This window comes from Eubalaena glacialis, chromosome 19 (genome assembly GCF_028564815.1).
Source record: "Eubalaena glacialis isolate mEubGla1 chromosome 19, mEubGla1.1.hap2.+ XY, whole genome shotgun sequence".
NCBI classification, from domain to species: Eukaryota; Metazoa; Chordata; class Mammalia; order Artiodactyla; family Balaenidae; genus Eubalaena; species Eubalaena glacialis.
The window spans coordinates 15,541,800-15,603,996 of NC_083734.1; the positions used below are offsets into that span (position 1 = coordinate 15,541,800).

A 62,197-nucleotide genomic window follows, 5' to 3' on the forward strand; every position below is an offset into this window, starting at 1 on the left:
TACGTACAAAGCAAAGTGCTGGGTGTACATTCCACGTGTGAATGTGCTATAACACACTGGCAGAGATAGAAGGAAGCTGCCGAATATTCTTTTTTCTTTTAATTAATTAATTAATTAGGCTGCGTTGCGTTGTAGTTGCAGCATGAGGGATCTTTGTGGCGGCATGCGGGATCTTTTTGTTGCAGTGTATGGCTGTTCGTTGCGGCGCGCGGGCTTCTCTCTGGTTGTGGTGCACGGGCTCCAGGGCGCACGGGCTCCAGAGTGCGCAGGCTCACTAGTTGTGGCGTGTGGGCTTAGTTGCCCCACTGCATGTGGGATCTTAGTTCCCAACCAGGGATCGAACCTGCGTCCCCTGCATTGGAAGGTGGATTCTTTACCACTGGACCGCCAGGGAAGGCCATGCCAAATATTCTTGAACAGAGTGATGAGAGATTAGAAGTTGTTTAGGAAGATAAACTAGGCAGCTAAGTGCAGAGCGGGTAGAGGGGTTAGATGGGAGACAGTGCACCCAGCCCAGAGGGTGGCTGCTGTGTGCAGTTTGCCACAGGGAGAACTAATTGAGAACTGATTCCAGGGCGAAAACCCCCCAAATGACATATTCTCAGCATGTTATCCTTAATGAGAGGGAGAACTGTAAAAAAAAAAAGCAAGTGCCACATTCGTTTAGGGATAACTTGTCACTTTGGGGGAAATAATTATGGTTAAACCATACTTTTTCGGCACTGAGTTAAAAGTAGCTACCAACCGTATTTGCCTGCTCTCTCTCAAGCTGTAAGCAATTTCATCAGTAAAAGACTAATTGAATGTTTGAGAGTATCTAAAAGAAATGTACTAATTAAGACAAAGTGACTGTTTCCTAAGAGCTTTATATCTCAAAGGAGAGAAAATGAATACCACAGATCGGGATAACAAATTAGAAGCCAATTTTACAAGGGTGAGGAGAACATTGTCAATGATCTCTGGGATTCCTCTAAGCAAAAAGTTACAACAGACTTTCAGCTCCCTGTCTTCTTAGCTTTTAAGTGTCTTCAGAGAGTTAGAAATAAAGAGCTTTGCAAGCTGATCAGCTCTGCCAAGGTGAGAAATCTTAGTTGAGTGGAGCGGAAGGCATCAGGCTGAAGTGCATTCCTCTTTGGTCCAACTCAGCCAGCAAATCTCTATCTTCGGAAGGAGGAATACACTTGTTTTTCTCATGGTTCTTGCTTTATAGAAACAAGAGAAAATGTCTTGATAGCAAACACCTTCAGTGAGAGTCCCTGGCCGCCTTTGTTTTTGGGTTTTTTTTTTTTTTAATTCTAGGCGTCTCTGGTAGCAGACAAGGCACGTTGGGGCAGAGCCTTGGATCCTAAGGAAAGGCCAGGTGAGGTAGGAGCTGGCAGCCCGTCAAAGCCATGCCACCTGAAGGGAAATGTACCACGACATGGTCTGGGTGGCACTGACTGAGGATCTGTGCTGAGATGCTTTGTCAGGCTTGGCCTCAGCCATCTCTAGGAAGACCTCCAAGGTTCTAAACTAGAAGAAATGGGCAGGAAGTTTGGTCCAAATTAAACCCATTAAAAAAAAAAAATTTCCTACGTCAATGCATTATTTCTCGTAAAGAAATAGTGATTTACAAATGAGAACTCTTTATTAAGCACTTGGCTAGTAGCTAGCATTCCTCGAAAATAATCAAGCCACAGGGCTTTAAATATTCTAAATGTATTGCCTCTAAAATCAGGCAAAATTGGTGGTTCTTCTATAGCTTCTTTCCTAATCATGCAGCATGAGTTAAAATATATTTTGTGGAACTAGGATAAGGTTTGGCACCAAAGAGCCCTCAAGATTCAAATCCTCATTTAACTGTTCACTCTGATTTTGAGCAAATTAGTCCTCTGCACTAGTTTGTTGATCTGTAAAAAGGTCAAGATCCCAAGGAAGAGGTGGCTTTAGGGGCCATGTGAGTGGATGGGAGGGAAAAGCTGGGGGTGGCCCACAAAGGAAGAACAGCGTGGTCAGATAAAAAGGATGAATGGGCAGTGGGGAATCATTACCAATGGGGACAGGGTTTCCTTTTGGGATGACGAAAATGTTCTAAAGTTAGACAGTGGTGCTGGTTGCACAACTAACATACTAAAATCCATTGGTACACTTTTAAAGGGTGAATTTTGTGAATTGAATTATATCTCAATTATACTGTTATTTTAAAAAATATTTATTATTAATTATTTTGGTTGCACCGGGTCTTAGTTGCGGCACGTGGAATCTTCGTTGCAGCATGTTTAATTGCGCCATGCGGACTCTTAGTTGTGGCATGCATGTGGGATCTAGTTCCCCGACCAGGGATCAAACCCGGGCCCCCTGCATTGCGAGCGCAGAGTCTTACCTACTTGACAACCAGGGCAAGTCCCTATGCTGTTATTTTTTTAAAAGGATGCAGAATACATGAATGAGAACATTTGGAGAGGTAATGGGAAGTGAGGGATTTTCAAACTCTTTTGGGGGGTGGGGGTCCTCAGATCTATACAATTAAATGTCATTATTTAGGGAGGGCAAGCACTTATTTTTATTGCTAAATTCTACAATTTTACATTTCCATCATACTTCCTGAAGTTTCATTTTGATAAGAGATTCTCCTTCACTTCTTGGGCTAAATTATTAGTGGAATATTCCTATGATGTTTTTGAATGATAGGTGATAGCTTTTCCGTGCCTGTACTGTTTCACCCTGGGTTTTAGGACACCATGAGAAATACTTATTAATACCAAAGATTTCATAATACTACCCCAAACTGCCTTGATGGCACTATTCCAATACAAACAACAGACACACCATTCATATTTCTAATTTATTATTAAATTACATAACAAAGCTTCTATACAGTCAGAAAATGCACATTTAGATGAGAACAAAAAATTAAGTACAAATACAATAAACCTGGTTCCAAGAAGCCATTTTAAAAGCAAAAAATTAGAAAGTGCATTTGGAATAGATTTTTTAAAACCTGTATTGGCATTTTTCATGAGGAAACATCTTCCATCATGGTAAAGTGTGATTGGAATTGATTTCCCTCCCTAAGAGCTAATAGGATAGGAATAGATGCAAATGCTTTGATACTAAAGTAATACTTTTGATACTTTGTACTAGGCACAAAGAAAATGAGAAAGATCCCTTAGGACATGGCTCAGCTGTCTCAGCTTCTTATCCAATAAACATCCTCAAGAGTCACTTGTTCCTCATTTTCTTTTGCCCTATAAAACTTACGGGTATGCAGATTTATAAAGGAATAACAAGATTAGTTTATAAAGATCATGATGAAAAGCTCTATATCTTTTTGGAGACCAGGCTAAACAACCCCTACCCCAAAAGGAGAATAGAACACAATCATTTTAATTCCCAGTAGAATCCATTTACTCTTTACATTTGCCACAAAATTCAGTGTAACACTAGACATGGCCATTTATCCTCAATAGCTTAATATTGCAAGTTAGAAAATGCAGTCAATTTCCAAGAAATCATATCTGGCTAGTGATCAAACATGAGGTATTAGAAAACTAAAAAGGCTAGTCCAGTTCTTTAAAGTCCTTTTCCTCAGGTTGAGATCATTAACAATGAAATAGAAAATTAATGGTGGGAATGCAAGTCCAAGGTGCCTCAATTCCACAGAGGCCAAAAGTCATTACATCAAAAAGCTCCATAAGTACATTTTTCTATTCAGATGTATTCAGCGTCCAACAGGAAAGAACTAGAATCAATATTAATTGGTTCCAGATGCAAAAAGTGCCCTCATGATGACTCTTCTCATTACTCATCTCCACTCTCAGGATTGTACTCCCATGTCTGATCTGAGTACTGGGCAGTATGGAAAAAGGCATTCTCTATAAAAGTGAATTTTGGTAAGCAGGAGAAAGGAATAATGGAGAAGAAAAGCCCATATTTTTCTAACATTAGAAAAATATGGGTGAGCAATGCTGCGAATTACAGGGACTCCTTCAGCATCGTTAATAATAACAGTAAGAAGAATATAGAAATAGCCAGGAGAGATCAACTGAAGCACTTGAATATCTGGGCTTGAACTTGAGTAATAGATTAAGCATTTTAAACTACAGTTATCAGCGCACAGTAAAACAAACTCTCAGAAGTATACCTTTTGGAATTTTCTGCCCTTTTTGTTGCCATGGTTTTTCATACTTATAAGTGAAATGGAAAGTTTTGAGTGTTTATTAAGAAGATCCCAAAAGGAAAGATCCATCATATAAGACAATGGCTGAGAGAGAATAACTTCCTCTAAGAGGTAACATTTGGGACAAGGAATAGAAAACTCCTTGGACCCGGCTCTGACTGGCTCTAATAAGCAATTTATTGTTGGCCCCTGAGCCTAGTAACTGGTTTGTAAGGACAGCAAAAAAGTTAAGAAAACCAAGATGCTTAAAAAAAAAAGCTAAATGGCATGAAACTGAAAGAGTTCAAATCAGCTATCATGGGATCCAAAATAAGCCTCTACTTGTAAATGGCACATTTCTATTCTTGCTCTAGGGCCTCCTTCTGCAAAAGAAGGAACCATAAAGGATAGAGGAGCACAGCCCTAGCGCTCTACGTTTGGCCCTGGGTTACCTCACTATGGGCTACAGCACTGGGAGGTTAGTCAGACCTACCTGACACCAACATCTACACCACGCTTTTTCAACTTCCTCAGAAGAACTAGTTTCTTTATTTTCATAAAGAAAATAATCAACATAATTCTATTACTTCATTTAAGCACAACCCTAATGGAAAGGCTTACCAGCCATCAAAAGTGTTTGTTTGCTCAGCTGCAGCAAAAGCTAGATTAGCTTGGGTCCTAGTTTTAGTCTCACACCATCACCCGTTAATGAACACACCAAACAGTCAGACCAGTAAAAAAGACTGGTAGTATAATTAAATAAATAACTTTATTTATGATACTTCAGATTTTCTAAATGCCGACTATACAGCAACCAAAGTCCCATAAATTCTAGCTGAGGCACAACCACCGATCAAGACCCTTTGAAAAATCAAAGATAATAAAGTGTCAGGGGAGAGAAGTTTTGTTCTCCCAACAGAGAATTTAATAAATGAACTTATTTCTCTGATCTTTTAAGGTTCACACTGGGAAAACTTAAAACTTTCTTTTAAGGGCATCCCCAATCAACTGATTGATCAATCAATCCATATTTAGAAAAATAAACCCCATAGTTAAAAAAAATGTATCAAACACTCTTCATACCCAGAACATAATAAAACTTTGACACCAGAATGAAAAACCTCTCGGTTTCTGCACCAGACCAGAGGTTAGTCTACCCATCAGCCTGTAATCAAATTCATCTGAATATCACCATCAACACTCTGTGACGTAGTTAAGAACTACATGCTAATATCCTTTTATTCCCCATGGCACGGTCTTAAGCCAATACTATAAATACCATAGTAAATTCCAAAGGTGAAGAGTAGCCTTCTTTCTTGGTGAGGAATACAGCTGTTGGAAGTCTTCGGCCTATTTGTAGTAGTTCAGTTAGAGAAGTAATAGATTTACAGAAACTGAGAAATGGTTAAACTTGAAAAGAATTCTGGTGGGTGGTTTAAAATTTTGTCACTGTCCAGGGTGGTAATAGAAGACAGGCGCAGATAGAGATAGATTCTGTTATATGCACCTTCAATAATAAAGCCATTCTCTGGATGTTTGAAAAAGCTTAAGAGATTTGGAATGAATAGGTTTTCACAGAACACAGAATTCCTGGTACATCAGAGAGTGGTTCTTAAACTTTTGCTCATAAATGTGGAACGCTTACAAATGGAATTATCTGATGGTGACCCCTCACTCAGTGTCTTTTTACATGTGGCCTGTTAAAGAGATCTCACTGAAAACCAAGCATTCCCCTCACTCAGTTGCCGGTGTTAATCCTGACATGATGAAGAACAGTTGCAATGACAGACACTGGCTTTTTGTCATGGTAGAACTGAGATTTTGTTTTCTTACAGTAGTAAATATTAACCCAATGGAAGAGATTAACAAAAAACAAAAAACAGTGACCAAAAAAAAAGCCTGTCATTCTTGATGTTTTTCCAGGAATACAGTTAACCCCAGTGTGTGCACGATTAAAAAATAAAATAAAAAGCTTTTTTGCAGTACTTGTCTTCTATTTCAGACAACCTCAACTGTGTTGAAGTTGGTCTGTGAGCATCTCAAAGATTCTTTGAAAAATGTAATTTTTCTTGAATACCAAAAGAGTTGGGGACAAAGAGTAGAAATTTATAGCACAGATTATCAAGAAATGACTTGTGATTTCTCATCATGAGTGTAAAATAAAAGGACAAAAACTATTTTTATTCACAACCCCCATCTGGTGGCTGAAAGGAAAGCAGTCTTTGGATATAGAGAAACCTGGTTTTCTGAAGAATCCAGCTGTAAGACTGGGCTTGTCATCAGCCTTCAACACTTTCACCGAGGCACGGAAACTGTGTTTCTGATGGGTTTACTTACCTCTCCGGGAGACAAAAGCAACTGAAAACATTTATTATTTTCTTTTAACTAAAAACAGAAGGAAATGTGTGTTAGAAAAGATAGCACAGAAAACCTGTGACTTCAGCTCAACCTGACCATGTCACAGAGTCCATCACTATCAGTCTTGAATTAATCCTGCCGGTCAGGCTAATTATCAGGTCAGTCAACTTCTCCTTCCTACTTTTTCTTATTCCGGATCAGGGTGTGAAAGTGGTGGTTGTCAAGAGTCCCTGGAGATGTCTCATCAATGGAAAGCATACAGCAGCAATAGGATGGTACAGACACCAATAACACCACCCAGGATGAGTGAGTCTCGCCGCTTCCTAAGGTTGACCCTCTGGATAAGGCTGTTCACAGCAGGAAAACGATCTTTGGGAAATCTTTATTAAGGTCATATTTGGAAGAAGCCTCTTTAGTGAAAACTCACAGGAATCACAAAAACAGAGATCAGTGGAGTCCAGAAAAGATAAATGATGAGAAGAAATAGAGGGGAAGAAAGTCACACTGAGGGAGCTGCAGCAAACACAAATGCCCTACTGCTCAAGGGCAAATTCAAGTCTCCCAGTACACTGCAGTACACAAGAACCATGAAAAGAAAAAAATTAATAGCGAGAGAAGAAACAATGATGACTGCTACCATGTACTGAGGGATTACCATCAGGGTGGGAGCCCGTGTGGTCGGGAGAGAGGAACCCTGCAGGGCACGGAGGTACAGGTGCAGCCAGCTACCACCACCACTATCCTGAGGTTCCTGTCTTTCCTTTTTTTTCCTTCTCTTTCTCTCTCTCTCTCTTTCTCAAACCCCTTTTCTCAGGAGACTGGGAAGTTTTGCCAGAAAGGTTTTGAGGAGTATGTGATCTTCTCCCCACGGTATAAGCCCCCTTGGATTCAGGTAACTGGTGGGAACAAACTCTAAGTGTCTCTATGATCAAGCACTGGTTAATTATTTAAAATTTTAAATTTACTTTGCAGCAGTAGGCAGGATACCGTAAGAAAGTGGGTTAAACTGCTCTGGCTGTCCTATTTGGGATTAAAAAAAGGAAAGATAGGAAATTTTCAATTTTAGGAGTTTTATAGCAGTCACAACTGTATTTTACTTAGTATTGTAAAGTATCTTCATATCTTACTTGTTGGTATGTTGTAATCAAAGCACATGCTTCTGCATCCTACATTGTTTTGCATTTCTAGCACTGGTTTCTGACTACACACCTGCAGGTGCATCCTCTTTGTTAATAGAGGTATTGTATCAAGGTCAAGAAAAGCAACAACAAAATCACCTAGGTTACTAGAGAGCTGGAATGATCCCTACTCCCGGTGAATCCTCACTGCATTTTCCTGTAAATAAATGACTCTCAGCAGGGACTGTATTGTGTATTTATATACTCAACATACTGTATGCAGAGGTTATGTTTTTTTCTAATCTTGACTTTTCCTGTGCCTACTGAAGAGAACTTTACACACTGTAGGCATTAATGTGTTTTTCAAACTAATTAATGAAAAAAAGGGGACAATTTGCAGAAACAATTTTTAAAATGCAGAACAGAAAGCATGAAGTAATGTGCAAAAACTTATACAGTGTAAGGTACAAATCTCATTTAAAGCAAATGCTTAATCTTTTCTTGCTTGGTAAAAGAAGGGTCAACAATCCCGTGAGAGAAAGTAAGAAAACTTTTGACATTAGGAAACCCTGTCTATAGTGGACATATTTCTATCTAGTTTGTTACCTTTAGGGGAACCACCACCCTCCTTCTATAATAATCTAGTTCAGTTCATATAACAGGGTGGGGCTGACCTTGTCCTCTGCCATCAGGTGAACATACACACTCAGGATTGGCCAGAGAGAATATTCCCTCCCCTTGGGCAATGGCTGGGTTAGGAATAGCTTGAGGTAACTCAAGCTAGGGCAACCACAGTCCTCTTGGGACATGTGCCAGAGCTGTCAGAAAAGACGCCCTTTTTCCATGAGAATTTTTGAACTGGTAGGAGGTGACTCTTGTAGCCCTCTCTATCAGCACGAGGAGAAATCTGCCTGAGAATGAGGCCAACACACAAGAAAACAGAAATAAGAGGTGGAGTAGGGGAACAGAGAGGAAAGGCAGATTCTTGATAATAAAATCTGAGCCCCTGCATCCAGCCATACCTTAAGCCAAATTCTACCCCTGAATTTTACAGATATATGAACAAATTAATTCTCTCCTTTTCCTCCTTAAGTCAGTATGAATTAGGTTTCTATTACTATCTCTCTATGGAGTCCTGACTAACTCACACCCATTTTATTTGATTTTTTAAAACATAATTTTGGGAATGATTCTAATTTATGGTACTGATAAAATGAGATAATGTATATAACAGTACTCTGTTAACTGTAGAGCCCTATATAAAATATAAATGATTTTGGAGGTGTGGTTTTATACTCAGGGTGACAAAGCAAGAACAAAATTCACCAAAAACTGGAAAATACCAACAGGCTTCAGGATATTCCTTTCCTTAGGCAAATAAGGTATCAAACTAAAAGTGACCTTAAATTATCTAGGACCAGAAGATACTCAACTTTTGAAAGTTAAAGGTCCTTTCCCCCTTAGTAATTGGGGGAGGAAACTTTTTTCTCTAAAAAGGCTTGACTTCTCAGAGTAAACAAAATGTTTTAGCTTAGCAGGTTTATCAGTTTCCCTGCTGGGTTTCTCAGAAGTATCAGTAATACTACTTTAAATAGGGAAACTGAAGAATTAAAAAGGTAGAGGTCATAATAAACAAGCAGCAAATCTATCCTAGAGTTTAGCTTGTGCAAAATGAAACTACGCCATCAGCAGTGACAACTCATTTACATGTATGGCTGTCTACTTCCCTCCCTTTCTAAGCATGTGCCACTGACTTATTCTCCAAACTGAAAAAAGAAAGAAGAAAAAGCACATAATTTATGACGTTTAGGTAAAAATTGTTTACACTGTGGAGTTTTAACATGGATTCAAGAGCTTTTAAAATATAAAATAATTCTGTGAATTTGAAAATTCACATAATTTTTTTCTAGATCTACTAGTATTAACCCTCTGGTGTGCAATCTTTCAGATATGGCATTAAACAGTATGATCTTTCAGGAGTGCAGGGCATATCATAATGCAGAATTACTGATGGCCTCTCCTGTTACTGATGATGGCAACCTGTCCAGAAGAGGGGGAGAGTGGTGAAGCACATACACAGATTCTTTTCCCCCAAAAAACCCCAGATTTCAAGCTTTCAAAAAGGATACTAGCCAAAGTGTTCATTTTGCTCTGAATTGACTTCAACATTCCTCTCTGTGAAGTCATATTTTCTTTTGTTGCCATAGCAATGCTGCAAGGGAGGAAGAGAGAAGCTCATTAAACTGGTGTTTCAGATGATCCTGCATGCATCCATCATACCCTTAAAAGTGAACAGAAAACTAAGGTGAGCACATCACCTTTGAAAAGCACTGGGCAGGAACATGGAAAAAAAAAAAATCACCTCCCAAGTCATCTTCCCATTGTCCTTTTTCTGAATGACCACTTCATCCCCAATGCTATCCTCTGATATTTTTTTGGACAAGGCAGTAGACTGTTTCCTGTGGGTTGTTTTTTTTTTTCTTCAAAGTAACAAATGAAATAAGACAACTGACAAATCACACATTACAAAAGCTTCTTAAAATGGTTTTAAAAGGGTCCAGGTACTAAAATATCCTTAATCAGGAAAAACCCTTGAGAGGGAAGTAGGGAATTACAATTATAAAAATAGAACCAAAGGTGCAACATATCACAAAATATTTATATACAACCAGCCCTTAACTTATGGAAAGATTATGTTCCAGGGCTTCCCTGGTGGTGCAGTGGTTGAGAATCTGCCTGCCAATGCAGAGGACACGGGTTCGATCCCTGGTCCGGGAAGATCCCACATGCCGCGGAGCAACTAAGCCCGCGAGCCACAACTACTGAGCTTGCGTGCCGCAACTACTGAAGCCCGCATGCCTAGAGCCCATGATCCGCAACAAGAGAAGCCACCGCAATGAGAAGCCCACGCACCGCAACGAAGAGTAGCCCCCACTCACCGCAACTAGAGAAAGCCCACGCGCAGCAACGAAGACCCAACTCAGCCAAAAAATAAATAAATAAAATAAATAAATTTATTTAAAAAAAATTATGTTCCAAAACTCTATTTGAGAACCAACCAAGTAGATTTTAGGACACACATGCAACATTAAGCTGGTTTCCAAGCCAGGTGACAAAGGTCACAGATTCATTAAGCAAATGAGAAAGAAGGGAAGTCACTTTTTCACTTTGTAGAGTACAGTTTCTTTCATGTAACTACTTTGATGTGCTTTTTAATGAAATCTCAGTTAATATCTTTTTGCTATCACTGCCAGGATTATTAACTTTCAATAGTCTTATCTTCTTGGACATTAGTATCCTACAGGGCAGGGTCAGTATACATTTTGATATGTAACACACAGGGGAGCGTTTTAGATACTGACATTATAAAAAGCAGTAGGAAATAGGAAGTTCTTCAGTAATTCTGAAAATATGTGAAACATTAAAAAAACCGAAAAGCAACAGAAATGAAGATATCCTGGGAAGATGGTAGAGCACAAATTCTTGACCTTATCTCTGGCCCAATTTCCTCTATGGAAGAATACAAGACAAAGGCAGACATGCCGGGGAGGGTCCATCTGAGGTCCCAAGTTCTCTTGAGATCTCGAGGGAAGAAAGCCAGGGAGGGCTACACTCTCTCAAGCAAGGGAAGAACCAAATGGCAGGGAAGACTATATTTTTCTTCAAGCCTGGGGCAAAGACCTAGGTTTCACTGCATCCTGAGAAGCCCAGACAGTGGAAGGTAAGGGTCTGCATGTACAGGGGCTGCAGTGATGAAGTGAACTGCTCTCAGTCCCTACAGCTGCGAAAGGACTGCTACACACAGCCAGAGACACCTATAAGCAGAGAGCTGACATCTACAAGCTGGTGTGACAAGGAGCCCCTAAGAGGGAAAACTGCCGGGCCATCTACTGCCACCTGTATGTACCTGCTTTAGGGTCTCTAATAGCCTGACCTACCAGAGGGCTAACTGAACACATTTTTGGACAGGTCAAGACCAGGTATGCTACTGGAGGAAAATGCTAGAGGGAGTACTTGGAGCAAATGACAAATGAATCAAAACTGAAATTTCAAGATCTGAGAAGGCAAAGAAGAAACAAAAGTGTGTAGGGAGATATATAAAAGGATAAGCATTGTTTGGAATAGTGAAAGACAAATGAAAAAATACTCCCCACCACCACCCCCACCCCCCAAAACCTGGTAACAACATTGGAATGGTTTAGTAGATTATGGTATACCTGTACTATGAAAATAATATTTGCTTATTAAAAGAATGAGTCAGAATTACTTCCATTAACCTGGAGGGATGTTTATGATATACTGAATGATTTAAGTGAGCCACAGAATGTGTATAGTATTAGTCCTTTTTTATTTTAAGGAACACTCAAAACATCTTTGTGTATGTTTGTATGACAGTGAGAAAGGTATTAGAAAGATACATAACTGTCAGTTAATACAAGTTACTTCAGGGGGTAGGAATGGAGGGGCACCACCAGGAGACAAACTTTTTCTTTATACATTTTAGAATTATTTAAATTGTTATAGTAAGAACATTGTACTTTTATAATACATAAACATCTAATAAAGAAAATCAAAAAGAAAATTAGAGGAATTCCACCTGAGTGATTAAGAAATGTTAATAACATTACTAGCACCAAATCCCCTACTGTTATTCACCTCAGTATCACTATGAGTCAAGTAATGATTTATAAAGGTTTTCCCAGATCCTAGAAAATCTAAAGAATTGAAGGGATCAGGTATATCGGAAGACGGAATGAAAATTTGTGGAAATTTGTAAAAGGAGTTGTCAGACCCCTAAATTACCTGCTCCAAACCATGCAGGCAGGTGACGGACCTCAGTTCAGCAGAAAATCCAACCAAGGAGAGACCTACAGATACTGACATTTTAAAGCCCCCAATAAAACAGTCAGGCCCCTTCCCGATCACCCACGGTGAAGGCTCCCACTCAACAAATCCTACCACCCACGCACACAGAATGAGCATCCAATCACTAGATTTGGAGCCTCACCCTTAAATATGAACAAAGAGCCAAGGTTCACCAGACATTTGAGGAGAGCCTCTAACATAAAAGGCAGAGATCCAAACAAACCAACCAGCAAACAGAAGAGTGATTCTGAGGAAACAGAGGCAATAAAGGAGGCTCATGAAACTCTAAAATCAAATTATATTTAATGCCCTCCGAGAGATAAAATATCACATCCATGAAACATACAAACATAAACGTGTGTGTGTGTGTGTGTGTGTGTGTGTGTGTGTGTCTCTATCCCTTTAGAGAGCTCGTGTAAATTACAAAAAGGAGAATGGAAATAACGTAACAGAAGCGTTAGAAGGAAAAATTGAGTAAACTTTCCAGAAAGTAGGAAAAAAAAAAAAAAGCAAGACAGAGAAAAGGTAAGAAAGGATCAAGAAAAGGCAGGGAAGTAAGGGGTACAAACTATTAGGTATAAAATAAGCTACAAGGATATATTGCCCAACACAGGGAATATAGCCAATATCTTATAATAACTAATAAATGGAGTAAAACCTTTAAAAACTGTGAATCACTATATTGTACATGCATATCTTATCTAGTATTGTATAGCAACTATACTTCAATAAAAAAATAAGTTAAAAAAAAAGGGGGGACACTTCCCTGGCGGTCCAGTGGTTAAGACTCCGCGCTGCCACTGCAGGAGGCGCAGGTTCGGTCCCTTGTTAGGGAGCTAAGATCCCACATGCCACATGGCGCGGCCTTACAAAAATAAAAAGGAACTAGGAAAAATGCATGTTGTGGTTCCACCATTCAGGAGTTGGTTACAGTAGGGCAGCTCCCTAGACCATTATGGACTTCCACTGCCCAAGGTTATCCTTGGTCAAGAATAGGAACCCCATTTCCAGTGTCCATAACCAGTGTTCTACAAGCAACCACCCTTCCCTTTACAGGGATTAACACTTACCCATATGGCCCTCTCACAACTTACTGATTTAAGTCATGCACAAGTTAGGTGACTGCACATACTAACCTGCTATGGTTAATATCACTCCACTTTTTCTAAATGCTCAACTACACACGTGTCTGCCTGTATCTATGAATATGTTCATATTTTTTATTATTTTTAAACAGATAGAAGAGAGACAGAGAAAAATATGGAAGAATACATACCAAATTATTAACCAATCTAGTGGCTGTATTTTAGGTGAATTCTTTTTTTTCCCGTTTTATTTAGGTATATTTGACAAATATAAAGTGTGTATTAAAAAAAAAAAAAAGGATCAAGAAGAAGGAGGGAAGAAAACGATAAACATAAGAAAATTTCTCAGACCTGAAGATAAGTTTCCAGACTGTAAGAGCCCACCAAATGCCTAGTTCAATGGACTAAAAAAGATGCATATCAAGCTCATATGGTGAGATTAAAAACAAACAAAAACATAAGGGAAAAGGGGTGATCTTAAAAGCTTCCAGAGGAAAAAAAAATGCTTATCAAATACAAAGGACCAGAAATTTTAATTGGCATTGGACTTAAAAAGCAGCACTGGAAACAATGCTTTCAAAAATTTCAAAATTATTTTCAACCTAGAATTCTATATCTTAGCGAAACAATGAATCAAGAATACGGGTAGAAAAAAGACTTTTTTTGATGTGTAAAGTCCAAAAATTTTACCTCCTATTCTTTCTGAGGAAGCTACTAAAGAACATGGTCCAACATAATGAGGGAATAAACTAAGAAAGTCGAAGACTTTTTTTTTAGAAATAAGTGATCCAATAAAGGAGGTCATTTTAGGATAATGGTGAAAGGACATCCCAGGACCAGTACAGTGAATGCACCAGGTCTAGAGCAAAACCAGTCAAGATTAGAGCAGAAAGAGGCGGGCAATGTCAACTTTATAACACATTGAATTTTAGATCCACAAAGTAAAAAGATCACAAGAATAAGAGTCAAACTAACAACATCCTTTGCACCATTAGTTCTTATTCATAATTTTTCAGGCTAAGTGTGTATCTATGATAGAATACGATACATTTAAAATGTGGTTGTTTTATAATAGATTTACTTTACCAGGTATTTTTAAATAGGTATTATGGCCTTGTAAAAAGTTACAATTCAAACCTGGGCTGAGATATCTGAGGCCAATCTCTGAATCATACATGCCTCTGCTTTCTTAAACTGGGACTATCACCATCTCCTATGCACTCTGACTCAGAAGTAGATAGGGAAAATTAAAAATAATTTCTGCAAAGCACTTTGTGTTCCTTGGAGAACGCATATTATCATCATACATTATGTTATTATCTTGTTGAATATGCATGATTTCCAGTACCACACAAAGTATATCCAGACTTACTTTCCCATCTTATTCCATCATCTGGAGTCAAGCTGAGTGAATCTAGGCTGTTGTTATTTCAAGGGTCAAATATGCAGAGGCAAAACATAAGCTCCAAATAATGTATAATGCTTTTAAAATGATAAATTATTGATGTGTTTACTGGAACTTCAACATTCTCACCTGTTCTGTGAACTAAACTCAGACACTTACTTTTTCAACAACAGACAATACTAGTTATACATTTAAAGCTTAAGAATACATTTACAAATATTAAAAATATTCGTTCTTTTCAATAAACTGGTGTCAGCTTATATTCAGTTGTGTACATATTCTAAAAATACAGCTCTAAAAGGAAAAGGTAAAATTTTACATGTAGAATATGTAAAAATAATTATTTGACACTTAAATTTTATATTATCCATAAGTAATCATAACAAGTTTTATATTCAATAAAATTTCACTTGTGATACCTATCATATTTTGAAACAAAGTGAAATAGTGAAATAAAAGGTCTTCTAATCACATGGTTTTTTGCTTTTTAACTAGCAAAATAATTATATCAGTGACTTGATAGTTCTCAAATGTTCCTATCCTATGAGCTACTCCAAATTTTTACACTCATATCACCTGCCCTTAAAAAGGCCAGCTTGGAATCGAAAAGCTTAAGGCAGCCTGGTGCTAGAAGATAAGGTATAAAGGAAGAAATAAAAGGAAGAAAAAAAGGAAAAAGGGTTATAAGGAAACCTTAAGTAAAGAATCCTTTGCAAAATGTGACCCAACTTTATGTGCTGATGAAAGGAGTCACAAGTGAGATATTTCAGTTGATAATTAGGCAATTTCGTGAAAACATTGGTCAGATGGAAGACCCAGTGCATGCAATTCAAACAAAATTCCAAGATGTGATAACTGTGTATTATTATAAAAGATAATTTATTAAGATTATTAAATAATGATAGGATCCATTTAATAAAATAAGAATCCATGAGTCCATTTCAACATAAATATTTAGGATATGAACACTGAAATATTTAGAGGTAAAGAGGCAACATGTCTGCAACTTATTTTCAAGTAATTCAGAAAAAAAATTGCAAAAAAGCAAATGTGGCAAAATGATAACATTTGGGGAATCTAGGTAAAAGGTATAAGGAAATTCTTCATACCACTGGAACTTTTCTGAAATCCGAAATGAAATCAAAATAACAAGTTAAAAAAAAAAGTATAAATAATACAGCTGCCATTTTCAAAATACCTAGTATCAGCCAGGCATTGTATTAGGCATTTTACTCATATTATCTTTAATTTTCAAAACAATCTTCTAGAATAGGTATTATCATCAATCCCATGTTTTTAAACACATAAGAAAAGGAAGATTCCAAGAAACTCATCCAAGACAGAGATCTAATTAAGTAGCACAGCCAGGTTTCAAACCAAATAACACTCCAAAGCTTGTCCTCTTTCTATAAGGTAGTAAATATAGTAGTGGTTTAAATAGAGCTCTTATTCTACAGTTAGAGACTCAGATTTGAGGATTTGAATCCTCAATACTATTTGTTAGTCATGTGACCATGGGCAAATTACTTACCTTAACTTCTTTTTTGTTTTGGAGATAGTATCTAGTGATCAGTGCCTATCTCATGAGTTATTGAGGAGATTAAATAACATACAGCATGTAAAACACTTGAACACAATACCAAAGCCTATGGTAAGAATACAAATGTTTGTTGTTTTTCCCATGTACTTTGTTCTACCTTTCCTGAAAAACAGTGCTGTAGACATTGCTGAATTTTAAAGAACGGAGACCATTCCTAGTTAACTCACTTTTTTACTGTCTTAAAATAGGTACTTAAAAATTCACCAAACCTAGAGAATTAAGCAGTTCAAACCAACATATTTCCCTTACCTTAAGCAAGAAACTACTTTAATGTTATTACAGATAATACTAATTACTACAGATTTTCTATAGCTGCTGTAACAGAAACCAAGTCTACATAAATGGTATACATAAGACATTTAACAAATCACATGTTCAAGACTGTTTTCATTAAAAAGCAAGAATAAAAAGACAGAGGCTGAAAATACTGAGTATGAATTAATCAGAAAAATTAACCTAGGTAAAACAGCTCAATTCTACTAATTCTGGAAACAAATGTTTTAGGCTTCAAATGTATCTTACAAGGGAAAGTCACAGTAAAAATACATTACCATGTAATGAAATTCTCATCTTTAAGGAGGATGAACTGACTTTAACTCTAGTTATAGAATTAACTTTATCTGTTCATTTATATGCAAACAAACAAAAACAAAACATTTTTCCTACCTTATTGTCTCTTCTATTAGACGATCTGAGCTGCAAATAAAAAGAAAATTCGAATTCTGGAATTATTAAACGCACATTTAAAACTTGCACTTAATTTTTCTACATTTTACAGATAGATTACTTTTCCAACCATTTATGTAAAAAGAGCACCCAGACTTTTGAAAGCATCTGGAGAAAATTCTGGACTCTGAAGTTAATTAATCCACATATACAGTTTTCATCTTACTTTTATTTGTTGGCTTAAATCTATTTCTTCCACAGAGACACTTGATTATTAAAGTCAGAACAGTTTTAATGACAGCACAAATAAATAGAACTTCTTCTTTAGATAGCTGCAAGTTGTTACCATTGTCTATTCAAAACTTAAGAATTACAACCAACTTGTTGAGACAGGATAGGCAAATATAGTTCTAATGCCTATAAGTAGTAATTATTTATATCTTAAAGTTCCTTCCTTTTTTGAAAAACAAAATCAAATCTCAGCTTGCCACACTTTAGAATTCAAGAATCTGAATAGGGACTTCCCTGTGGCGCAGTGGTTAAGAATCCGTCTGCCAATGCAGGGGACACAGGTTCGATCCCTGGTCCGGGAAGATCTCACATGCCGCGGAGCAACTAAGCCCGTGCGCCACAACTACTGAGCCCGTGTGCCACAACTACTGAAGCCCGCGCACCTAGAGCCTGTGCTCCGCAACAAGAGAAGCCACCACAATGAGAAGCCTGCGCACCGCAATGAAGAGTAGCCCCCGCTTGCCGCAACTAGAGAAAGCCCGTGCACAGCAACAATGACCCAATGCAGCCATAAATAAATAAATGACCCCTCACTTGTTTAAAAAAAAAAAAAAAGGAACCTGAATAAAGACACCAATGCACCTTTGCTCTGTAAAATATTTGCCTTTATGCATCACACACTGGAAAAAAGGAAACCCACCAAAAATCCATTTTAGGGAGGAATTTACAGGTAGCTAAATTTGGTAAAGGGGCAGCTTTATAGCAGAAAGTAGGAAAACAAACTCCCAGACATCTGTATCCATTTGGTACAGTGCATGGAACACAGTAGGGACTCAAATACTTGTATATTTTTTCCAACTACCTCTTTCCAAAAGGATTTCTAAGTTCATTCTATAAATTAATAAATTGAGGTTTTATTATAAAGTAGTGGACCAGGAAATCTAAGTTACTGCATGAATTAGGGAACAGAGATGAACTTTAAAAATGTCATAAATATCTTATATAAATGCTATGATTAAAAATTTCAAAAATTACAAAGACAGTGGAGGGATTAAGAGCCAGACTATGTGGCTTTCTGAATGTTGACTGTATCACCTATTAGCTGAATAAACTCCATTCATTAAAAGCATCCTGGATAGTGCGGATACAATTCAGCAACAAAGTGGCTCCATAAAGACAGCATAATCTAGTAAAAATTGAATTTAAAATTACTCTCCTTTGGGGTATATAATATATAATCAAGTGGAATTATCCTTCTTAAACAAGTACTTCATAATAGCCCAGAGGCATTCCAAAGAGTCACCTAGAGTCTATATTAAGCAACAAGTTTCTGTTTCTTTCAAGGCCAATTGAAACTAGCTGAAAACAATGAGCTAAATTTCATCACCAATTATTGTACCAAGGAATCACTAAAGCCAAACTTAGATAATAATGCTCTTTAAAAAATAACTCATTTCCCTAAATACACAAACAGCAAATGACACAAATTTCAAGCACATATTTTAAAGTAGTTTTAACCAACAAAATGTAAGAACTTGGGAAAACCACTTAGGTAACAACTAATTAGAATCTTCTTTTTTTTTTTTTTTTTTTTTAGAATCTTCTTTTAAAAGAGTAGGTGAATAAGTAAATGATAAACAAGAAAGTAAATAATAAACAAGTAAGCAAGTAAGAAAACAAACAAGCAAGTGCATAACAAATAAAATTTTAAAACTGATCCCTTTGCAAACTGCAAAAAAATCTGATGAGGTTGTCACCAACCAATGAGATAATTTACATCAAGCACTGTGGTGATGCAGTCTTTCACTTACAGTTAACCAGAGAGACCTGTGTCTTATTTATTTCTATATAATATCTTCTAAGACATGTTAACAATACAGTTAAGCTGCAGTAAGATACAAAAAGCTGTTTAAGCGCTAACAAAGTGTTACTTTACAGATAACATTTGGAAAACACCGAAAAACAAAGATGAATGTAGAAATCATTTGTAACCACTCTTCCATTAACACTGATATTGTGGCATATTTGTTTCTTGTCTGGGTAGACCAAGGAGTATCTCTACTTGCTTTTTTCATGGTTTATTTAGCAGACAAATTTTGTTTTATAATCCCATGAAGTTACCTAGAGACAAAAAAGTTAAGCACCTGACAGACTCTGCCCAGTTCAGTCAGGGAGAGAAAAAAGAGAAAGATAAAAGCTAAATTATTAGCAGTGAAATCAGAAAGTCACATTTTCTATTTTAGAAAAATCAGTAGACTTTTTAGAACAGTTTTAGGTTTGCAGAAATATTCAGCAAGAAGTACAGGGAGCGCATATACCCATTCTCCCCCACCTATTATTAACATCTTTAGTGTGGTACATGTGTTACAACTGATGAACCAATATTGATACATTATTAACTAAAGTTCATAGTTTATATTAGGGTTTACTCTTCGCAGCTGTACAGGTCTATGGGTTTTACAAATGCATAATGTCATATATCCACCATTACAGTATCATACAAAATAGTTTCACAGCCCTAAATATCCCCTATTCTCCACTTATTCATTCTTCCTCCTCTTCCCCCCCCTGAACACCTGACAACAGCTGATCTTTCTACTGTCTACAGTTTTGACCTTTCCTGAATGTCATGTAGTTGGAATTATACAGTATGAAGTCTTTCCAGACTGGCTTCTTTTATACATTTAAGGTTCCTCCATATCTTTTGGAGGCTTGATAGCTTGTTTCTTGTATCACTGAATAATATTCCATTGAATGGATGTACCTACAGGTTGCTTATCCATTCACTTATTGAAGGACATCTTGGTTGCTTCCAACTTCTGCCAATTATGAGTAAAGCTGCTATAAACATTCATGTGTAGGTTTTTATTTAGACATATTTTCAATTCGTTTAGGTAAATACCTAGGACTGTGACTGCTAGATCATATGGTAAGACTATTTAGCTTTTTAAGAAAAACTGCCAAACTGGCTTCCAAAGTGGCTGTATCACTTTATATTCCCACCAGCAATGAGAATTCCTGTTGCTCCACATCCTTGCTAGCATTTGGTGGTGTCAATGTTTTGGATTTTAGCCATTCTAATAGGTACATGGTGGTATCCAGTTGTTTTAATTTGCAATTCCCTAATGACATATGATGTTGAGCACTTTTAATATGGTTCTTTGCCAGCTGCATACCTTCTCAGATGAAGTGTCTGTCAGACCTTCTGCCCACTTTTTAACTGTTGAGTTTTAAGAGGTCTTTGTATATTTTGGATAATAGTCCTTTCTCAGATATGTGTTTTGCAAATATTTTTTTCCAGTCTGTAGTTGTCTTTTCATTCTCTTGATAGTGTCTTTGGAAGAGCAGAGGTTTTTCATTTTAATGAAGTCGATCTTATCAACTTTTTCTTTCACGGATGGTGTTTTTGGCATTGTATCTAAAAACTCATTGCCAAGCCCAATGTTACCTAGATTTTCTCCTATGTTATAAAACTTCTATAAGTTTTGTATTTTATATTTAGGTCTATGATCTGTTTTGAGTTATTTTGGGGAAAGATATAAGGTCAGTGTCTATATTCATTTTTTTGCATGTGGATGCCCAGTTGTTCTAACACCACTTGTTCAAAAGACTATCCTTTCTCCACAGACTTGCCTTTGCTCTTCTGTCAAAGATCATTTGACTATATTTGTGTGTCTATTTCTGGGCTCTCTATTCTGTTTCACTGATCTATCTGTCTGTTCTTTCACCAATACCACACTGTCTTGATTACAAACAATATACAATAGGAAGTCAAGTTTAAATGGGGAGACAGTTTTTGTTTCTCTTTTTCCCCCTCAAAGTATTTTAATAAACATTTTTGTGCAAAAAAAATATATATTTTTAATGTCAACAAACTTGTTTAACTACAGCAGAAACAAAAAGCCTAAGAGAAAATGTGAGGAATCACAGTTTCCATTTGTTGTTCTTCAGATAAATGGTATATAAGGATTGAAATCCTAAAAACCTACCTGAATTATAAAGAATATGAAATATTAAGGAAGCATTTTCTAATTTGTTTCTGAAACCTCTAAAAAATTAACTTGTATATCAATATAAACTAATCTGCTTATGTAAATAAAAATGGAAATATACTTTTCATTGTATGTATATGTTTTTCTCTCTCACATACTTATAACTCAGAAAACAATTCTCTCATAAATATAATCATAGAAATTCAATAGTATCAGCAATCATGACATTCATGAAACTATAAAGAATAAAATGGCTAGTTGCTTTCTCTTACACCCTACAACCTGAGTTTTATTAGTCAAGGCTCAAGCACTTGACTATATGAACTCAGCTCATGGACTTGTCATAAGGCTCAAAAGCGATAGTGTAAACAAAAGTATTATGTAAACTGTATAAGCCTACAGATACATGGCTGATGTAGATCAAGGCACTTTCATGCCTCATAGTCTCTCTCTTTTTCTGCATCCCCTTTCCTGATTTTCAACATAAATTGCTTTCATTTCAAAGTCCAGTTCAGAAGTCATATCCTTTGGGAAGCCTTTCCCATTCTATCTATACATCGGGCAGAACTAATACTTCTTTATACTATAATGTGTTTTCATAGCTCCTTGCTCTTCATCAATTCCTTCAAGATTATAACAAGCATTTAAGATATATCAGACATCATACTATGCACTGGAGGAAAAATATTTTAAATTTGTAAAGCTTACGAAGTTTTTCACATACGTTATCTCATATATTTTAAAAAATATAATATTTTGGGGACTTCCCTGGCGGTCCAGTGGTTAAGACTTCACCTTCCAATGCAGGGGGTGTGGGTTTGATTCCTGGTCAGGGAGCTAAGATCCCACAGGCCTCGTGGCCAAAAAACCAAAACATAAAACAGAAGCAATATTTTAACAAATTCAATAAAGACTTTAAAAATGGTCCACATCAAAAAAAATCTTTAAAGAAAAATAATAATATTTTTTAAAGTATATGAGATACTTTTAAAAATATAATATTTCACAGGATATCCTAATTATATGTCTATTATTTCTCTAACTAGAATGAGTTCCCAAAGGGTAGAGACTGAGTCTAATTTATCTTAAATTCCCTAGAGTCTAGTACAGTATCTAGCACACAGAAGACATTCATTAAATGCTTGATAAATGAATGAATAAGTAAGTAAATGAGACACTTGTTGGAGCAATAAAATATCAATCAGAGTTAACACTGAAATAATCCTTATAAATTTCCACAGAGGACAAGGAGGATATAAATGTTATATTATACAAACACATCTGGGCAGAGAAAATTCCTCACTATTGCAGAGCACCTCCAACTCAAGTTTTACTGTTTAACAAAGCCACAGACCAACTGAAGGTGAATTTGATTTCACTATAGCTCCACGTGAAAAAGAGTTCTGTATAAAAGCTCCTAACAAGAACATTCTGCTTTGTTAAACTAGACATTTATCACATGAATATAAAAATAAAAAAAATGCTGCTCAGGGTAATGTTAATTTGCTTTGTCATCTATTTCAATATGGCAGACAACTGTACCACCTGAAACAATGGAGCTTTGATATGTAATTTTAAAATACCCCATGAGTGGAATGACAGATACATAATGAAATAAATGCTACCGGTTCTCACAGGCTAAAAACTCAACACTCCATTACACAAATGACTCCTCATATAAGGGATATATCTCAAGATCTTTGCAGATTCCCAAGTTTATGGCTACTACTACTACATATAGTTTCTTCCAAAACCTTATGTAAGATCACTGCTTTCTTAGGATCACTTTATCTTTACCTTTATAATTGTGTTTTCTCCTTGGAGTAATGTTTCACAAAGAAACAAAGTATATGTGTGTATATAAATCATTTCATAGTAGCTACCAAGAAAATAACAATAAGCAGCAAATGTGAAGTTGGAAGTTAGGCTGAAGTGTAAATGTTGCCCAGAAAGGTCAGATGTACTCATTAAGTGACTTCCTCAACACCAGCTCCATAACATTCAAGTCTGTATTTCAACAAAATCATATATCGTGAACTTTAGGGTTCATAAATAGTTAAGAAAGCTAATGTTAATCTTGAATGCCAAGAGTCTACTATATTGTTCCATTCACAGATGTTATAATCTGACCATTATTTAATTGACTTGTATGGTATTTATTAAATAATATACATAAACTATGTATACCAAAAACTTTTGGGAGAAACCCACTCCATCAAAAGGTCACTAAATTACGGTGATCATATATCTCATATTTTTCAAATATGGTCATGGTCTGCTAATACATTAGAAATGCATTTCATCAAGACTATTCTGGCATCAAAAGTATTTCAAATTTTATTTAAGAAAGGTAAACTGACAGTGCATACAAAAGGTTTCCTCCTTCAGTATTTTCTTTTCTTACTCTTATAACCCCCGTTATGTTCTGCCTTATACAGAAATGCCTCACAGTTTACAAAGCCTTTTTACATGCATTAGCTCAGCAACTCTGTGAAGTAGATACCGTAAAAATCATCTTGGAGAGGCAGTGCAGTATAGCAGAAACAACACAAACAGAGGACGTAGGTTTAAATCTCAGCTTTTACTAGCCATGTGACCTCAGGGAAATTTAACTAAAATCATGAAACAAACAAAAAGTGAAACCATTTTTAATGTTTTTAAAATGCCTACCTAAAATATTTCTGCAACCACAACTTTGGAGCACCCAAATGACAAGGCTGGTGAATTTAAAAATTCAAAAAATCAAGTCTAAACATAGCCTAAGACATAAGAAAAGTTGTCAGCAGATAAAACGTAAGTCTCCACCTGAGACTATTCTTTACTCATTCATGGACATATTTATACTGAAGTGTACAATTATAATACAAATATGTGTGCCATCTCAGATAACTCAATCATACCTGCTAAACAGTTAATGGATTGAAAACAAAACAAATTCTCAACTAAATAATGTAACTGATCCTGTTTAAGTGTAATTTGCTTTGTACAACAGTCCCATATTTGAAAAGTTATATGAAACAAATTCTTTAGATTTTTAGAGTGCTTTTAATTTTGTAAAATGCCTTAAATCTTAAGTCATTCTTCCTCAAAATCATCTAACATAAGGGAACAGCTACTATCCCATTTTAAAGATGGAAAAAACAGAGAAAGGCCAAGTCACTTGCTTTTCAGAGAAGTGAAAAGTCACTGGTCTTTCAATTCTCATTAGCATTACACCATGCTGGCTCCCTAATACAAGAAAAAATAAAGATTTAAAGAAGTAAATCACAGAGAAGGCAGTGTGATGTGGGGCAAATCTGGAAATAGGTTAGGAAATGTGGGCTTAGTAAGAGCTATACTATTAAATAGTTATGAGACCTTGTCCTCTCTGAATCTTGTTTCCTCATCTGTAAATAAGAGAGATGCTTGCCAGACTTTTTTTTTTTTTTTTTTTAACTTTTATTTATTTATTTATTTATTTATTTATTTTTGGCGTGTTGGGTCTTCGTTTCTGTGCGAGGGCTTTCTCTAGTTGCGGCGAGCGGGGGCCACTCTTCATCGCGGTGCGCGGGCCTCTCACTATCGCGGCCTCTCTTGTTGCGGAGCACAGGCTCCAGACGCGCAGGCTCAGCAGTTGTGGCTCACGGGCCCAGTTGCCCCGCGGCATGTGGGATCTTCCCAGACCAGGGCTCGAACCCGTGTCCCCTGCATTGGCAGGCAGATTCTTAACCACTGCGCCACCAGGGAAGCCCTTGCCAGACTTTTATTATATACCACATAAAAATTTGATTTTTAAAAGGTATTTCATGGAGAATTCATCTTGCAAAGCAAAAAAAATCACATCAATAATATCCCCTTCAGTTCTCAAAATCAGATTTCATATATACATAGCACTGGAACCAATACCTTGTACATAGTATGTATTCAATAAATATTTGAGGAATAAGTATATGAATGAAACAGATTTTCTACATTGGGGCACACATGTATATACACATATGTATATGAAACCAAAATTAATACATCTTCTACTTACATCCATTTATTCAAACAAGTAAATATTAAGTGTTTATGATATAACAGGAACTGGGGACCCAACACACTGCCAAGAACCAGACGAACTAGGCCCTACCCTCATGAAGCCTAAGAAGAGTCAGATAATTAAAAAAATAAAAATAACAAATTATTACAGATTCTCATAAATGCTATGAAGGAAACAAAAAAAGTACTTTGTTAAATAATAATAAGGGAGAGTCTATTTCAGACAAGATAGTTAGAAAAGGCCTCTTTGAAGAGGTGACAAGTGAGCTTAGACCATAAAGATGTCAAGGAATAAGGTATATGAAAAGCTAAGAGAAGAGTATTTTAGGCAGATAAAACAAAATATAAGAACAAAGAAGCAAGAAAGGAAAAGCCTTGATATCTTTGGGAAAGAAAATGAATAAAAACCAGTCAGGCTGGTACCTAATAAGTAGAGGGAGAGAGTGATACAGATGAAGGGATGGAAAGAGATAAAATAGGTAGTATGTTGGTCATACAGGGCCTTATAGACCCATAAAAAGTTCGTAATTCATTGGTAGGGGATGGAGGGAGGAATGAAATATTAAAGTAAAAGTCCACTTCAATAACTATCACTAGAAAAAAGGATTTTGCTTAACTATACTATTTCTACGTCTGTGGCTTAGAGTACAGAAGAGAGTGTAGTAAACCCAAATTGAAGTGACTAAGTTGGCTGATAACTTCCCTGGAGCCCTGTATATGCCGCATTCTCTTTCTTCTGATAACAAACTTTCCAGTCCATTGGCCACAAGGATGGATGTGTGACAGGCCGGGCCAATCACAATCACCTATCACTCTCTGGCCCAGGAATAAATGAAACAGAACCATAGTCTTACATCTACAAAAGAAACTGAATTTGTAATTTAAATATCTTGCCACAAAGAACACTCTAGGCTAAGATGGATTCAATAGTAAATTCTATCAAATATTTAAGGAAGAAACAACACCAAGCCTGCACAAACTCTTTCAGCAAACAGAAAGAACTCATTTTAATGGTGCCAGTCTTACCCTTCCACTAAAACCAGGCAAAAACACTTCAAAGAAAACTAAAGATATTCTTCACAAGCATAATGTAAAGATCCTTAAAATAAATCCAGCAATACATAAAAGGGATAATATATCATAATAAAGGGGGGTTATTCTAGGAATCAAGATTGCTTTAATGTTTGAAAATAATCAATGTAATTCACTATACTACAAAAAAGGAAAAAAATCTGATCAGTTCAACATATTAAAAGATATGAAAAAATTCAACCCCATTCAAGAGAAAAACTTTTAGCAAGAGAGAGCCTAGGGACTTCCCTGGTGGCGCAGTGGTTAAGAATCCGCCTGCCAATGCAGGGGACACGGGTTTGAGCCCTGGTCCGGGAAGATCCCACATGCCACGGAGCAACTAAGCCCACGTGCCGCAACTACTGAGCCTGCGCTCTAGAGCTCGCGAGCCACAACTACGGACGCCCGCGTGCCTAGAGCCCGTGCTCCGCAACAAGAGAAGCCACTGTAATGAGAAGCCTGCGCACCTCAATGAAGAGTAGCCCCCGCTCGCCGCAACTAGAGAAAGCCCGTGCGCAGCAACAAGACCCAACACAGCCATAAATAAATAAATAAATTAATAAAAAAAAAAAAAGAGAGCCTAAAAGGAATGACACTTCGATAGCAATAAGCATATCTAGCACCCAGATCTTAGTTTCTGAACCACTCTCCAATAAGAGGAACCAAGGCTGTTTGGAGAAGTGGTTGGTTCTAGAGCCAAGGCAGGGAAAATACAAGATGAGCCACAAACACTGTTGTGCCAGATAGTACAGGAAGTGCTCAAAAAAAGGATGGGGCATGTCAAATGACAGAAGCTAATCTGCAGGAGCTCCCAATGGCCAAAGGTGAAAGTTTGAAGAACAAAATAATGATAGTGCTGGATTATAACCCAGAGTATAAAATAAGACTATGAGTCTACACTGGTAATAAACAGTACCATACAGTAAAGTACACAAAAGCACACCACTTGTAGAGGATGCACGCACGTGACAATGTACATGAGACACATGAACTAACTTACGTGATTGTACATGCGAACGCAGGTTCGCGTCTTTGAAAGTTCACAACTTGAAGGTTCGTATGTAGGGGACTTACTTATTGTTTCAGCACCATTTGTTGGAAATATTCTCCTTTCCCCCACTGAATTATGTTGGCACCTTTTGTTGGGAATTAATTGACCATATGTTAGTTGGTTTATTTCTGAACTCTGTTCTGTTCCATTAACCTATATAGGTCCATCTTATGCCAGTAGCTTACTGTTTTGATTATTATAGCTTTATAGTAAGTCTTGAATTGAGATAGTGCAAGTACTCTAACTTTGTTTGTATTTCCCGAATTTTTTGGCTCTTCCAGGTCCTTTGCATTTCCATATAAATTTTATAGTCAGATTGTAAAAAAAATATGCTGGGAATTTAAATAAGATTACATTGAATCTATAGAACAATTTGGGGAGAATTGCCATCTTAACGGTAGCAAATCTTCCAATCCAGAAACATGGTATGTTTTCCATTTATTTAGGTCTCCTTTAATTTCTCTCAGCATTTTACGGTTTTCAGCATAAAGGTCTTGCACAAATTATATTCAGTTTACTTTAAAATATTTCCTATTTGGGGATGTGTTGTAAATGGAATTAAAAATTTTTAATTTTCTAATTGTTTTTGCTAGTATAGCAATAGAATTTATAATTATATATAACCTTTCATCCTGTGACCTTGCTAAATTTACTTACTAATTTAATAGCTTCTAGGTAAATCCTTTGGGATTTTCTATTTATGTAATCTTGTTATCTGACAAAAATAGTTTTATTTCTTCCTTTCCAATCTGTATTCCTTTTATCCCTTTCCTCCCTGATTGCAGTTGCTACGACCTCCAATACAATGCTGTAAAATGTGGTTAGTGCAAACATTCTTGCCTTGTTTTATATTTTAGAGAGAAAGCATTCATCCTTAAGTTTGATATTAACAGTTTTTGTACATGCCTTTAATCAGGTTGAGGAAGTACCTTTTCCTTCCTATTTTGCTTATAGTTGTTTTTCTGTTGGTTGGGTTTTTTAGCTTTTTAGTTTGAAATAATTTTAGACTTACAGAAAAATTGCAAAAAATAGTACAGAGGATTCTCGTATACCCTTCACTCTGCTCTCCTAATGTTAATGTCTTACATAACCCTAGTACAATTATCAAAATCAGTGAATTTAACATTAGTACAATAATATTAACTAAACTACAGACTTTATTCACCAATTTTTCTACTAACGTCCTTTTTTTTTTAACATCTTTATTGAAGTATAATTGCTTTACAATGGTGTGTTAGTTTCTGCTTTATAACAAAGTGAATCAGCTATACATATGCATATATCCCCATATCTCTTCCCTCTTGTGTCTCCCTCCCTCCCGCCCTCCCTCCCTATCCCACCCTCCCTCCCTATCCCACCCCTCTAGGTGGTCACAAAGCACCGAGCTGATCTCCCTGTGCTATGCGGCTGCTTCCCACTAGCTATCTATTTTACGTTTGGTAGTGTATATATGTCCATGCCACTCTCTCACTTTATCCCAGCTTTCCCTTCCCCCTCCCCGTATCCTCAAGTCCATTCTCTAGTAGGTCTGCATCTTTATTCCCGTCTCGCCCCTAGGTGCTTCTGACCTTTTTCTTTTTTTTTTTTCTTTTTAGATTCCATATATACGTGTCAGCATAACGTCCCTTTTTATGATGCAATTCAAGATTCTATATTACATTTAGTTGTCATGTCTCCTAAGTCTCCTTCAGTCTGTGACAAAATGGCCTAACCTTAATTTGTCATGAGAAATATCAGACAAACCCAAGTTGAGGGACATTCTACAAAAATAACTGACTAGTATTTTAAAGTGTTATGGTCATGACCTTATGCAGTTTTAGCAAGAATACCATACAGTGATGTCAGGCCCTTGAAGCATCATATCAGGCTGTATATCATGTCAATATGTCTTATTACTGATGTTAACCTAGATTGCTTAGTTAAGGTGGTGTCTGCCAGGTTTCTCCACTGTAAAATTACTATATTTCCCATTGTAATTAATTAACATAGGGGAAGATGCTTTGAGAGTATGCAGGTACCCTGTTTCTCCTCAAAATTCCCACTAAATTTTAGCATCCATTTAGTGAATCTTTCTTTCCCAATTATTACTGTGCTGTTTACCTACTGATTTTCTATTTCTATCAGTCCTTGTACATTCATTAATTGGAATTCTATAAGAAAGAATATTAGGAGCTTTAATATTCATATTCATAGCAGCTTTATTTGTAACAGCCCCAAATTGAAAACAACCCAAATATCCATCAATGGGTTAATGGATAAACAAATTGTGGTATAGCATCATAAAATGGAAAGCACTCAGTTATAGAAAGGAACTGACTACTGATATAAAAAACATATAGATGAATCTTAGAAACACTACGACCTCTCAGTTCATCCCTCCACTGTTTTCTCTTGCTCCCTATGAGGCTGCCCTTTCAGGGGCATGAGTAAGGCCTGTAATCTGGGAGAGGGTTTGTAGACAGGCAATAAATGAATGATATTTCTAATATATCCACATTGATCATTTATCAGGAATGATACAGATTTTTTTTAAAAAAAGATATGATCATAAGGTTCAAGTTTCATCTTTTCCCAAAACCTTTTCTTATGTCTACTTTAGTGAATACCTACTCATCCTTCAAGACTCAAATCAAACGCTTTATTTCTATAAATCCCTTTCAGAAGCTTTAGAGTTAATCATTCCCTTTAATGTGACACTACAGTGGTATGCACAAACGTCTCCATACATTAAACTTAATTACGATGCACTGTAATTACCTGTTAACATTTCTCTTCTGCCCCCCCAACTCCCATCCTAGTGGAGCTCATTAAAAACAGGGCAGAATGTCACTAGGCTTTATCTCTTCTCTATCTCCAACACCCAGTACAATGCTTTCCACATTGCAGATGCTCAACAAATGCTTGGTAAAACAATGAAAATTGAATATACATATACCACATCTTCTTTAACCATTCATCTATTGATGGGCACTTAGGTTGTTTCCGTATGTGAGCTATTGTAAATAATGCTGCAATAAACAGAGGGGTGCATCTATCTTTTTGAATTAGTGTTTTCATATTCTTTGGATAAATACCCAGAAATGGAATTGCAGGATCATATGGTAGTTCTACTCTTAATTTTTTGAGGAATCTCCATTCTGTTTTCCATAGCGGCTGTACCAATTTACATTCCCACCAACAGTGTATGAGGGCTCCCTCTTCTACATACCCTTACCAACACTTGTTATTTCTTGCCTTTTTTATAATAGCGATTCTAATAGGTATGAGGTAATATCTCAATGGATAAAGAAGATGTGGTATATATATATACAATGGAATAATACTATTCAGCCATAAAAAAGATGAAATATTGTCATTTGTGACAACATGGGTGGACTTTGAGGGTATTATGCTAAGTGAAATAAGTCAGATGGAGAAAGACAAATACCGTATGATTTCACTCATATGTGGAATATAAAAAACGCAAACAACAACAAAAAACCAAAATAAATGAACAAACCAAACAAAACCAAACACACAGATACAGAGAACAGAATAGAGGTTACCATAGGGGAAGGGAAGGCGAAGATAAAATGCGTAAAGGGGATCAACTGTGTGGTGGCAAATGCGAACTAAATTTTTGGTGGTAAGCAAGCTGTAGCATATACAGAAGTAGAAATATAATGTTGTACACACAAAACTTCATTATATAATGTTATAGACCAATGTTACCTCAATAAACAACAATAACAACAAAAACTGATACAAAAAAATTATATGTGCATTCAGATAAATGCAAAGAAACAGATGGAATGCAACTGGAATTTGAAAACTCCCATCTAAAAATGAAGCTTAGGAATAAATAAACCACTTATTATACTAATAAAAATCCAATGAGCAATAAATGAAGAGAATGATTTAAAAACACACTCTGAGCTTTAAAAGATAATCAGGGTTAGCTGATAGTTATTTATTCCTACATACCATTTTGGCATTGAAGGGCCCCAGAGGGCTGGAATCTCTGTCACCTAGCTCTAGGTACACAATTCTAGTTACTAGTCTACTTTTCTGTTCTAATGCTGCTACGGGCAAGAAAGGCTCAATGTAATTTGAGAACTGGTCTACTACATGTCAGGCACTGTACTAGGTAAAAACTTTACACATTATCTCTAATTTTAAGTGCTTTAACACTGTGCAAAGTAAGAATTCAATTTTCCCCATTTAAGACAGTAGAGAGTCAGAGGGTTTAAGGCCCTTGCCCCCAAATATACAGTTCACACCAGGATTTAAACTCTCATCTGTTTGGCTTCAAAACCCATTCCCTATCTATTATACCAATTTAAGGAATAAATCCATTAAGGCAACTTAGTCAAGATAAAAGTGTCAAGTTAGTAAGAGGAAAAACTAAAATGTCTATTTATATGTTCTTATGATGTGATCCAACCAAATAAAATGATAGTTTAGGAACTGACATATTATGTAATATTTTAAATATTTTGACTACTTTGAAATACTGCCAAAGGTCTGTTTAAAATGTCAAGAATTTCTAAGGTGATGTGCTTAATATAACCAGTTTGCAATTCCAGTTGTAATCACGCCATTCCCACAAATCAGAGTACTTCCATGAAAACAAACAGAGCCTCTAAGTATGGATGAAATTCCTCAGCTTACCTTCTTAGCTGGGTCTATATAATTTCAGAATTTGCTCCTCTTTCTTCAACTCTCTCATTAATTTTATTATTCTTGGCAGTATAAAAATCTCACCAGTTGCTTTTCCTATAAATTTCTGAATGAAAATTTCAATTTCTCTTTGCTAGGTCTTCTTTATAGCTGCCATCTCTGGGGAGGAGGAATTGTTATGATGCGTGTCAAGGACAAATAACTGGGCTAAAGTGAGAGGGTAGATGACAAATAAGTTTCACCTGGTGGATTAGCTCTAATTAATTTCTGCCTGGAGAACACTACGTAAAGGATTCTGAGGCTACATCAGAAGGTAGCCAGGAAGGAAACAGAGTAGTAAGAAAGGCAAGTGGAGAACCAGTAAATTTCAGTGTTACAGTGGCCTAGGTTTCCAAGGAGGGAAGAGATTAAGAGTATCAAGTGAGGCAGAGCAGTCAAACAATATTAGATTTGGCCTTCAGGAGCTCATTGATGTCCCCAGTGACAACATGCTCAGTAGACTGTGAGGGAAGAAGTCAATAGGCTAAGGAGGAAATGAGTACTGACACAGAGACAGCAAGTGTATTTATAAACTAGAGAGACAGAGCCAGTATAGAAGATGACTGAAGAGTAAAATAGCTGAGGTAGCAGGTAAGGACAGAGATAAAAGCCAGATGGATGTATCCAGCCTTCCCAGGAAAAAAACTCGTCCTCTAAAAACTACAGGAAAAGAAGGGTATTCCTGTATGTGAATTTGTACTACGGAGAAAGAACCTTAAAATTTCAATGAAGTAGGAGTTAAGGACCTCTCTTTTAGGTGGAGGGACCAGAAAGTCAAGAAGGGGAATGAGACATTTTGGTAAAGTTCTTTTTTTTTTTTGGCCGCGCTGTGGCATGTGGGATCTTAGTTCTCCGACCAGGGATTGAACCCGCGCCCCCTACATTGGAAGTGCAGAGTCCTAACCACTGCACCGCCAGGGAAGTCCTGGTAAATTTCTTGAAAAGAATGAGAGAGACAACTAAACTGAGTCAAGCAAGCAAAAGGTACTGGGCAATGCTGAATACTCAGACGAGGTTGGAAATAATGAATCTAAAACAAAGTTAATCTGTATATTGGGTGCTTTCTCTTTAACCCTTAGATAGAGGAGTAGAACAGTAGACTGTGGATCGGGTTGGCATTTTGCTAGGGTACAGAAAAAGAGAGGAGCACAGAAAAGGCCAAATGTTGGGAATATTTCAGTTGATCAACTATGAGATCCAAGCTAGCGAGGGTAGGAGAGGTTAAAGGTAAGAAGAAAAATATAAAAGAGAAGCTAGTGACGCTGCAGATAGGCTTGGAAGAATAAAATGTGTTGGTCAGAGTGAAATGTTAGAGTTGAAGATTTTTGAAGTGGTACAATCACAGATGAGAAGATGGAGGCAGCAGCCTTGGTAAAAGGTGGCTAATTTTCACGTGGAGGTGATGATCGCTGGCAGTAAAGAAGTCCAGCAAGAGGCTAGGCTCTTTCTATTTGTGTACACTTATCTCCTAATCCAAGTTTCTCACCACTACTCTGAAATTTGTCAACTTCATTAAGGTAAATGTGGAAGACATGTTTTATTCAAAATGACAAAATTCTTCTGAAGAAAAAGCTGTAAAAACAGCAATAATACAATCAGCCCCACACCCTTTAAAAATAAATATGGAGAGATAAGATCATACAGGCAAAAGTTCTTTAGAGGGGAAAAAAAAAGGAACTTTGAAATACAAAACTAACTCAGATACTCCTTTCAAAAAGGAAAATATAAGGGAGCAATGAAAGAGAACAAACATATAAAGGAAATTAATCTAAACAGCAACCAAAGAGCTCACAGGAATGCATCCCCAGTCCAGCAAAAAACAAACAGCTACAAGCTTGACACTCATTCAAAGCCAGCATTCTCTTCTGACACACTGAGAATCAGGGAAAGACAAGTTAAAAAAAAAGCTAGGGACTTCCCTGGTGGTGCAGTGGATAAGAATCCGCCTGCCAATGCAGGGGACACGGGTTCGATCCCTGGTCAGGGAAGATCCCACATGCCGCGGAGCAACTAAATCCGTGCGCCACAACTACTAAGCCTGCGCTCTAGAGCCCACGAGCCACAACTACTGAGCCCGCACACCACAACTACTGAAGCCTGAGCATGTAGAGCCCGTGCTCTCCAACAAAAGAAGCCACTGCAATGAGAAGCCGGCACACCGCAATGAAGAGTAGCCCCCATTCGCTGCCAACTAGAGAAAGCCCACGCGCAGCAACGAAGACCCAACGCAGCCAAAAATAAATAAAATTAAACCTTAAAAAAAAAAAAAAAAAAGAAAGCTAGCTTATCCACCAAATAGGAAGAGAAATTACTATCTTCTGTAAGATAAACTGCTACAAGCTAACAACATTTATTTTTAGACAAAAAGAATATTAAGAAGAGCTTTAAAAACAATTCATTACAAAGTCAGTTTTTTTTAATAAAGTTTACCATTCATTTATAAAAATTGCTTTACTCTTTTTCAAGGCAAAAATATGGACTTTTGAAGCAAGTTGTAGAAATTTACATTAACATGAAAAAATATTTTATGAAGAACCAAATAAAAATGTAAACATGCTTTTTGCCACGAAAAGTATGACCCTACTGCACAAAATCAAATGAGTTACCTGAGTTACTGAGTAGTTTAAAAAAAAAACACCTTTATTCATGAAAGATCAAACTAAAAAGTACCCTAACAGCAAATCTGGCCTCTTCATTACAAATGGTCTTGCTGCAATACATAATCTCTTGTTGTCCATTTCACTTTTAGGTTAATTTAACTATTACTTCTTCTTCTTCTTCTTTTTTTTTAATTTTTTTGGCCACTCCATGGGCTTGTGGGATCTTAGTTCCCGGACCAGGGATCGAACCTGGGCCCATGGCAGTGAAAGCTCACGTCTTAACCACTGGACCACCTATGCTTCTTCTGCTTGGCTGTTTAACCTATGTTTTCTCTAATGAAAATATATTTCTTATTTAAAAAAAAAAATCTATCCCCTGAGAATTTTTGCCTATCTTCATGGCATGAGTTAGAAAAAAATCAAGTAACTGTTCCTGAGAGCACTGGTAGAATATGCTACTAATGGGACTCTAAAGTAGCAAAACTTTAGAGGGAATTTTGACAATACTATATCAAAAGCTTTAAAAATGAATATATTTTTTAGTCCTGCAATGCCAATTCTAGGAATTTATCATAAGGAAATAATTATGGATACATGCAAAGACTTCAGTATGTATAATAATAAAACTAGAAATAATCCAAAAGGCCAACACTCATTAGGTTACATGAATTATGGTTTATCTGTATTATAGGATATGTACACTATTAAAAGTTAAAAGAACTATTCAAAAACAAACAAAAAAAACTGTCAAATAAGGAGAAGGCTCACAATCTACTGATGAGTAAAAAATGGTATAGCATCTATACTGATAAGTGTTTCAACTTGTCTTTTCTGTGTTGCTGAATTATTATTCATACTTTCTAAAATAAGTACTATAAAAAGTACGTATAGCTTTTATGTTAAAAAGTTATTCTAAAAAAATTCTTCCTCAAAGCACTTAGCAAATGAAAGAGAGACAACACTGAAAAAAAGAGAGAAACTTTTTCATATCATTATTACTTTGTATATATGTTAGTCCATAATTTTATATTATTTTATTACTTAACAAGTATTTGTAATTTACACAAAATATTGATTTTTCTAAAACATATTTGGAAGCTCTGTTTTAATACTGAGAGCAATGACTAAACTCTTGTTATTGAGATTAAGCTTTAGTGTTAACAATTCCCCTCATTTATCAGCTCACGTTCCACTCAACTTCATCCTGCCTCAGTTTCTCTCTGTATGGAGTGAGCACATACTAACTTCTCACAAGAATGCTGAAAGGAATATATGTAAAGTATATCATACATAAAATCACCTGAGAAACAAAATGGTAAAAACCTTTTGATTGGCTTCCCTGGTGGCGCAGTGGTTGAGAATCTGCCTGCCAATGCAGGGGACACGGTTTCGAGCCCTGGTCTGGGAAGATCCCACATGCCGCGGAGCAACTAGGCCCGTGAGCCACAACTACTGAGCCTGCGCGTCTGGAGCCTGTGCTCCGCAACAAGAGAGGCCACGACAGTGAGAGGCCCGCGCACCACGATGAAGAGTGGCCCCCGCTTGCCACAAGTAGAGAAAGCCCTCGCACAGAAACGAAGACCCAACACAGCCAAAAATAAATAAATAAATAAATAAATAAAATTAAAAAAAAACAAAAAGTAAATTGAAGTTGAGTTCTTTAAAAAAAACAAAAAACAAAAAACAAAAACCTTTTGATTGCCAATCTTATCATTCTTATAACCCTAAACAAATTATTTAAGCTGTGTGCCCCTGAACTATTATATTTATTTTCCTGTAAAATGGACAATATTAAACTCCTGAAGGGTTTTCTCTGAATTACTAAAATGAATGCAAAACTAAAATTTTTCATATAAAATTTATAATAAACAATGTGTTCTGAAATAATGAAATAAAGAATATCAATTTATATAATAACTCTGGTATGCTCTTTTCAGCATCAAATCATCCTTAAAGTAATTAAACTACTGCAATTCTGTTTAACTTCTTTTGGGGTTGATAAATATAAAAATGTTAATGCAAGCTAATATTTATTTTTATGCTACTTGAGTATCTTATTCCTTAAATTACTCTGTACCCCAAGAATATATTAATATAGTTTTGGATATAACGCAAAATTCTTCTTATGGTGGTCTCTATCAAATACAAAAAGAACTACCAAAGCTATAAATAACTATAAACTAAACATACTCTAGGAAAGGCTGCCCCCTTGTGCCAATCAATAATATTTAACATATTAAGAAATAACAACTTTCTGACACTAAAAGCACTCAGACTTCTACTAAAAAGGTCTTGATCTTTCCATGTTCTGATTTCAACAGCTCATATTTAAAGTGGTAATCTTTAAAGAAAAACAAATTGAACAGTACTTTAAGCTCATATGGACATGACTAATTTATGACATTCAGCAGCAAATATCAACATAATTCATACCATTTAACTATCATGGATATTAGCTGCTCAAGTGCTTAGAGGCTGAGCTCAGAGAGAGAAGTAATTTTCTGATCCTTAAGTTCTATAACAAAATACAAAGAAAATAATTAAAGAAACCAGTGTATTTCAGAAGAAAAATAGATAAAGCAGGGATAGAGTATGGTGGCTTGTTTTTATATATATATGTGTATATATATATGTGTGTGTGTGTGTGTGTGTATATATATATATATATATATATATATATATCTCGTTCATCCAAGATTTTAGGTATTTTCTTCTGAGTTCTTGGAAGATAAGATATTTTCTTCGAATTTGATGTATGGCCAATTACCCTTTGTAAAGCTTCTTGACATACATAAGTGGTATCAGGCCATTCAAACATAAGTCAGTATCAATATTATTACTATTATTATTACTAGTAATCTATAGTAGTGGACAAAAGTATTAGAGCAATAGACTTGCTAAAGAAAACAAACATTAAGGCAATAAAAGACATATTACAGGTAACAAATAAGTAATGAATGCATATTTTGTATATCTGATAGCATCACATCGTTCCTAATTATGGTCAGAACAGGTGCAATTCTATTTCTACCCAATAGGATCATTAGAAGAATTAAATGAATTAGCATTGATAAAGCACTTACTAAACACCATAAAATGTTTGCTATATACGTAAACAAATAAGTAGGTACTATATAGTATGCATTTTTTCAATAATACCTACTTTCGAAGGTGGTCATGTTCTTTCAAAAATAGTTCAGTTCTTCTGTTGTTTACTCCAGACCCACTTTTATATGACCTAGAACAAAAATAAAGAAAGCTTAAGAACATTTTTGGTACATGTTATAAAAAAGGATTAAATGATTGACTCAAGTAATATCCAAAGTGGACAAATTGAGCCTCTCCATAGTTTTGAATAAACAATTAAAATGTATAATCCTTTTCCTTTCCTTCTAAAAATAGCATCTATCATAAATAGATAAATATGAATGGCTCTCTAACTTAGGCCTAAGAGTTTATTATTTTTCACCAAAATAATCCAACATTCTTAAACAAAAATCTTACTTTTTCCTTTTTTTGATTTTATATACATTTATTAATAACTCTTCTAAAAGTGTTTATTTTGTATCAGTTGCCAAAAATTCCAACTCACTAAAGTACATGAAAAGAGAATATACATTCATTCGTTTATTCATTAACTCAGCAAATATTTATTCAACATTTGTGAGGTATCAGACATTATAATAGTAAAACATGCTACCTAGCCACAAGTTGGTCATAGACAGTTTAGAGAGGTACATAAATTATATAATTGTAATTCAGTGTAATAGGAACTATTATTATAATAGTTACATACAAAAGAAGAGAGTAGTCATTTCTATAGGGCAGGAGGTAGATTAGAGAGACTGTGAGAAATACAGAAACATTCTTAAAGAGAGAAAATCCTTCAAGGGTACCCTGTAGAACGAGTGATAATTTAGTTATAAAAAGTGGAAGATTATTCCAGGAAGGAAGCAGAGCGTGTGCAGCATCATGAGGTGTGGAAGAACAGAGTGTCTTCAGAAAACTTTGCATTGTCCATCTTGAAGAGTAAGGTTTGGGAGGATACTGTAAAAGATGAGGAAAGCAGAGGCCTTCAAAGCCATTACTTTTCCTTTCTTTGTCTATTATCTCCTATATCTTTATTTTCCCCAAGTGGGAATAATACTTTGTTGGGGTTTTTTTTGTTTTTTTGTTTTTTTTGATTTTTGGCCGCATTGGGTCTTCATTGCTGCGCACGGGCTTTCTCTAACTGCAGTGAGCGGGGGCTACTCTTTGTTGCGGTGCTCGGGCTCTAGGTGCACAGGCTTCAGTAGTTGTGGCACGCAGGCTCAGTAGTTGTGGCTCTCGGGCTTGGTTGCTCCGCTGCATGTGGGATCTTCCCGGACCAGGGCTCGAACCCGTGTCCCCTGAATCGGCAGGCAGATTCTTAACCACTGCGCCACCAGGTAAGTCCGGGAATAATACTTTGGATTGATTACTACACAGCACATGGGGTGGGGAAGGTATTGAAATGGAATGTTTCCCTTCACAACGATACACGCAGTCCATCAACTGAAGCCTAAGGAACACAAAAAGGAAGCTAAAGATCTGCCAGTTGTGGCATACTTAAGGATTTCTATCCTGGTCTTAAGTTCATTACAATTTACTAGAAAACGCTTTGTATCATTACTATCAACACTTACACGTTTCAGTTCTTTACTTACAAAGTATCAAGAACAAAATAAAAAATTTAAGTAACTGCACATACACTGCAGGAAGACAAAAGAGGGTCATGCTGCTAAAAGTGAACCACTGGCTGAGAGTAGGGCTGATGTGCAAAGTGCAGTGGGAAAGAAAACACCAGGAAAAGCAGCATGATATAACCAAGAACACACTGGACTTGAAAGACTGGTGACTAGCCAGTTAACCTTAGATAACTCTTAATACCTAGTTTTATAAAATGGGACTAATAATTTATATCTATACCAAAAGATTATATGAAGCCAAAAAAGAGAGAATATATGAAATAGCAGTGTGTAATTGTAGAAAAAATTCTTAAATGTCAGTTATTACTACTATATCTCATTTCACTAATCATGTTCTGCCATGTATTATATTAATTTGAGTATGTGCCTTACTCCCCTCTAGCATCTAGAGGGCCATGTTGACCTTTTCATTTCTGCCTTCTACTGTGACTGACATATTATCTTACTCATGGTTGGTAATCAGGAAATAGTTTAGTAAATGGATGCACATGTTTCTTTTATGATCATCTTTCAGAAAACAAGTTATTACATTGGAACGTAGTCTAGCAATTCCCACAAATTGCGTGGTAGTTAAAAGCCTACACATTAAAGGCTGTCCGCTACACTGATTCTCAACGCATTCTTTAAAATACCTATGTAAATAGACTATACAGAAATTAGACACAAGACTTAGATGTGCCAGAGAACTAAAAATATTCCAAAATTCCTAATATGGCAAAAATGTTTCATTTTTTTCACTCCTATATGTTGTACAAAGTACATATGACTAAACATAAGAAACATAGATAAAACAGAGACAAACAATAAAAATTAATTTTCCAAGATAATTTCTGGAGGTAGAAACACAACTGGGGACTGGATAATCCTGGTTTAGAGTTTTGGACAAAAATTTTGCATGGGATGAATACTAAATGATCTCTCCTGCAAAACTGTCTTACTTTTACAACAAAATAAAGGAACTCTAAGAAAATGTTTACCAGAGTACACATGATATATATCAGTTCATGATATGGTAGTACATATCATAGTTCATGAAACATAAGTATCATACTTATGAAACCTAAGTACCATAAGCTTATCACAAGTGAGACAATGATAGGCATCAACAGATGGTCCAAAAGTGGAAAGTCTGCAGCTTTAATTAGATGCCCAATGGATTTAACCCTGTCAGTCATGTACAGCCGCGAAAAACATGTTGAAAATGTGTATAAAATGCTAGAATATATTATTAAAGGTGAGGTAAAGGAATGGAAGAAAAGAATACATTTTTAAAATTATGGGTTAAGAGCAGCATAAAAATGTTGGGAGTCTTTAAATAATTTGACTAAAGTTATGAGTCTGTATAAAATCTGGAAAAAACAGATTTCAGATTCCAGGGAAGTAAAGGCTACTTTGATAGCTACCTAAGTATTGATATGTAATTGTTGGGGCAAGGGAGAGGGTAGGGGGATAGACGGTAATCAGGAAGGGAAACACGGACAGCTTCAGTTATTGGTAACGTTATAATGCTTAAGGTGGGTGGTAGGAGATCAGAGAAAAACTCACGAAGACATCATCTAAACTGGACTTTGAATTAAGACAGGAAAGTCAAGGTTGGCAGGAGCCAGTGATAAAACTAGGGGAAACCAGAGATAAGACCAGCAAAGTAGATTAGGACTATACTGGAGCAGCAATGTTTAAAGAACAGTGAAATGGGAATCAGAAACCTTGAAATCTAAACCATGGTTTCTGCTACTCAATTTGCTGTTAATCATGGATATACTCTAAATCTGATTCTGAATAAACATCCTACAAAAAAATATAAAAGGTAACTTACTCAATATCCTTTCGTACTGATCCCATGAGATTCTCCCTTTCCCGTATTGCCACAAAGTTTGCTTTGGTTTTATGGAATTCATGTGTATAATCCTGCAATCAATCAACATCTAGAATCAACACTAGCTAATTATAAATTTTCATCTTATTGAGCCAGTTATGTATTGTTATATTACAAATTTCTGCCCAGAAAACTGCTATTTAAGAAATCAAATTGCCAAGAGGTAAAAATAACATTATAATCACTTTCCTGAAGAGTGACCAACTTCTTTCAAATGAAAACAATTTGGAGCTAGGGTAATAGTGCCACTAAATCACTATCCTTTGTATCCCCTAGTACCTTGTCTTATGGGGCACAATTGCAAAGAAAAAATAATTCTCAGATAACATGACTTCAAATAGCCTAGGATAAAACTTAAGAGGCTCCTTCTACCATCAGTGCACCCAATGGGGCTTATTTTCAAATTTCACCTTTCTGGAACTCCTGCAGAAATTTAATTCCTAAACTAATCAAAGGAAGAACAGAAGTAAGAGAGTTGTAAAGAATAAAATAATTTAAAAATATTTTCCTTTCTTTTTCTACCATATTTTTAAGTTCTTAAGGAGTATTCATTACTTTTAAAAATTCAGATCAGTATATAAAAAAGATAAAAAACATAATGCCGCCTCCCAGAGACCCCTTTAAAAACAAAAATAATACATGAACATGGGGTACCATGAACTAAAAGAGCACCAAAAAGAACAGAAGTAAAAACCATCTTGCTCCACAGTTCTTAATATTATGATCACTTTCTTTCAGTTTCTTTCAGGAAATATGTTTTTGTATATACAAGTTTATTACTTCTTTCATTTATGCTAAAGAAATCATACTATATTCTGCTGCAACCTTGTTTTTTGTAGTTCATAAAGTATCAAGTAATCCTTCCATATCAGCAAACTAAAATCTACATTCTTTTTAATATTTAATATTTAATTTTTAAATTGACTATAGTAATTTAATAAATTCTCTACTGATAAACATTTTAGTTGCCTTTTTTTTTTGCTGTTAAAAAAATGCTTCAATAAACATTCTTGTGTATATATTTTATTGAACTAAATGTATTTAAAGGGTAAATGCCTAGCAGAATAACTGGGTCAAAGAATCTTACATGAAAATTTTGATAGTGTTAAAATGCCTTCTAGAAAGACTACACCAACTTACATGCCCAGCAAATGGATGAGTGCCCATTTTTCTACACTCTTGCCAACAATGGGTTACAATGCTTCAATATTTGCTAACCTGACAGGTGAAAAATCATATCTCATTTTTTTTTCCCCATATCTCATTTTGATTTGTATATTTTCATTTGGGAATGTGGCTGACCATCTTTTTATGATTTTGGCCACTCATTTTCTGTAAACGAGTTCATATCCTTTGCCCATTTTTCTACTGGGTTGCTTTTTTCTCATTTCTATTATCTCTGTATATTAAGCAAATTAGTCATTTATTATAGTTTCTGGTATCAGGTCTTGCTTGGGAAAGTCCTTTACTACCCCAAAATGTACAATTTCACCCACGCTTTATTCTGATATTTTATTGTTTCTTTTTCTACATATAAATCTTTGATCCATTTGGAATTTACTCTGGATAGGAGGAATGAGATAGAAATTGAGGGGTTTTTCCCCTCAAATAATTAGCGAATTGTTACAGCTCTATTTATTTTATAATCCCTCTTTTCTCCATTGATTCAAAATAGCACCTTTATCAGAAAGTAAATTTTCATGCATATTTGAGTCTATATATGAACTCTACTCTATTGGTCTACTTTTTATCCAGAATCAAACTGTTTTAATTATTCTAGCTTCTTAACAGGTTTTAACAGGTGGCAGAATTAGGCATCCTTTACTACTTATCTTCATTTTCACATGGGTTTTTTTCTTGGTTATTCTTATATGACTATAATTCCAAATAAACTTTGGTGTCATTTTGCTGTTTTTAAAAAAATGAAACAAACAAAAACCCCTGTTATTTCCACTGGGATAACATTCAATATATAGGCTGATTTAGAGAGAAATCTTCCCATCCAAAAGCAGAGTAAATCTTCTTTTATGTTCCTCAGTGGAGTTTTATACATATAAATCCTATACATTCTTATTAAATTATACATAAAATTTTTTATAGTTTCTTCCATTGTACTTTCTAACAGATTATTGTTTGTGTGTAGGAAAACTACTTGCTTTTATATATTAATTTTATAAGTCATCAACTTACTGAATGTTTCCAATTTTTTTTTTAGTTTTCTTGGTTTGTATTAGCTATATAATCTTATTACCACAGAATACAGATTTTATCTCCCTTTTCAGTATTTATATCTTGTTCTTTTTACTGTGTAATTGAACAACCAAGAACTCCTAAACAATGTTAAACATCTGTGGGGATTGTGAGTATCCTTGTCTTGCTTTTTTTTTAAAAATAAATTTATTTATTTACTTTTGGTTGTGTTGGGTCTTCGTTGCTGCGCATGGGCTTTCTCCAGTTGCCGCGAGCGGGGGCTACTCTTTGTTGCAGTGTGCAGGCTTCTCATTGTGGTGGCTTCTCTTGTTGCAGAGCACGGGCTCTAGGTGCACGGGCTTCAGTAGTTGTGGCATGCAGGCTCAGTAGTTGTGGCACATGGGCTTAGTTGCTCCACAGCATGCAGGATCTTCCTGGACCAGGGATTGAACCCATGTCCCCTGCATTGGCACACGGATCCTTAACCACTGAGCCACCAGGGAAGTCCCTCCTTGTCTTTTTTTTTTTTTTCAGTGGGAAAGCTTTAGTGCTTTATTATTAAGCATTATGACAGATTTTAACCTGATGTACACATTTTTGCATTAGGTAAATAAAGTATCCTTCTAGTCCTATTTTTAACAAGTTTTAAAAATTAGAAATGGTTGAATTTTTTCAATATTAAAAAATTTGGGGACTTCCCTGGTGGCGCAGTGGTTAAGAATCCACCTGCCAATGCAGGGGACACAGGTTCGAGCCCTGGTCCAAGAAAATCCCACATGCCGCGGAGCAACTAAGCCCATGTGCCACAGCTACTGAGGCTGCACTCTACAGCCCGTGAGCCACAACTACTGAGCCTACATGCCACAACTACTGAAGCCCGTGTGCCTAGAGCCCATGCTCTGCAACAAGAGAAGCCACTGCAATGAGAAGCCTGTGCACTGCAACGAAGAGTAGCCCCTGTTCGCCGCAACTAGAGAAAGCCCACGCGCAGCAATGAAGACCCAACGCAGCCAAAAAAAAAAAAAAAAAAATTTGCCTTCCTATTTGTACCACTATATTTTTAATACCTCCCATGTAAATCTTTAAAAGTTTTTTCATTTTATTGGTATACTTTTAATATTTTTCTCAAACAATACACTAAATATAGCAAATTACTTCTCTTCCATGTTATCTTCAAAGCCTGATGAAACTATACTCTAAACCACCATATGACTGCTTATGCATGACCACTGGCTATTTCACTGTTTCAGCTAGCTAGCAAGATCTCCCACAGTAGAAGTATACTTACCTACTGATGAATATTATTCAATTTTACCAGGCAAAAGCAAGAGCTGCTAACCATTTTCAGAATTTTATGATATCAAGGAAAAAAAAAAGTAAAACAGGACAAACTTCTATAGCATGGCATTTATCCTCTTCGAAGATGTTTCCCTTTGTTCCCCTACATACACGGGAACACATTCCATTCATAGAGTAAAAAAACCCCTAAAACTTCCTGTAATAACATAAAAATCTCAAGCCCAATGTACTACCTGCAATATGTCTCTATGTCGCTGCAATGTATGCATCAATGCCGCATTCAAGGACGGGACACCGGCACTGTTGGTATATTCTGCCATTTTATCATTTACTCCCGTAAGCTAAAACAGAAAAAAAAAAAGAAAGAAAGAAAAAGAAAACCAATAAAAATATTTTAGAAAGCACTGTAAAGAGATAAAAGTAAATTATATGCCTATATTCCTTTCTGGCTAACAGCAAAAAACAAAAACAAAAACAAGAAGACAGCAGGCAAGGATTCAGTACTTCCCCAAAATAATCCATAAAGGCTAAAATAACATCCATAGGACCTGGGAATGGCTCTCATCAAAATTCAAGTGGCCTGGGGAGGAACACATCTTGAATGAAAGGGTGATTTCAATAAATATGTCTGCATTAATATAATCTAGTACCATATCTAACAGGTACACAGTTATTAGCAAAACAGCCATTTAACAGAAGGTACTTACCCTTGCCAAAAGCTGTTCAATCTCAATCGCCATAGTTTCAAACATTCTGTCTTGGCTTGATCCATTTAAAAGGGGTGTTGTGTCAGAGCTAAAGAGAAGTTCAAATAAAGAGTATCTATTACTTAAACCTAATCCTTTAAAATATACTTAAAATAATAAGGTAATTATTCTTAAAGAAGCCAAGTGGAACCCCTGAGACATTCTTTTTGTTTCATAAGAAGTTATAATTTTTATAGAAGTTTTTCTATAAAGATCACACATCCTAAATATTAAATTCAGTATAAAATATAATTGAATGTAAGACTGTCCCAAGCTTTAATACATCCAATCTTAATAATGCAAAGAAATTCTAAATTCTTGTTTACTGTTTCCCAAATGAAAGTAACTTAAGCTATGGCAGTGTCCAATTAAATGCTGAATCTAAAGGAACAAATTATGTGAAGTAAAACTGCAGACCTATGTAGTACAGCATCTAAGAGGAGCCATAAAATGTATTGCAGATTATGTTAGCTCTGTGAGGAATAACCTTTAAAATTTTTACCTCAATTATGGTTCCTGAGACCTTAATTTAAGTTCTCTCTTCCTTCTATGACTCTTTCCAAGAAGAAATAAAATTGAGATTTAAACAATCCACAGATTGGATAAATAGTTATTAAATAATCAGGAACTGGCTTTAAGTCTAATACAGATAGCCACGTCCAGCAGGGAAGTTTTAATACCAATCCTTTACATTTCCACTTATATTACGTAATTGTTTCTGTTTTGCTTTGCAAAAATGTATTTAACTGTCTTCTGAAATCTGAATAGTCAATCCTAACTTTTTACAAGTGAAACTATGTTTGACAAATTCAAATTCTAAAACCACATGTCTTCAAAGTTTCATTTGTCTCTTCTGAAAAACCATGAACCTTCATTAGGTCCCAAGTGGTATATACTATCATATGAGCAGCTGCAGCTCAATACTGATCTTAGTTATACTGAACACAGATAAATACCAGGAAACGACTATGCTCTCCAACCTTACTGAAGACTTTTTCTTGCCCTGTGAGAGTTGCTTGGGTGCAGTAAATGAAAAGATTAAATAACCAGTTTAATGGTAAATTTACCTTGGCTCTTTCCCTTTTCCACATACACATCTACAGCAATAGTAACAAGCAGTGAAATAGCCAATAAGGAGGATTTTTATTTTAGGATGTTTAACTAGGTCCAAATTTTTATTTCTTTAAAAATTTTAATTTATTTGCCTTAAAATAACTCATTCTTGATCATGTGTCAGAGCCAACCCAAGGTTCTGTGCTTATCTCTTAGAGCATGCCCACGTGAAATGCTCTATATACTACTAATACAGATCCTCCCCTATGAGAAATACGAAAAAGAACAATGGGCCAATAACATAAGCTCCATCAGGAGTAAAACTGCCTATGTCTTGCTCACAGATATATGCCTATCACTGAGAATAGTGCTTGGCACACGGTAGATGCTCTTTAGATACTTGTTGAATGAACGAGGAGGCAATCTCTACATTCACCATTCTCAGGGAGGTATGAGTCCAGGGAAAAGGTCAAAAACATACTCTCCACAATACTAAGATTCAGTTAAATTTAATTCATTTTATAAGTACATGGTGATTCATAGACCATAAAGTTCTCAAAATACAAAAAGTAAAAAAATTACTCCTGAAAGAAACTTCTGGTCATCACTGAGTTTATTCATTATGATGTGCTTTCAACCTGGGCAACAAACAAAACACTTTAGAATGCACATTGGATCTTGGTCCTCATGGCTCTAGGTTTCTCATTAAAAGGGACAGTGAGGCTGAAGTAATTCCACAAACTCATTTCCAATTTGTTGTAGAATTTCTGAGGGAATGCTTTTGAATAGTTTCCCCTTTAAAGGAGTCATAAAAGTACAGGCATACCTTAGAGATATTGTGGGTTTAGTTCCAGACCACCACAATAAAGCAAGTATCTCGATAAAGTGAGTCACACTAATTTTTTGGTTTCCCAGTGCATATAAAAGTTATGTTTACAATTTACGGTAATCTATTAAGTCTGCAATAGTATTATTCTAAAAAACCAATGTACATATCTTAATTTAAAAATACTTTATAGCTAAAAAATGCTAACCATCATCTGAGCCTTCAGTGAGTAATCTTTTTGCTGGTGGAGGGTCCTGCCCTGATGTTGATGGCTGCTGACTGATCAGGGTCCTAAAGGCTGGGGCAGCTGGGGCAATTTTAAAAAACAAGACAACACTGAAGTTGCTGAATTGATGGACTCTTCCTTTCGTGAACGATTTCTCTGCGGCCGGCAATGCTGTTTGATAGCATTTTACCCACAGTAGAACTTCTTTCAAAATTGGAGTCAATCCTCTCAAACCCTGCTGCTGCTTTATCAACTAAGTTAATGTAATATTCTAAATCCTTTGTTGTCATTTCAACAATCTTCATAGCATCTTCACCGGAAGTAGATTCCATCTCAAGAAACCATTCACCTTTAAGAAATTTATATATCTACAGGAAACAACTCCTCATCTGTGCAAGTTTTATCATGAGACTGCAGCAATTCAGTCACATCTTCAGGCTTCACTTCTAATTCTAGTTCTCTTGCTATTTCCACCACATTTGTAGTTATTTCCTCCACTTAAGTCTTGAACCTCTCAAAGTCACCCATGAGGTTTGGAATCAACTTCTTCCAAATTCCTGTTAATGTTGTTATTTTGACCTCGTCCCATGAATCATGAATGTTCTTAATGGCATCTAGAATGGTGAATCCTTTCCAGAAGGTTTTCAACTGACTTTGCCCAGATCCATCAGAAGAATCACTATCTACGGAAGCCATAGAAATGTATTTCTTAAATAATAAGACTTGAAAGTTGAAATTACTCCTTGATCCATGGGCTACAGAATGGACAATGTGTTAGCAGGCATGAAAATAACATTAATCTCATTGTACATCTCCATCAGAGCTCTTGGGTGCACTGTCAATGTGCAGTCATACTTTGAAAGGAATCTTTTTTCCTGAGAGTAGGTCTCATCAATGGGCTGAAAATATTCAGTAAACCATGTTGTAAACAGATGTGCTGACATCCAGGCTTTGTTTTTCCATTTATAGAGCACAGGCAGAGTAGATTTAGCATAATTCTTAAGGGCCCTAGGATTTTTGGAATGGTAAATGAGCACTGGCTTCAACTTAAAGTCACCAGCTGCATTAGCCCCTAACAAGAGAGTCAGCCTGTCCTTTGAAGCTTTGAGGTATCAACTTCTAATTATGAAAGTCCTACATGGCATCTTCTTCCAATAGAAGGCTGTTCTGTCTACACTGAAAATGTGCTATTTGGTGTAGTCACCTTCATTAATTACCTTAGCTGGACCTCCTGGATTACTTGCTACAGCTTCTATATCAGCACTTGCTGCTTCACCTTGCTCTTTTATGTTATGGAGGTGGCTTCCTTCCGTGAATCTCTTGGATCAACCTCAACTAGGTTCAAACTTTTCTTCTGCACCTTCCTCACCTCTCTGAGCCTTCACAGAATTGAAGAGTTAGGGCCTTGCTCTGGATTAGGCCCTGGCTTAAGGGAATGTTGTGGCTGGTTTGACCTTTTATTCAGACCACTCAAACTTTCTCCATATCAGCAATAAGGCTTTTCACTCTCTCATCATTCGTGTGTTCACTGGAGTAGCACTTTTTAATTTCTTTCAAGAACTTTTCCTTTGCATTCAGAACTCGATTGTTTAGCACAACAGGCCTAGCTTTCAACTTATCTCGACTTTCAATATGCCTTTCTTACCAAGCTTAATCATTTCCAGCTTTTGATTTAAAGTGAGAGACGTGCAACTCTTCCTTTCACTTGAACACTTAGAGGTCACTGTAGTTATTAATTGGTCTAATTTCAATATTGTTGTGTCTCAGGGAATAGGGAGGCCTGAGGAGAGGGAAAGAGGTGGGGGAAGGACCTGTCCACGGAGGAATCAGAACACACACATTTATCAATTAACTTTGCCATCTTATATGGGTGTAGTTTGTGGTGCCCCAAAACAATTACAAAGTAACATCAAAGATCACTGGTCACAGAGTACCATAAGAAATATATCCTAATAATGAAAAAGTCTGAAATGTTGCGAGAATTACCAAATGTGACACAGATACACGAAGTGAGCAAATGCTGTTGGAAAGATGGCACCAACAGACTTCTAAACACAGGGCTGAAACCTTCAATTTGTAAAAAAAAATGCAGTATCTGTGAAGCACACAGAGCAAAGTGCAATAAAACAAGGTATGTCTGAATTAAGATCATGATACACAGAGAACACAGGAAAAGCATCATGTAATCGTATCTCTTAACAGTTTGGAGTTATAAAATTGTATACTCACTGGCATAGTCAAATGGCAGACTTAAATTCAGGAAAAATGTTTTCTAGTGGTAAAATAAGTTTACTCATAGAAAAGAACATTCCTCATTCTCTTTACCTGCTAAATAAAGGCAAGCCGAAAGCAATGCATTGCAATCAAAGCTATGTGACATGCCAATAGCTTACTTTTAGCTCCTAAAGTCAATATGTTGGCCCTGCTATCTTTAATTCTTTAATCAAGTGACCTTGTAAAAAGAAGCAACACTGGCTATAGTACTGAAATAAGTCTTTTGTTGGAAGGTACATAGAAAGGTTTGGAGCATGGGCTCAGGATATAGAAAGATCTGGTTTCAAATCCAAGCTCAGTTTTTATTGTTTTTATTATTACTAGCTGAAAAAATATCCCACCCACCACCAATCCTCAAGAAGGTATGTATAATAAGTAAAAATGTTCCCAGCAGCCTTTATATAAAGCTCCTAAAAACAGTACCTGAGGCATGATGAACACTCGTGTGTTTAAAATTATTAAAATAAGCAAAAATTAGAAACAACATTCATCTACAGAATAAACTGATACAAGCATACAATGTAATACTATATGCAGCAAATGAATATACTAGAGTTAAATGTATCCATAGCTTAATCTCAAAAATAATGTTACACAAAAAAGCAAGTTGCAAAATAACTATTATGAATTGTTCAGGAACACAAATATATATGTAGTAAAAATATATGGAGATTACCCGGAGGGAGAAAATGGGATGCCATCAGGGGCTTCAACTGAATTGGTAATGAATATTTCTTGAAGTGGGAGATAGGCACATGGGGATCCATTATATTATTCTTTATATCTTCCTAAGTGTCTTAAATATTTCCTAATATTTTTTGAAACAAAGTGGATGGCCTAAAGTGAGTTTCAAAGATAAGAATACATATAAATATGTTCAAAATAGTAGTATACCAGTTTCTCAAAAAAGAACCAAAATTTAAAAGAGCTTCGACCATTAACAGTGAGGATACACACTGCATTAGATTAACTCTAAAACACCAGAATAGCAGTAGGTATACTTTGCATTTGAGTAGTCTCTCAGATCCATTTAGCAATCAGAAAATATAAGAAATACAATGTGGGCAAAGCAACATTTCCTTATACCGGCTTATTTCTGATGCAAACTCACTCTTAAGCCTTAGCATTTTCCTCTTGATAACAACACAGTCCTTGCCTAAGGATCCCAAATAAATGTTCACCTCAAGAATTAAGAAGAATTTTTATAAATAACTAAAAAAAAAAGGCAAAAACAAAAAATAAAATACCAAAAATTCACCAACAGACCAAGTTACAGAGTTATATATTTTACTTTATTTTTTTAATGCTTTAAAAACATGATATAGTTTAAGGCGTAATAGAGAGAATCTGGTAGTACCTATACCTGTCGCGTCTTCCATCTCGGGCACTGCTGTGACTGTAACTTGTACATAGTTTACTGAAGGAAACTAGTTTCAGGTCCAGTTCATTTTCCAGCTGTCGAGCCTGTTTCCTGAGATCTTTAACAAAATTACAAAAGCAAATAATCAGACACAAAAAATCCATCAGTAGATATAAAAATCACAAAACTTTTCTGAAGAAAACAAACTATGAAAATGATCATATATCTAGAGTCTCCCTTAAAGAAAAGTATTAAAAGAAGCAAACCAAACACTTACCCAGGAAAGCAAATTGTCACTTATTTAAACTTCAGATGAGGCAAAAAGGGGAGAAACAGTGGGAAATGCAAATTTTCAGCTTTATCCCAAAGACAGCTAGACAACAAATGCTGTTCTAACATCCCTGAAATTATTTCTATAGCAATAATTAAAATTTTTAATTTTAATTCAGGGGAAAACAGAAGAGAATACAAATCACAAAGGAACTGAGTATGGTTTATGACAAGCATTATATAAATTTACCAGCTAGCTTTATAAGAAAGAAACCATCATTGTTTTTGACAAGGATTTTCCTATCTCTTTATGTTCCAAAGCTTTATTAAGCTTATGAAATTCTTAACAGTACAGTGAGTAAGTGCTTGAGTGTAAAGAAAAAAATCACTGACATAGATTTTAAAAACTGTCTTTCAATAAGCTTACTGAAAGATATTTGGAGAGGATGAGTTTGACAGTAAACGATGTGCTACCGACAAGGTCAAATATAAGTAAAACAGAAATAAGAGTGTAAGTTTTTAAAGAACAGAAGCAAACAAGCATGCAGAGAAATTGGTATAATGGTTTGGCATCTAAGGTGGTTGAGTGAGAGGAAACCCATATCTAGATGTGAATACTCTCATTCATGGTGAAGTAGAGGTCAAAATAAAAGGGCTGAAATACAGAAGGCATAGTATAAAGATCTCATCTTTCAGGAATAAGAATATGAAACATTATTTCAATATACTTATCAGCAACCAGAAGTAGGAAGCAGCATGCAGGTAATACAGGGGAGCACATTTTCCCAGAGACCAAATCTCAATTAGAATCTCAGCTCAGCATAAAGTTCTGAAGTTCTGAGAACTGGCTCTGATTTATTCACAATCTACTTAACCTATGAATCTCTGCTTTTCGTTTTTTAAACCCCTACCTTCAGGGTTTTCCTATGCATTACTAATCATGTGTTTAAGGCACCTGGCACAGAGTAGGCTGTCAATAATAAGCTGCTATAATTATTATAGCATGACGCTTCAAAAAAGTATAGCCTAATGACTAATGTTCAAGATACCAATAGCCACTTATACATAATTTTAAAATATTTTCTAGCTAGCACACACATTTCAAATAACCGTTTTAATACATGTTTTAAACTATAAGCATGCTTCTCTGTAATTAGTAATTGTCTTCTGTAGTAGAAAACATCAAGTAAAAGCATTTTGAAAGTATGACAAGCAAGTATGGATGACCTTAGAACTAAGTATTTTAGACCAAGTGGCTGATAGTGACAATACTGCTATTTGTGGTGGGTTCCAGAGGCTTCGGTGGGTAGCAAGAGGAAACAGGTTAAAAGGGAAAAGGGATTCGGAGAGTAGTTTCTATTTTGCAGTAAAGCAAAGAGACAACTGAAAGAAAAAGGTCAGCCTTCTCTGATCTCTGCTTATCATCATGGTCCAGGAATGAGTTTTACATGAGTCCATTTTATCAAACCATATTTTCAGGAATTAAATAAACTTGCTTGTCAAGTCACAACATGGTTTTTTGGTAGAAGAGGTAAAGCAAATGCAATAATTACAATTCACACTGGTTCTCTCAACTTTCTCTTTTTAACAAAACCGATTTCCAGAGCAGACGGTAAAGTTATTTCCTCTGCCTTCAAACGCGACTCCACACCCAATCCTCGAAGTCCCAGCCTGAAGGTGCCAAGGGGACCCAACAGGAGGGAGACATTCCGCTCACACAACTTCCCTCGATGGACCGGACTGACAAGTTTCTCCTTTCTCTTTTCCTACTCAATTGCCCAACAGTGACCTCAACTCTAAGGCGCTGACACCTCCAGTCTCCTGGACTCTGCATATTCTCGCTCAACACTCGTTTCCTCCCAGAGTTCACACCCAACCCCCTTCGTCCGAGTTCCGCTACCACCTCAACCCAGCTCTCCTCCGGCGACTCAAACCCTCTTCCTCTCGATCCCGGCTCAGCCCTCTCTGCCCAACCCCTGCCCCAGGTCCCGCTGCCGCTCAGGTCAGTCCCCTCCCCAGACCGCACGGTCTCTACAGCCCCCAGGCCCGGCGGCTCGCACTAGACCAGCCCTGCCCGTCAACTCGGCCGCTCCGGAAGCCAGGCTCTTCCCCCTGCTGCCTCCGCCAAGACCCGTCCTCGTTCAGCCCTTCTGCCCCTCGGCGAGACGCACACGGAAGTCTCCCCTCACCTTCCCAGTAATTGCTGGTTCCTGCCGCCATCTTTGTTGTCCAACGTCAGTCGGGATAGGAGAGTAGAGGCGATGCGAGCCAGAGAGTCATTTCCACGCCTTCTTCCGCTTGGCGCCAGGGCCGATGGGATACGTGAGCTTCCACAGACACCGCCACCTGGCGGTCAATTCATCATTTTACACCTTTTGAGCAGCGAGACTGACAACTTCAGGTTTAGCACCTGACACTCCCTGAACATCTGCCTTTCTGGTGTTGGTATCCGCTCTCCGCGCCCTAAACCTACATCATCGCCCTCAGCTGGGCTTATCCCCTCTCCAACAGGGACCTCCCAGGCTGAGAAGAAAGTTATCCTTAGACGCAACTACCTGTTTCCTTCACCTTCTCTCAAATGTGTATCTTCAGCCAGCCTCTTTCTCTTCTCCAAGCCAGAGGCTCTTTTCTTCCCAAGACCAACCCCTTCATGCTACCTCCGCCTATGCTCAATTATCCCACATCTCTGATATATGTGCTCTTCTCCACTGGCCGCCTTTCCCTCTGTCTACGGTAGAATCCCAGCCCTCTTTCCTTCTCAGCCGCCAAATCTAAAAAGTGTGTGCTAACTGCTTCCATGTGCCTCATCCTGACCCCTCAACCTGTTAAAATCAGCTGTCCAAACTCACTCTTTATAGATACATAAATTATCACAGTTTGCTCGTGTCCACATTTTACCAGTTCTTGTGAAATGCAGAAATCTTACCTCTTGTAAAGGTTTTAAAATCACACCTGGGGCTTCCCTGGTGGCGCAGTGGTTAAGAATCAGCCTGCCAATGCAGGGGAAACAGGTTCAATCCCTGGCCTAGGAAGATCCCACGTGCCGCGGAGCAACTAAACCCGTGCACCACAGCTACTGAGCCTGCGCTCTAGAGCCCGTGCTCCACAACAAGAGAAGCCACCGCAGTGAGAAGCTTGCGCACCGCAACGAAGAGTAGCCCCTGCTCACCGCAACTAGAGAAAGCCCGCGCACAGCAACGAAGACCCAACGCAGCCAAAAAAAAAAAAAAAAAAAATCACACCTGTCCCTTTACTCACTACCGTATATAATTGTCTTTAATATTTCCTCTACATTCATTGAGAACCACATCATTATCTGATGTGTTATAATCTTTGCTTCAACTGTCAAACATAACTTACAGAGTTTAAAAGGAGAAGGAAAACCTGTGTTTACCCATTTTTAACTCTTCCCATTTTTCTTCCTTCCTGATGTTCCAAGATTCCTTCGTTTATCATTTTCTTTCTGTTTCAAGAACTTCCTTTAGCCATTTGTTAAATGAGTAGAGCAGCTGGAGACAAATTCTATTTGTGTTTCTTCATCTGAAATGTCTTGAATTTCCCCTTCGTTCCTGAAAAATATTGTTGCCATATTAGGAATCTGGGGTTGACGATTTCTTTTTTTCAGCACTTGAAAAATGTGCCAATTCCTTCCTGCTTCCACAATTTCTGATGAGAAATTGGCTGTTATTTGAATCGTTTTTCCACTATAGCTAAGGTATTTCTCTCTCTCTGCTTTAAAGACTTTTTCATTTTCTTTAATTTTCAGAAGATTGATTATGCTGTGTCTTAGTGTAGATTTCTTTGGTTTTATCCTGTTTGAGATGTGTTCAACTTTTTGAACCTTAGGTTTATGTCTTTTGACACATTTGGGAAATTTTCAGCCATAAGTTCTTCTAATACTTTTTCTGCCCCATCCTCTTATTCTTCTTCTTCTGGGACTCCGATGATGTGAATGCTAAATATTTTATTATAGTCCTGCATATCCCCGAGGCACTACTCATTTTTTTTTTGAAATTAAATAAATTTATTTGCTAAAGGCCAAAATGAACAAAATAACAAAAAAGTGTGTTGAAATTATCAAAGCAGATGTATAAAACCCAGACAAGCAGTCACTAATAAATGACATGCATCAACATGATAGTTATTTGGTAAATGCTACTTTTGCATAAATGTGCAAAGTCAGCATCACGTATTCAGGCTTCTGGTGAGCGCCAGTGTATTCTGTTATAAGGCATATCATTTCTAAACAGCAGATTATCTCATAATAATAGCAAACATGTTTAAGTGTTGGCAGTCTTCTGTGTTTTCTTTTTTCTTTTTTTCCTCCTTTGTGAGTTTATTTTTATGTACGAAAATAGTATTACAGGTTTATAGGAAGATGCAAAAGAAAATAATTTATCCATAATCTTATCAGTGACTTTTTCAAGCCTGTTTAATACCTTCTAGGCTCCCTGCAGGCACATATAGTTTATTAGAGATGGATGGTTTCTGACAGTCGCAGTGCCAATATAATGTGTGTAATTGGATTATTTTTCCAACTGACACTACTCAATTTTTTCAGTCTATTTTCTGTTTTTCAGATTGGGTAATTTCTACTATTCTGTCTTCAAGTTCACTGACAGGCATGTCTTTCCTCTGTCCCCTCCATTTTGCTGTTGAGCCCATTCACTGAGTTTTTTTTTTTTTTTTTTTTTTAAATTATTGTATTTTTCAGATCTAAAATTTCCATTTGGTTCCTCATTATATCTTAAATTTATTTGCTGAGACTTTGTATTTCTTTGCTGAGACTCTTTTTACCATTTGTTCTAAGATTATTTGTAATTGCTCATTGAAATATTTTTATTATATCCTTGTCAGATAATTTCAATGTCTGTGTCATTTTGATGTTGGCATCTTTTGTCTTTTTTCATTCAAGTTGAAAATTTCTGGGGTCTTGGTATGCTGAGTGATTTTAAAAATTGTATCCTGGATATTTTAGGTATTATAAGTCTCTGGATCTTATTTAGAACCTCTGTTTAAGCAGAACTCCTCTGACACTGTGCTGGTGGGAAAGGTGGGGAACTGCCTTGTTACTACCAGGTGGGAGTGAAAATTCAGGCTCTTCCTTGACCCCAAGTGAGGAGGGCGACTTGTTACTGCTTCTCATGTGCCCCCCACTGACACCACGGAAGGGGTCCTCATTACCACTGAGTGATAGTGAAAGTCCTGGTTCCCCATGTGGCCCTTTTTGATACCACCCAGGCAATGGGGAAGAGTGCTTCATTACAGACAGGTGAAAGTGGAGTCTAGGCTCCCCATTCAGACTTTGCTGGCAGAGGGTAGAGATGGGCCTTGGTTTTTTTCTGTAGCAATTGGCTGGAGTAGTACAATTGTTATGTAAAACTATTCTGTCCTGGTAGGTTGCCCCTTTCCTGGTCCTTTGGCTAGAGAAGTCTTTTCTTTGGGCTTTTTTGTCTGCACCCTTTGGCATTTCTGGGTTGCCAGCTTCTCCAGCATCCATTATGGGTTATATGAGGCAACATCTATTATGGGATATATGAGGCAAAAAGAAAACCAGGGAACTCACCACAGTGTCTTTTCTTGGATGCTGGAGGTCCCTTGGAGGTTCCTTGGAGGTTCCTAGCTGGTCTGCCTTCTCTCCACCTTTCTCAGTCTTCTTTGTTTTATATATAATGCATGACGTTTTTTGCTGTGCTTAGTGGGAGGAATAGAAGAGAAATACATCTAGTCCATTTTGTCGAGAAGTGAAAGCTTCCGTTTAATTTTTAATAGATTTCAATTATCTGCTAAAATTCTTCATCTTGCCTTATACTTTCTTGAATTTATTCCTTGCCATTGTTTTAAAGTTTCTGATTGATAACTGAAAAATCTGTAACTCCCGTGGGACTGTTTCTATTTTTTTCTTGATCTTTCATCATTTGAGCTGTGACAATAAAAGTAACTTTTAACTGGATGCTATATGTTATAGATTAAAATTTGTAGTAATCATTTGAGGCTCTAGATGGTATCTTGCTCCAGACACAGTTTGCTGCTTCTTGCAGGCAGTTCAAGTAGGGGCAGATCAGCTTACTCCAGTATGGGATGGGACTAATACCAAGTGGGATTCTACGTAAAAATTGGTCTGTTTCTGACTAGCCCTTACTTCTAATGTGTAGCCATTCAAGTGTCCTAACTTAAAGTTGACCGGTGCCCACTGCCTTGATAGGTGCTGAATTCATATTTCCTGCCACACAGTGGTACTGCCTAAAGCTTCTGCATGGTTCTCTGCCTCTTGCCTGGGCTCTCTGCTACTAGGCATCTCTAAACTCTTAGTCACCACTTATGAATCAACCAATAACGTAAGGTGAAAACTTCATTATTTTCATCCCTGAATTCCCTTTGCTAGGATCTTGGCCCCTAAGTCCTTGTTACTTTAGTAACTCTCCAATCCTTCAACAGGTTTTTTGGTTGTTGTTTAAAAATCCAAGCTTTTCTAATTATTCTTGATGGGAAGGTCTTTCTGTTTTAATCCACCCATAACTGGAAGTAAAGTTAAGTTATGTTATTATTTCTAACTTACCTGTAGATTATTTTGTATTTTTCGCATGCACAATCATATCTACAAATAATGACAAATTTGTTTCTTCCTTATCAATATTCATATCTGTTACTGATATTTCCGTGCTTCATGGCTGAGATCTCTTCTGTCCATATTGTAAAGTTCACATGCTTTAGTGGGGTTTTTGTTGGTTTGTTTTGGTGATAGGGAGGGGTCATAAGTGTTCCAATTTTGCAATTTTCATTTATCTTGCAGGACTGTAAATTTTCCTTTTTCTTTCCTCTCTCATCGCCTAATTGTCAAAAGGTACATCTCCTTTTTCACTTTTTTTCTGTATTTCAGAGATTGCCCGCTTAGATTACACCCGCCCCTTTAAATTGTGCTCACTTTGAAGCCCCTTCTCTATGGTTTGTGCTCTGATCTGCTTGCACATATTTTTTAGAGCATTCAGACTTATGGTGCACTTAGTTTTTTTGGCAGTAGTTTTACACTAACTTTAGGCCCATTTGCTGGCATCCTTCTCTCTTTCTTGAAGTTCATCTCCCTCTGCCTTCTCTCCACAAAGCCTTGCTCTGAGGTGGGATTGGGGCAGGCATGTGAAAGTATATGCAGAGATTTGGTGATTTTTCTCATTTTATTGTTAGTTTGAAGTTTCGAAATTGTCTGGCTTCAAGTTACACTGAGGTTTTTGTATAGATTTACTTTTTCCTTCTTGTTTTATTGCCTTATTTTACAATGAAATATTGGGAGATGGGGAGCTTAGGTTGCCACGAATGTTTTCAGCTACCTGGACGTTTACCTTCATTCTTTTTTTTTTTTTAATTTTTTGGCCGCACCATGCAGCACGTGGGATCTTAATTCCCCGACCAGGGATCGAACCCGTGCCCCCGGTAGTGGAAGCCTGTGAGCCCTAACCACTGGACTGCTAGGGAAGGCCCTCACCTTCATTCTTGAAAGATGTGTTCAATAGAGAATTCTATGTTGGAAGTTAATGTCTTCCCTGGCACTTCCAAAGTTTAATTTCACTGTACTGGTTTCCTTTGTGGGGAGTGATTCTAATCTCAGTCTAATTGCTAATTCTTTGAAGTTAATTTCTTTTCCTTCTGACTGCTTTACATTTTTTTCTCTTTGTCTTTGATGCTCAGCAGTCTCACCAATGTGTCTAAGTGTGGATGTTTACTTTGTCTGCCTTGGATGGAGTTTCATCTACAGATACCATTTATCAATTTTGGAAAATTCTCCGTCGTTGTCTCTTAGTTTCCTATGCTTCATTCTTTCTCCTCTTTCCCTCTAGAACAAATTATCAAACATGCGTTAGTCATATTTTTACCCCTCTCCTTCCTATTTTCTACCATTTTATCTCGGCTGCAGAGGAGAGAATCTATAGATCTGCCTTCTAGTTTCTGCTTCTCTGTGTCCAAACTGCCATTGCAACTATCCATTTTAGTTTCTGTACTTTCATTTCTAGAAGTTCTATTATTTTACCTGTGATAGTCTCAGGTTTATCTTTTATTTCTTTGAAAACAGTAAGTTTATTTGCTTTACAGTGTTTGATAATGTCATCGTCTGAAGCTGGTGAACTTTTTCTGCTTTTTTTACTGGTGGTGTCTGATTTCTCTACATGCTTAGTTATCTTTGTCCATGTTTGGTCATCGCTCTTGAAAAATAGTGAGATCTCCAAATCTAGGATGGAGATACCTTCCACTAGAGAAGATCTGAGTTGAACTAGAAGTAGTCCCATGTGGCTTGACACCTGGACTACCCAGGCTCTACATACCTGACTAGGTTCTAGACATCGTGTTCCCTCCTATGCCCACTCCTTTTCAAATGTGTTCCATTCAAGTCCTGCTGAATAGCAAACTGTACAATCCTTTCTCTTCTGCCCTCCCAACACCCACATCCTCCAAATAAAAGTCCAGCAGCCAATTCTATATTATCTTCGCAACTTTTCTGGAAATCTAAATCTTCTAAATTATTTTTAAAATCTAGCAGTCATCCAATTCAGCTATTACCATAATATGCCCATTCCCCATCTATCCCATTCCCTAACTATCTTTAGGATCAATTTTTCTGGGCACCTGCCATCTTTCAAACACCAAATCAGAAGTCAGTTGATCTTGAAAAACTCTAATAGGAATCATACAAAAATAAGTGATGATAATACTTACAAATATTGCCATAACTGCAAATACTCGAAATTAGTAGTGGTTCAGATCTAGCAATCTAGACCTTCCCTGTGATTCTTTCACTTTGGCTCAACCTCAGTGACAATCACAGAATATAATCCATGTTAAAACAATTTCTATTTAATCCATAATCTCTTTCTACATGTTGTATCTTAAATTTCTTCTCCTACTACTTTCCACCTACAGCTCTGACTGTATCAAAATCTCTTCATACGGCTTCTAATTGAATCAATAAACTGTCTTAGCTGAATTTGAGGCATCCATCTCTATATACTCCCACTTCCAATTATCACATTTTTCAATCTAATCAAGCTTCTCACCCTTCTGCTTTCAAGCTTTTTCCAGGCTGGCCTCTAAACTTGAACGACTTTCTACTCTAATTCTTGCTTGCCTCGTTGACATTTGTTTACACAGTAATAGGGAATAGGATTCCAGGCACAATGCCAAATAACATGCTTGCTTTTAACATTCTACTGATTAATGTAGGTGGAAATTGTGATACTAAAGTTAAAATTTGGCTTTATAGGCTGATTTCATTGCTTTTGGATTGGGAGTAATGGTGTATTTATCTGAGGTTTGTAAACAGCATAGCATCAGTTGGCATTCTAACTGCAAGTGAGAGTAAGAGATGAAGACCTACATGATAGCATTTATTCATAACTGAGTAGTGCATTAGCATTGAGAATTCATGTTTACTTTGCTGAGAACCATCAGCTTCTAGAAATCTGAAAAACCGAACATAATCGGTAGGTTACTATTTATAACACAAACCAAAAGTTTCTTGATTGAGTTATGAGAAAACTCCAGACAAAAATTCCGGAAAATATTTCAAACGTCGGGGGAAAAAGAGCCATCATTATGGTTCATATTTCTCGCAGCAGTTAAGTAAGGCTGTTTTCACTGAATAAGCATAAATATAATCTAATTTTATTTAAAAACAAATATGAAGCATTTGGCACAATTTAAAACTTTACTGCCGTGCTATAGACAATTTATGGAACCACATAATGGAAACTTTTTTTTTATTTTTAGTATTCATGTCTAGGGATTTCTTCTAAATTTAAAAGGCCACCTGTAAACAGATCTTTGTTCATATATTTGATAAAATAACTTTCTTTCACAGGGATCAGAAAACAGCAAATGATGCTGGTTACCATGGTAATTCAATTCTGAGTCAAATATTATGTTGGGCCCTTTGCTAACATTATTTCGCTTAATTCCCGCTACAATCCTTTCAGGTATTATTCCTTAACCAGTAGAGAAACTAAGACTCAGAGAATGTTAAGAAGCTTATACAAAACTAAGTCACATAGGAAGCAAGAGAAGAGCCAAGAGTCAGTCTGAGATTGGTTCAACTCCAAAGTCCATGCTCAGATCTCTATGCTGTACTTCCTCTATAGCAGACTTTCTTTTCAGAGGAACCAGTCACTATAGAAGCACAGCTTATTTCCATTTCTATTTTTCTGGTCTGGAGTATGAATTCCTTGTCAGCAGAGCCCATGTTTTTTATATAACTTTGTTTTCCCAATTCCTATTAGAGCAGCAGTAACAAGTTATTGCTAAATGAAAAGGGGATATTAAATTCATTGCCACTGTGCCTAAAAGTGCCAGGACACATTACTCTAACTCGGCTCATCTGTAAAAAGAACCAAATTTTAAACAAACAACCTTGAAATGGGTACATAAAGCTTTCAATGGCCACTTTTATTATGTTCATTGTGGAATGA

The 62,197-nt window shown here is 36.6% G+C and overlaps 1 protein-coding gene across 2 annotated transcripts; it reads right to left on the minus strand.

The window, feature by feature from the left end:
* Positions 1–6,277: 6,277 nt before the first annotated feature.
* Positions 6,278–54,021, minus strand: GOSR1 (golgi SNAP receptor complex member 1). 2 transcript variants are annotated; one of them, XM_061174793.1, is made up of 9 exons: positions 53,936–54,021; positions 51,480–51,594; positions 45,699–45,786; positions 45,225–45,332; positions 41,443–41,534; positions 38,063–38,137; positions 17,237–17,266; positions 9,744–9,826; positions 6,278–6,865 (listed from the first exon to the last, which is right to left on the minus strand). In XM_061174793.1, exons 1-9 carry the CDS (start codon positions 53,964–53,966, stop codon positions 6,741–6,743), a joined length of 747 nt encoding a protein of 248 aa, XP_061030776.1. In that variant the 5' UTR covers positions 53,967–54,021; the 3' UTR covers positions 6,278–6,740. The 2 variants fall into 2 exon arrangements, with proteins under 2 accessions (XP_061030776.1, XP_061030775.1); XM_061174792.1 differs by having other exon boundaries at positions 51,474–51,594.
* Positions 54,022–62,197: the final 8,176 nt, after the last annotated feature.

Bases quoted from the DNA above. Each gene is read 5' to 3' on its own strand.
- GOSR1 (XM_061174792.1), bottom strand. From the start codon at position 53,966: ATGGCGGCAGGAACCAGCAATTACTGGGAAG. The intron at 51,595-53,935 runs GTGAGGGGAGAC...ATTTTGTTAAAG, and splicing joins AACCAGCAATTACTGGGAAG to ATCTCAGGAAACAGGCTCGA. The intron at 17,267-38,062 runs GTAGGTATTATT...TTTTATTTGCAG, and splicing joins GAACATGACCACCTTCGAAA to CTCAGATCGTCTAATAGAAG.